The sequence below is a fragment of the Bombina bombina genome, chromosome 2 (assembly GCF_027579735.1).
Source record: "Bombina bombina isolate aBomBom1 chromosome 2, aBomBom1.pri, whole genome shotgun sequence".
NCBI classification, from domain to species: Eukaryota; Metazoa; Chordata; class Amphibia; order Anura; family Bombinatoridae; genus Bombina; species Bombina bombina.
In genome coordinates, this window is record NC_069500.1 from 316,598,820 (window position 1) to 316,670,908 (window position 72,089).

Below are 72,089 nucleotides of genomic sequence, written 5' to 3' on the forward strand. Positions count from 1 at the left end.
TCCCGTGCGAGCCTTCAGGCTCACTGGAAACAGCAGTTATGAAGCAGTGGTCTTAAGACCACTGCTCCATAACTGGTCCACCTGCTCTGAGGCTGTGGACATCAATCCACCCATTCTCATAAGATCGGGCTGATTGACACCCCCTGTTAGCGGCCGATTGGCCTTGAATCTGCAGGAGGTGGCATTGCACAAGCAGTTCACAAGAACTGCTTGTGCAATGATAAATGTCAACAACTGAGCAGATCATGTTGCACAGACCGATGATAAATCAGCCCCATAAAGTCTACCATCAAATGTCAACCACAGAATTAATCCAGGAGCTCTAGGTCAGTCATATACTCACTACTACAGCTTGTGAATCTTTTCTGGCAAGGCACTTTTCCCATGTAATGTGACACTAGAATACTATGGCTTTCCCATTTGGTATTAAAGGCAATGGGAATTTCATTAATGGACAAATAATTTTAATAATATTAAACTTAACCAAACAACCCAATATGAAATTAAAAATACTATTTTCCTGTGAAGAATGGTTTGTCTGAAATATATTTTGTAGCTGTGCACAACTAATACAGATGAATTTAAGAAGTGATGAATGGTAACTGATAATGAAACGTAAACCTGGTAGGTTGCTCTTAATTTTAAATATCCCCCCCCCCAATCCAGGTATACATCATTAAATGTATATGAAACAAACAAAAAATTCTCCATAATTCAGATAGAGCATATAAATTTCCATTTACTTATATTATCTCATTTGTCTAGAATACTTTATTGAAATGCATACCTAGGTAGGCTCAGAAGCTTAGAACTGATGATTGGTGCCTGCAGAAACATACCTCTTGTCATTGGCTTTCAAATATGTTCAGCCAGCTCCCATTAGTGCATAGCTGCTCCTTCAATAAAGGATAACAAGAAAGAGATGCAAAATTGATAACAGAAGTTCTTTAAACATGTATAGTTTATCTGAATTGTATATCTTATGTTGACAAAAAATTTGATACTTAAAAAATAATCTTAGCCTTCTGTTGTTAAATGTATAAATTCTTGGGAACGGTGGTGCAGTAATTGTTCATGTTGCTCTTGCATGTAACATATTAAAGGCACATATCAAGTAAATTAAGAAATTCCATTAAGAGAAAGTTAAAACCAGGAATTAACATGTTTGTTTGTTTTTCCTTTTGCATAATAATATAAGCTCAGGCATTAACAAAGGTTTGTATAATTTTATTTTTATTGTTGTTTACAGACTCTCTCCTTATAAACAGTCAGCAGTAAAGAAGTTTGCATTTTGTTGCAGGTACATGTCTGGAAACGTATTGGATTTGGCAATTTGCATACTAATTTGAAAGTGTTCATCAGTTAAACGCAGCAAAATTATACAAATAACAGAGTAAATCAATTGTTCCTGGTACAGCTAAAAAATTTAAATCAAAGACAATAGCAAAGAGTAATAGTAATGGAATAAAAAAAAATCAGCATTGAGTATTATACCCTCTAAACAAGAAACTATTGTTCTCATGTTTAGTACAAAAGTATTAATAGTTTAGTACAAAAGTACTGAAACTATTATTCTGCAAAAAAAAAAAAAAAAAAAAGATTTACTACTTAACCTTGTGAGGTTTTCAGGTAGTTTTTAGTACAAAAAGGCGTGTTAAAAATATTTAATGAAAGCGGTTGAAGTGGGTCAATTATGGAGCGTGATCCGATATACAGCGCAGGTTTCGGCGCAAGCGTGGACACCTGCGCCGCCCGTAGTTTCACCTCGCACATCGAGCTATCACATATACGGCACCGACAGTTGCTAAAGTGCCGTAAGTCGGACAAACTAACGATGTACTGAAATAAGCGTAAGTACAAATTTCTGGAGTCACCAGTGACTTACGGCACTTTAGAAACTGCCGTCGCCTATAAAAACTAACTAAATTATAAAATATCCCGTAACTGTCTAACACGCCTCCCAAAAATATCCCGACACGTATACCCCTCTATCGGCAATCCCCCTCTCACTCCTAACAATAAATGTATTAACCCCTAAACCGCCGCTCCCGGACCTCGCTGCCACCTATATTATATGTATCTATATCCTGACTCTGTCACAGCTGCCCCACCACCCTGTCCACCCGCAAGCCCAATTGAAGTGATCCAACCTAAAAGCAACAAAAACCGCACTATCAAATCAAGAAAATCTCTTTGTGTGATCCCTATTAGAAGACACGTTGTCTCCAAAGTACAGAGCAAAAACTCAGAATCCCAAGACTGTCCTATCAGAGCAATCCTATGCAATGCCAGATCAATAAAGAACAACACAGCTATTATTTCCGACCTTATTGAAACATGCGAATCAGCATGCATCACAGAATCATGGTTAGATGAAAATGCACCGCCCGAGACAAGATCACAAGGGAGGCGGAGTTATGATCTGTGCAAAATCATCCTTAAATCCCAGACCAATATAAGTCCACAAAACCCAATCTTTTGAATGTGTAGCTGCCAGCCTCTCAATAGAGAGAGGATTCCGAATACTGCTAATATACAGACCCCCAGGAGATGGGAAGAGATTTCTTCAGGAACTCCCAGACCTTTTGGCTGGCTTAATCCTTGAACACCCCAGATGGCTTATATTAGGATAGGAGACTTCAACACTTGGATTGACAACACCCTATCCCTGCTTGGGCAGGATCTCCTCAGCTTGATGAGTACACTCGGCTTTACACAAATCGTCACCACTCCCACCCACAGAAAAGGTCATACACTTGATCTAGTGTTTCAGTCTGGACTAGAAGTGTCACCAGTAACTGTAAACCCAGTTATCTGGTCAGACCACCACTCCATTCACTTCTCCATTGTATCACAATCAACCAGACACCAGCCTCAGAACCTGGTCAAACACCGCTCATTAAAAGGGGTGACACCACTGGATGTAGCATAACATATGGATCTAAGTGAACTTATGGGCACCTGCGAAGACCCCAGCTCCTTAGTCCGACTCTACAACAAAACCATGAGAAACACCTTAGAAAGCATTGCACCATCTCGCATACGCACTGTCCAAGCCCACAACAATGCACCGTGCTTTGATAGCTCCATCAGAGAAATGAAAAGAACAGGACGTAAGCTTGAGAGAAAGTGGCACAGAACACATGATCCAGAGGATAAAGCCGCTCCTACCAAACATCTAAATAAATATCAATCCAAGATAACTCAGAAAAAATCTTCATTTTTATCACGCAAAATTGCACTCTCCCACAATAGACCCAGGCAACTGTTTTGCACAGTAGAAAGGCTCTGCAAACCAGCATGCATGCTTAGCCCCACCAACTTTTCTCAGGATAAATGTGAAGCATTTGCGAACTTCTTCAGAGACAAGATTTCCTCAATCCGAAAAGCTATCACAGTAGGCCAAACAGTTACACACCAGAACCACTAAAATGGAATACCAGACTGCCCCAGTTTATGGTCCATTTTTACAAATGTGGATATAAAAGAAGTTAAAAACACCATACAAAAGTTGCACCCTACTACATGTGACTTAGACCCTGCTCCAACTCAGCTCATATCTGGATGCATTGAAACACTCGCCCCAGTCCTCACAAAAATAGTGCAGTGTTCACTAAAAACAGGAGACTTTCCATATCCTCTAAAAGAAGCTGTGGTAAAACCACTCCTAAAGAAACCTTTATTAGACCCAGACTGCATGACTAATTACAGACCAGTATCCAACCTCCCATTTCTGGGGAAAATAATTGAAAAAGTAGTGGCAACTCAACTGGAAGCCCATCTATCATGCCTAATTATATTCGATCATTTCCAGTCAGGCTTCAGATGCCGCCACAGCACTGAAACAGCGCTAGTCCGAGTGCTAAATGATCTCCTCATGGCAAGAGACAAAGGTGATTACTCCATTCTAATCCTCCTGGATCTCTCAGCTGCATTTGACACCATTGACCATAGGATTCTAATAGAGTGCTTGTAGTACATCTGTGGTCTAGGAGGCACAGTCCTTTTTTTTTTTTTTTTTAATTTTTTTTAATTTCTTTATTTATATACCAATTCAAGCAAACAGTTCATATGACAATTATAGCAATGCAACATAAAAGAGAAACATATACAAAATCGTTTGTCATATATACCATACAAGTAATATCTTATATCCTCGTTTCTTCTGAACCCAGAAAAACGAGACAAAAATGAAACAGGATTAATAATCAACTAACTAATATATTACACTCTTATCACTTGAATTGGGGCTTTTCACAACCTTAAATTAAAATACATGTAGGACTGGCCACTAATTCAATTAACAAAGCACAAGTCAAGATCAGACATTACTGGCCCAAAGGGACAAGACAAAACAACGCATAGAAAAAAAAAAGAGAGAGAAGAAAAGAGAAAAAAAAAAAAAAAAAAAAATTTGTGTTATGCTCTTCTGTGAGTACAGCTTCCTATCAGGGACTTACTATCGATTTACTATCAATCCCTGAACAGGGCCTTTATATATCGCCAAATTTATAAATCATCCCTACTTATGTATCCTGCTTTAAAGAAAGGTTTCATTATTTCCTCTATAAACTCAGCTGTCTGACTCTTAATGACCTTCCTCCATTTTGTGAAGAAGGCTTTAAACTGATTCACGTTGCCGGGTTCTATGTTTATTCTAAACTACAGAGGTTTACAATGGCACTACTGTGGCAATCCCCACAGATATTTGGTCAGTTACCGTCCTACTTGTTGCGTTTTAATTCTGCCTTAAGTGGAGTGAATTCCGTGTACAAACTGTGGGTTGGTGCTCCGCATTAATTGGAACTATAGCAAAAAGGAAGTGGATAAAGATCCACTGACAGAATGCAGCTAGCACTCTATGCCTAGGCTGAAAGGCGTACGATCCGGATATAGTTAAAACATAACTTTTATTAATAAATTGATTAAAATACGCACAAACATACATACATATATTAAAATAACCACTCTGTTGTGAGATTCTATATAAAGGTGATGGCTAGATATTACTAATGTGGGCCTAAGGTATTAGATGCCGTCACCTATAGAAATATAATAATAGAGATTTAGTAAATTGGGGGACTCGTTCTGGTCACCTAAAATCAAGTAAATATGGTATAGGGAGACAAGGTTGACCTACTAATGTTACGTATATCCAATGTATATTACGATACTGCTCAGTCTAAACTCAGCTCCCCAACATATACATGCCTGTTAGTAATATGGTGTGCACAATATCTTGCACAGTGGGTTTTACAGAGAAACCAATGCTTAGTATTGTAATAAATTAAATATTCCTGACTGGTAATTCTGTGAGTTTAGAATACCTTGGTATCAGAAACCTTCAATAAATAAGTGCATGTATTGGCACCTGTATCATTTAGTAAAGAGTAGATATTGTGACCCACTGTGAATTGTCATGTGTATTATGATTCTATTAGATTCCTCAGTTAATGCATTCCATGTGTGACTATTTGGTTCATTTAGAAAATAATGTTATTCCAGTTGTTAGGGGTTGTCAGGGTTAGATTAATTCAATATCTGGTGTTGTGTGTTTGAGACAATCTGGACAAATTATATTTCAGTTGTACCTTCTAAATAAACGGTACTTTGTAATATGATGTCTCATCCCTTGCCAGAATTGCAATATAAGTCTTTGTTGCACACAGTTGATTTTGCTTTATACCCACTTTTTCGATCTTATAATATATTCCTGTTTATATACACAGGTTATAGGTTTTAATCTTTATTGCACAGAGTTGATTCTGTTTGACATTCACTTAGATTCCTCGGTCATATCATATTTTCCTGTTTAGGAACACAGGTTATAGGTTTTACATCAATGAGTCAAATCCACTAACTGGATTGGTACTGACATGGGAAAAGTCCCTGTGATCTGTGTGCGCCGGTTAAGGAATTTACATCAATAGTTCAAATATGTTGACTGTGTAAATATCTATATAGGAGGGTCCCTTTTATTCTAATCGTTCTTAGAGACACAGAACTAATGGTGTGCTTTGTTTTGTGTAATCACGGTATTCTGTCAGTAACAATCTGTCAGTTTCTATCACAGTTTCTATCACAGTATCTGTCAGTATCGGTCTGTCAGTTTCTATCATATAATTCGAACTCTTTAATGATGTGCTATATCAAAGTTCATGTTTGGTTTTAGTAAGCACTTAATCTTTCTGAATAACTATATGTGAATAGGATTAATTAATCAGAAGGTTTCTAGATAGTCATATGTTTGTTATAATTCTGCAATATCTAGATAGAATCCTATAGTAGTGGTAATTAAAGCGCTACAACTTCATGATACGTTTCATAATTAGATTTTCACCTATTGCCATCTATAGTTCAAGCTGTAAGTAGTAAGTGTTTATAATATTGTCATAAACTTTTTAGTAGAAGCATATATATATGTTGCTTATGAATCAACTGTGGTTCGAGATTATTTAAGTTCAACTGTGTGGTTATATAGATTAACTTTAAAGAGCGTCGGTATATCTAAATGGGTATAGCAGATATTAATCGGTATTCTATCTGGTAAGTGTAATATAGAATATCTTTCTATGTAACTGAAAGATTAGTAGTTCTCCCCTTAAATAAAATATTCTATCCTGATACTGACACAATGTTGAGTTCCAGTACTTTAGGAATGCTCCGTTGACTAACAATGTCGTTTCTTTGTCATATTATGTACTAAGTTGTATATCTACTTTAGTATATTAGAGATTGTCACGTCTCTCTGCCTAGCTAGACAATGTGATACCGCTGATTGCGGTTCAGCGTTGTGAGTAACAGGCTGTAGTAACAGCTAATTGCGGTTCAGCGTTATGAATAGCAGGCTGTAGTGTCCGAGTAATTTCACGAGTTACCCCAGCATGATATATTGAACTAATACATTTTAAATTATAGTTTTCATTAAGTTTACTAAATTTTAACGGAGTGGTACTAAAAGAGCGTCTTACTGCTGACGCGTTTCGCCCAAAACTGGGCTTTTTCAAAGGCAGCGAGCCCCCGACAGTGACCTTATTTAAGGCGCCGTAAACCGGAAGTTCCGCCTTCTCGTAGAATCTATTGGCTATCCACTTGTCATTCATAAGGATTCCATCGTTAAGGTGGTATATACCATTGTTAATGACGGTGAGGAATTCTCACCGATAGTGTGCAGTTTTTTATGTTCAATGTATATTCTATTCTTACTTAGCTCTTGTACTGTTGATAAATTCCTAATTATGCTTTATATGCATTGTTGTATATAGGCTTTTCTCTTTTGATCTATCCTTAATACTTGCTGATGTGTTTCTGGGTGATTTTGTTATGTCATCTGTGATATGTTTGGAGCAGTAATACTGGTTATAACCTTGTTATATTTGGTGCTGTTAATAACCTAAGGAGTTCAGATCTACGGTATATGTATGCCACTGGATTTAAAAAATCCACGAGGATGGGATTATGTACAATGATTGTGAGAAGCTTTACATATTATTTTGATGGAAGTGCAGATGGTAGATATTGATCACTGTATTTCTATTTTAATTATCATAGAAACACTAGTGCCTCTTGTCATTTATTTCTAACCTTTACTGCTACCTCTGTTGCTTATTTGGGGTTCACCATTTTATCAGTTGTTACATATCGTAATTCTTTGGTTAGGATCCATTTCTTATTTTATCTTGGGTACCATTAAGTCACTATGATTTCTCGATAAAGGTTAGTTCACTAAGTTCAACCGTAGATAGGATTTATGGCTTGACGAAAGTCATCTCACTGTTTCATAATTAATTGAGATTATGGACAATACATACTTGTAAATACAAACATATTCGCCGGTTGTGATCTAAAATAGCCGCTGAATAACAGATAATGTTCTAAAGGGTGAGTATTACTTACAGCTAATGTGAATGTGATATATTATGTGGATTGTGTGCTAGTACCGTGGATGTATCTCCTTGTGTGATGGGTAGGCATCTAAAGTGTCTTGATTTTGTGAGGGACTAAAATGTTATTGTGTGTCTTACTTTTGTTAATGGTGATTCTGATTGTTGGTAAATGTTGGTTCTACTTATGTGATGGGGTGTCAGTTGACCATTCTGTCTAATGTTAGATTGATTCGTGAGTGGTGAAAATTTAATAGTAAATGTGCCCAAATATTCAACACTAAACAACTAATACGTGAAAGAAAACATGATACTGTGTTGGTGACATTAGTGGTGAATTAATGTGACAATGTGAAGTTATATATGTTAGTTGTTGAACAACAACTGGATCTTTATTCATAGTCCATATTTGTGACTTTTTCATGGATCTATATTTTGTGAGTTGTCCTCAATTAAAACTCAGATCTTACTGATATTTTAGTGAACTGGTTAAGAGACCTGTCATTGTTGATCATTTATTAATATAAAGTTCTCTACTTATGGGGTGTGGTGTGATCCCCTTATCCATTAAGTGCTTTTCTGTGTATGTATTGATATGTGTTGATTTTACTTCCCTTTTACTTTTTTTGTTAGTGTATCTCATGGTTGGCATTTCTGGAGAGATTAGAGGAAGAAATGGTAACTGTTCTGTTCATTCATTCCATTGGGATATACTGTATTTAACAAGTAAATCCACCTACTCTCTGCCCGGAGGAGAGCTGTTTCCAAGTCACCTCCTCTGATACCTAGGGAGACTTTTTCAATCCCCCAGCACTCAAGTTCCTCTTTATTGAAGTTGTGCTTTTTGAGGAAATGTAGAGCTACACTGGTCAGTGTTTTCCCCTTTTCCTGATCTTTGGCTGCATTATGGATATTCCTCAGATGCTCCATCAATCTTGTTCTGAGCTTACGTGTCGTCATACCAACGTATAATAATTTACATCTACACCTTAGAATGTAAATTACCCCTTCTGTGTTACAGCTGATGTATCTTTTGATCGGATGTGTTATTCCAAATCTATCTTTGATATTGGAGGTCTTAACAATGTGATGGCATGTGCTACAATTGCCACACTGGAATGATCCTGGGTTGAATGCAGATTTGGTACTTTTCATATTGAAATGGCTGCTACTGACCATGTCTTTTAAATTTTTGACACGTCTGTATCCTATAGTTGGTCTCTCTCCTAATTTGCGTTTTAGGACGGGATCCGTCATCAGTATATTCCAATGTTTTTTGATAATATTGATCACCTCAGGCGTTTGGCTGTTGTGTGTGAGGATTAGTCGTGGAGTATTTTCATTGATTTTCACTTTTTTTCTTAGTAGTTGGTCTCTGTTGGTTTGTAAAGCTCTATATTTCGCTTTTTTTATTCTTCTTTTGCTGTAGCCACGATCCAATAATCTTTCCTCCAATTCATGAGCTCTGATATTGAATGTTTCTTTGTCCGTGCAGTTTCTCCTTATTCTAAGGAATTCACCTGTTGGTAGACCCCTAATTGTTCCCGGTGCATGGGCACTGGTACTGTATAGTAGGCTGTTTGTGGCTGTCTTCTTCCTGTACAGGTCAGTTTTGATATCTCCTTGCTCATCCTTGTAAATGGTTATATCAAGAAAGTTAATTGCATTTTTACTTGCCTCATGAGTTAGTTTTATGTTCAGATTGTTATTATTCAAGATGTTCAAGAATTCTAGTAGTAACTCATGTGATCCCTCCCAGATGAAGATGATATCGTCTATGTATCTTAGCCAAATGGGGACCATGTCAGTGTATTTTCTGTTGGCATCTGTAAATACGTATTCAGCCTCCCACCAGCCAAGAAAGAGATTGGCATAAGTGGGGGCACATGCCGTCCCCATGGCCGTTCCTCTGGTTTGCAAATAAAATTTATTGTCGAATATGAAGAAGTTGTAGTTTAATATGAATCCTAACAGCTGAATTAAAAAGCTGTCATGTTCCTTATCTTCTTCAGAACATCTTTCTAGGAAATATTCCACTGCCTTGATTCCATCCCTGTGGTCTATTGATGTATAAAGGGATTCCACATCTGTTGTGACAAGCCACGTCTCCTTGTTCAAATTAATGCCTACGAGTCTTTGGAGTATCTGTGTTGTATCTCGTATGTAAGATGGTAACTCCTGGACAAAGTTTCGCAACCTATAGTCTACATACTGGCTAGCTTTTTCCGTCAGGCAGCCCATCCCAGAGACGATGGGTCTTCCTGGCGGATTCTCCTGATCTTTGTGGACCTTGGGTATTATGTAGAAGGTCGCAATTTTCGGATTAGGTACCGTAAGGAATTTCCTTTCTTTATCAGAGATTGTTCCTCTCTGAAAAGCCTGATTAATCATATTATCATATATTTTTTGATATCCGATTGTCGGATTCAATAGTAGTTTCGTGTAGCAGCTCTGATTTCTGAGTTGTTTATGTACTTCTTTAAGGTACATTTCTAGGGGCCAGATTACGATGTTTCCTCCTTTATCAGCATTGCGTATCACGATTTCTTCTCTTTGTCTCAGATCTTGTAACGCCTGTCTCTCCTTGAATGTTAGATTTTTACATGTTGGCGTTATTGGCAAGGCCGTAATGTCATTACAGACCATCTCGTTAAATACATCTAGCTGAGGGGTATTGACATTTCTTGGCATAAAAGTAGACTTGTTTTTGATATTTTTCCTCCAAAAGTTCGATGTCTGGAGATCTGACTCTTCCAGCAAGTTTTCCATGTTATTGATGCATTCCAGTTCATCAGCATTCCATTCCAGATCATTTTCTGTATTAGAGAAAAATTTGTTGAGAGCTAGTTTGCGTATATACAGTTGTACATCCTTGATGGTTTCAAATTTGTCTATGTTAGTTGTGGGGCAGAATGACAGGCCCTTCGATAATACTGATATATGATCTTTGGTTAATGGTATTTGTGACAGATTTATTACATTTAATGATTTAATCGAATCTGGGAGAAGGGGCTCGGAGCCCTCCTTGGTTGTCTCCAGTTGCTCTGCTGTTCCGTTTGATTCCGATTCCGGTTTCTTGCGGGCCTTTTGTTTTTTGCCTCTCCCTCTGCGGGTCCTTCGTCTTTTCCATTTGAGTCTAAAAAATCTTTCCGTTTATTCCGGCTGGAGGCTCTTGATGTGAAGATAGTAGGAGTGATGTTGATTGAATTCCCATCTGCAGAGCTTCCTTCTTCTCCATCTGTGTCCGATATATCGCTTTGCACTATTGTTACTTTCGGATGTCTTGTTGGATTTCTGAAGAAGCCTCTGTTCCTCCATTTATAGACTCTATTGTTAGTGTAGTCTTGTATATCTCTATTCAGCTTTCCCTGTTTGGTGGATTTTAGTTCATCTTCATACTTATCTAGTTCTTTTTGATAAGTTTTATACAGTCTGTCAAAATCAGGGTTCAGTTCGTATTTTTTCAATGCATCATTGTATTCTTTGATTTTGGTTTCTAGTAAATCATATTCAGCCTTATCATGTTTTATCAGAATTTTCATCAGTTTTGCTGAACATTCGGAGAGCGCTTCCTCCCATTCTTGTGCATGTGTTTGATTCCTGAATTCAAAGGCTGGAAAGAGCTGTATACGTAGCCCTCTTGATATAAGTTTCTTTTCCAGATATTTATCGAAAAAATGTTTGTTCCACCAAACTCTATCTTGCTTCAACATGGTTTTGTGAGCATCTTTTAACAATCCATCTAGAGTGTTAGGTATTGGACTACTACCCTGATTCGGACCCTCTTCGAAAATTTCATTTAAATCTGCCTCTCTTTTAGTATGTCGTGCCTGCCTGTCTCTGTCCCAAGTGGATTCCATGTTGATAAACTCGCCTGTGTGCTCAATTGTAGAGAAACTCTGGAATCACCAGAGTATTAGACTTATTCTAAACTACAGAGGTTTACAATGGCACTACTGTGGCAATCCCCACAGATATTTGGTCAGTTACCGTCCTACTTGTTGCGTTTTAATTCTGCCTCAAGTGGAGTGAATTCCGTGTACAAACTGTGGGTTGGTGCTCCGCATTAATTGGAACTATAGCAAAAAGGAAGTGGATAAAGATCCACTGACAGAATGCAGCTAGCACTCTATGCCTAGGCTGAAAGGCGTACGATCCGGATATAGTTAAAACATAACTTTTATTAATAAATTGATTAAAATACGCACAAACATACATACATATATTAAAATAACCACTCTGTTGTGAGATTCTATATAAAGGTGATGGCTAGATATTACTAATGTGGGCCTAAGGTATTAGATGCCGTCACCTATAGAAATATAATAATAGAGATTTAGTAAATTGGGGGACTCGTTCTGGTCACCTAAAATCAAGTAAATATGGTATAGGGAGACAGGGTTGACCTACTAATGTTACGTATATCCAATGTATATTACGATACTGCTCAGTCTAAACTCAGCTCCCCAACATATACATGCCTGTTAGTAATATGGTGTGCACAATATCTTGCACAGTGGGTTTTACAGAGAAACCAATGCTTAGTATTGTAATAAATTAAATATTCCTGACTGGTAATTCTGTGAGTTTAGAATACCTTGGTATCAGACACCTTCAATAAATAAGTGCATGTATTGGCACCTGTATCATTCAGTAAAGAGTAGATATTGTGACCCACTGTGAATTGTCATGTGTATTATGATTCTATTAGATTCCTCAGTTAATGCATTCCATGTGTGACTATTTGGTTCATTTAGAAAATAATGTTATTCCAGTTGTTAGGGGTTGTCAGGGTTAGATTAATTCAATATCTGGTGTTGTGTGTTTGAGATAATCTGGACAAATTATATTTCAGTTGTACCTTCTAAATAAACGGTACTTTGTAATATGATGTCTCATCCCTTGCCAGAATTGCAATATAAGTCTTTGTTGCACAAAGTTGATTTTGCTTTATACCCACTTTTTCGATCTTATAATATATTCCTGTTTATATACACAGGTTATAGGTTTTAATCTTTATTGCACAGAGTTGATTCTGTTTGACATTCACTTAGATTCCTCGGTCATATCATATTTTCCTGTTTAGGAACACAGGTTATAGGTTTTACATCAATGAGTCAAATCCACTAACTGGATTGGTACTGACATGGGAAAAGTCCCTGTGATCTGTGTGCGCCGGTTAAGGAATTTACATCAATAGTTCAAATATGTTGACTGTGTAAATATCTATATAGGAGGGTCCCTTTTATTCTAATCGTTCTTAGAGACACAGAACTAATGGTGTGCTTTGTTTTGTGTAATCACGGTATTCTGTCAGTAACAATCTGTCAGTTTCTATCACAGTTTCTATCACAGTATCTGTCAGTATCGGTCTGTCAGTTTCTATCATATAATTCGAACTCTTTAATGATGTGCTATATCAAAGTTCATGTTTGGTTTTAGTAAGCACTTAATCTTTCTGAATAACTATATGTGAATAGGATTAATTAATCAGAAGGTTTCTAGATAGTCATATGTTTGTTATAATTCTGCAATATCTAGATAGAATCCTATAGTAGCGGTAGTTAAAGCGCTACAACTTCATGATACGTTTCATAATTAGATTTTCACCTATTGCCATCTATAGTTCAAGCTGTAAGTAGTAAGTGTTTATAATATTGTCATAAACTTTTTAGTAGAAGCATATATATATGTTGCTTATGAATCAACTGCGGTTCGAGATTATTTAAGTTCAACTGTGTGGTTATATAGATTAACTTTAAAGAGCGTCGGTATATCTAAATGGGTATAGCAGATATTAATCGGTATTCTATCTGGTAAGTGTAATATAGAATATCTTTCTATGTAACTGAAAGATTAGTAGTTCTCCCCTTAAATAAAATATTCTATCCTGATACTGACACAATGCTGAGTTCCAGTACTTTAGGAATGCTACGTTGACTAACAATGTCGTTTCTTTGTCATATTATGTACTAAGTTGTATATCTTCTTTAGTATATTAGAGATTGTCACGTCTCTCTGCCTAGCTAGACAATGTGATACCGCTGATTGCGGTTCAGCGTTGTGAGTAACAGGCTGTAGTAACAGCTAATTGCGGTTCAGCGTTATGAATAGCAGGCTGTAGTGACCGAGTAATTTCACGAGTTACCCCAGCATGATATATTGAACTAATACATTTTAAATTATAGTTTTCATTAAGTTTACTAAATTTTAACGGAGTGGTACTAAAAGAGCGTCTTACTGCTGACGCGTTTCGCCCAAAACTGGGCTTTTTCAAAGGCAGCGAGCCCCCGACAGTGACCTTATTTAAGGCGCCGTAAACCGGAAGTTCCGCCTTCTTGTAGAATCTATTGGCTATCCACTTGTCATTCATAAGGATTCTATCGTTAAGGTGGTATATACCATTGTTAATGACGGTGAGGAATTCTCACCGATAGTGTGCAGTTTTTTATGTTCAATGTATATTCTATTCTTACTTAGCTCTTGTACTGTTGATAAATTCCTAATTATGCTTTATATGCATTGTTGTATATAGGCTTTTCTCTTTTGATCTATCCTTAATACTTGCTGATGTGTTTCTGGGTGATTTTGTTATGTCATCTGTGATATGTTTGGAGCAGTAATACTGGTTATAACCTTGTTATATTTGGTGCTGTTAATAACCTAAGGAGTTCAGATCTACGGTATATGTATGCCACTGGATTTAAAAAATCCACGAGGATGGGATTATGTACAATGATTGTGAGAAGCTTTACATATTATTTTGATGGAAGTGCAGATGGTAGATATTGATCACTGTATTTCTATTTTAATTATCATAGAAACACTAGTGCCTCTTGTCATTTATTTCTAACCTTTACTGCTACCTCTGTTGCTTATTTGGGGTTCACCATTTTATCAGTTGTTACATATCGTAATTCTTTGGTTAGGATCCATTTCTTATTTTATCTTGGGTACCATTAAGTCACTATGATTTCTCGATAAAGGTTAGTTCACTAAGTTCAACCGTAGATAGGATTTATGGCTTGACGAAAGTCATCTCACTGTTTCATAATTAATTGAGATTATGGACAATACATACTTGTAAATACAAACATATTCGCCGGTTGTGATCTAAAATAGCCGCTGAATAACAGATAATGTTCTAAAGGGTGAGTATTACTTACAGCTAATGTGAATGTGATATATTATGTGGATTGTGTGCTAGTACCGTGGATGTATCTCCTTGTGTGATGGGTAGGCATCTAAAGTGTCTTGATTTTGTGAGGGACTAAAATGTTATTGTGTGTCTTACTTTTGTTAATGGTGATTCTGATTGTTGGTAAATGTTGGTTCTACTTATGTGATGGGGTGTCAGTTGACCATTCTGTCTAATGTTAGATTGATTCGTGAGTGGTGAAAATTTAATAGTAAATGTGCCCAAATATTCAACACTAAACAACTAATAAGTGAAAGAAAACATGATACTGTGTTGGTGACATTAGTGGTGAATTAATGTGACAATGTGAAGTTATATATGTTAGTTGTTGAACAACAACTGGATCTTTATTCATAGTCCATATTTGTGACTTTTTCATGGATCTATATTTTGTGAGTTGTCCTCAATTAAAACTCAGATCTTACTGATATTTTAGTGAACTGGTTAAGAGACCTGTCATTGTTGATCATTTATTAATATAAAGTTCTCTACTTATGGGGTGTGGTGTGATCCCCTTATCCATTAAGTGCTTTTCTGTGTATGTATTGATATGTGTTGATTTTACTTCCCTTTTACTTTTTTTGTTAGTGTATCTCATGGTTGGCATTTCTGGAGAGATTAGAGGAAGATATGGTAACTGTTCTGTTCATTCATTCCATTGGGATATACTGTATTTAACAAGTAAATCCACCTACTCTCTGCCCGGAGGAGAGCTGTTTCCAAGTCACCTCCTCTGATACCTAGGGAGACTTTTTCAATCCCCCAGCACTCAAGTTCCTCTTTATTGGAGTTGTGCTTTTTGAGGAAATGTAGAGCTACACTGGTCAGTGTTTTCCCCTTTTCCTGATCTTTGGCTGCATTATGGATATTCCTCAGATGCTCCATCAATCTTGTTCTGAGCTTACGTGTCGTCATACCAACGTATAATAATTTACATCTACACCTTAGAATGTAAATTACCCCTTCTGTGTTACAGCTGATGTATCTTTTGATCGGATGTGTTATTCCAAATCTATCTTTGATATTGGAGGTCTTAACAATGTGATGGCATGTGCTACAATTGCCACACTGGAATGATCCTGGGTTGAATGCAGATTTGGTCCTTTTCATATTGAAATGGCTGCTACTGACCATGTCTTTTAAATTTTTGACACGTCTGTATCCTATAGTTGGTCTCTCTCCTAATTTGCGTTTTAGGACGGGATCCGTCATCAGTATATTCCAATGTTTTTTGATAATATTGATCACCTCAGGCGTTTGGCTGTTGTGTGTGAGGATTAGTCGTGGAGTATTTTCATTGATTTTCACTTTTTTTCTTAGTAGTTGGTCTCTGTTGGTTTGTAAAGCTCTATATTTCGCTTTTTTTATTCTTCTTTTGCTGTAGCCACGATCCAATAATCTTTCCTCCAATTCATGAGCTCTGATATTGAATGTTTCTTTGTCCGTGCAGTTTCTCCTTATTCTAAGGAATTCACCTGTTGGTAGACCCCTAATTGTTCCCGGTGCATGGGCACTGGTACTGTATAGTAGGCTGTTTGTGGCTGTCTTCTTCCTGTACAGGTCAGTTTTGATATCTCCTTGCTCATCCTTGTAAATGGTTATATCAAGAAAGTTAATTGCATTTTTACTTGCCTCATGAGTTAGTTTTATGTTCAGATTGTTATTATTCAAGATGTTCAAGAATTCTAGTAGTAACTCATGTGATCCCTCCCAGATGAAGATGATATCGTCTATGTATCTTAGCCAAATGGGGACCATGTCAGTGTATTTTCTGTTGGCATCTGTAAATACGTATTCAGCCTCCCACCAGCCAAGAAAGAGATTTGCATAAGTGGGGGCACATGCCGTCCCCATGGCCGTTCCTCTGGTTTGCAAAGAAAATTTATTGTCGAATATGAAGAAGTTGTAGTTTAATATGAATCCTAACAGCTGAATTAAAAAGCTGTCATGTTCCTTATCTTCTTCAGAACATCTTTCTAGGAAATATTCCACTGCCTTGATTCCATCCCTGTGGTCTATTGATGTATAAAGGGATTCCACATCTGTTGTGACAAGCCACGTCTCCTTGTTCAAATTAATGCCTACGAGTCTTTGGAGTATCTGTGTTGTATCTCGTATGTAAGATGGTAACTCCTGGACAAAGTTTCGCAACCTATAGTCTACATACTGGCTAGCTTTTTCCGTCAGGCAGCCCATCCCAGAGACGATGGGTCTTCCTGGCGGATTCTCCTGATCTTTGTGGACCTTGGGTATTATGTAGAAGGTCGCAATTTTCGGATTAGGTACCGTAAGGAATTTCCTTTCTTTATCAGAGATTGTTCCTCTCTGAAAAGCCTGATTAATCATATTGTCATATATTTTTTGATATCCGATTGTCGGATTCAATAGTAGTTTCGTGTAGCAGCTCTGATTTCTGAGTTGTTTATGTACTTCTTTAAGGTACATTTCTAGGGGCCAGATTACGATGTTTCCTCCTTTATCAGCATTGCGTATCACGATTTCTTCTCTTTGTCTCAGATCTTGTAACGCCTGTCTCTCCTTGAATGTTAGATTTTTACATGTTGGCGTTATTGGCAAGGCCGTAATGTCATTACAGACCATCTCGTTAAATACATCTAGCTGAGGGGTATTGACATTTCTTGGCATAAAAGTAGACTTGTTTTTGATATTTTTCCTCCATAAGTTCGATGTCTGGAGATCTGACTCTTCCAGCAAGTTTTCCATGTTATTGATGCATTCCAGTTCATCAGCATTCCATTCCAGATCATTTTCTGTATTAGAGAAAAATTTGTTGAGAGCTAGTTTGCGTATATACAGTTGTACATCCTTGATGGTTTCAAATTTGTCTATGTTAGTTGTGGGGCAGAATGACAGGCCCTTCGATAATACTGATATATGATCTTTGGTTAATGGTATTTGTGACAGATTTATTACATTTAATGATTTAATCGAATCTGGGAGAAGGGGCTCGGAGCCCTCCTTGGTTGTCTCCAGTTGCTCTGCTGTTCCGTTTGATTCCGATTCCGGTTTCTTGCGGGCCTTTTGTTTTTTGCCTCTCCCTCTGCGGGTCCTTCGTCTTTTCCATTTGAGTCTAAAAAATCTTTCCGTTTATTCCGGCTGGAGGCTCTTGATGTGAAGATAGTAGGAGTGATGTTGATTGAATTACCATCTGCAGAGCTTCCTTCTTCTCCATCTGTGTCCGATATATCGCTTTGCACTATTGTTACTTTCGGATGTCTTGTTGGATTTCTGAAGAAGCCTCTGTTCCTCCATTTATAGACTCTATTGTTAGTGTAGTCTTGTATATCTCTATTCAGCTTTCCCTGTTTGGTGGATTTTAGTTCATCTTCATACTTATCTAGTTCTTTTTGATAAGTTTTATACAGTCTGTCAAAATCAGGGTTCAGTTCGTATTTTTTCAATGCATCATTGTATTCTTTGATTTTGGTTTCTAGTAAATCATATTCAGCCTTATCATGTTTTATCAGAATTTTCATCAGTTTTGCTGAACATTCGGAGAGCGCTTCCTCCCATTCTTGTGCATGTGTTTGATTCCTGAATTCAAAGGCTGGAAAGAGCTGTATACGTAGCCCTCTTGGTATAAGTTTCTTTTCCAGATATTTATCGAAAAAATGTTTGTTCCACCAAACTCTATCTTGCTTCAACATGGTTTTGTGAGCATCTTTTAACAATCCATCTAGAGTGTTAGGTATTGGACTACTACCCTGATTCGGACCCTCTTCGAAAATTTCATTTAAATCTGCCTCTCTTTTAGTATGTCGTGCCTGCCTGTCTCTGTCCCAAGTGGATTCCATGTTGATAAACTCGCCTGTGTGCTCAATTGTAGAGAAACTCTGGAATCACCAGAGTATTAGACTTATTCTAAACTACAGAGGTTTACAATGGCACTACTGTGGCAATCCCCACAGATATTTGGTCAGTTACCGTCCTACTTGTTGCGTTTTAATTCTGCCTCAAGTGGAGTGAATTCCGTGTACAAACTGTGGGTTGGTGCTCCGCATTAATTGGAACTATAGCAAAAAGGAAGTGGATAAAGATCCACTGACAGAATGCAGCTAGCACTCTATGCCTAGGCTGAAAGGCGTATGATCCGGATATAGTTAAAACATAACTTTTATTAATAAATTGATTAAAATACGCACAAACATACATACATATATTAAAATAACCACTCTGTTGTGAGATTCTATATAAAGGTGATGGCTAGATATTACTAATGTGGGCCTAAGGTATTAGATGCCGTCACCTATAGAAATATAATAATAGAGATTTAGTAAATTGGGGGACTCGTGCTGGTCACCTAAAATCAAGTAAATATGGTATAGGGAGACAGGGTTGACCTACTAATGTTACGTATATCCAATGTATATTACGATACTGCTCAGTCTGAGCATGTATGTATGTTTGTGCGTATTTTAATCAATTTATTAATAAAAGTTATGTTTTAACTATATCCGGATCGTACGCCTTTCAGCCTAGGCATAGAGTGCTAGCTGCATTCTGTCAGTGGGTTCTATGTTTAGTTGTTCACATATCAGCTGCCCAATCACCTTCTGACTAAACTCTGCTACGCTGGGGTATTTTTGAGCTTTCCAATACTGTAGTATTAAATTCCGAGCTACTTGTATTATAGTCGTTATGAGCGCATGTTCTTCTTTCTTAAATTGATCCGGTAATACAAAAAAAAGTATTGAAGTAAGCGTAGGGGAAAAACATTGTGTTAAAAATCTATTTACCCAATATGCCACCTTTTTCCAGTATTGTAGAATCTTGGGGCAATGCCAGAAACAATGTGTAATATCTGCCTGTGGTGCGTAGCAGTGGAAGCAATCTCCTTTAGAATTTTTATCCCATTTCGCTAGTAATTTAGGAGTAATATATGTATTGTTTATAATGTAGCTATGTGTTTCCTTCCACCGCATATACTTATCTCCAACTATTTCTATACTTTGTTTGATATTTGTTTCTGTAATTTCTGGCAGAATCTTTTGCCATTTATTCTGCAGATTCTCTAAATGTGTCTTACCTAGGTTTTTCATAATCATTTTATACCATGTTGCGATTGAGAAGAAACCTGCCGTATAAATTTGGATACCTACTCCAACTATTCCTAGCTCCCAGCTGCTATCTTGATTATTCGTTAAATGGTTGAAAAATTGTCTGGCCTGAAGATAACCAAAAAAGTGATGTCTCGGTAGACCGAATTCTACTTGAATTTGGGAAAAAGATTTTATCAGCCCTGTTCTTTTATCTAATAATTGTATTACATACTCCAAACCTGCATTTCTCCAACTATGAAATATTCCATAATTCAATCCAGGTCCAAAATCAATATGTCCCAGAAACGTAAGATATTTGGATACCTTATAATTGATGTTGAGAATATTACAAAATTTTTGCCATGCCTTTACTATGTTACTTATCATTCTCAGATTTCGAATTTTTGGAGGTAATTTAGAAAATGGCATGTGTAGTATATTTTTTAAGGACAGGGGTTTTATTAAGCTTTCTTCTATCTCTGGCGAGGAAAATTGACTTGTTTGTGTGATCCAGTCAGCAGCGAGTTTTACCATAGTAACCTGGTTATATAATTTAATATTAGGCAGGCCATATCCCCCAGCCTCTTTGTCAAGATACAACAATCTTTTAGCTAATCTGACCCTTCCCTTTCCCCATAGAAAGGAGTTACATTCTTTTTCATAATTCTTCAAATCAGTATTTTTGAGAAACATAGGTAGATTTTGCAATAAGTACAATAGACGAGGAAATAAAAAAGTCTTCAATATCGTAATTTTGGCTGATAGAGCTATGGGAAGTGGTCTTCATCCATCTAGAAGCCTCTTACTTTCTTGAAAGAACTTTGAAAAATTTAAGCTATACCATAATCCTGGATTACTGCTTACATTGATACCCAGGTATTTAATTTGTTCTACTTCGTGAAAGGGATGCTTACTCTGCTGCCCACAGGGTTTTCTGACCCAAAGTATTTCTGATTTACCCTGATTGACCTTATAGCCAGAAAACACACTAAATTCCTCTATTAGTTCTAATAATACTGGTATAATTTGAGATGTTCTAGGCAAGAAGAGTATTATGTCGTCCGCATATAGTGCCAAAGACACCCTGCCATCTCCTACTTTTACCCCCGGTAAGATTTGTCTCAGTCTTATGGCAAATGGTTCTAGTGACAAATTAAATAGTAAGGGTGACAACGGGCACCCTTGTCTTGTTCCATTTGTTAACCTTATTTTTGGCGACAGTTGACCATTTATTTGGAGGCAGGAGTATGGAGTATTGTAAATCAGTTTCACAAAATTATAAAAATTCCCTGTTAAGCCAAATTGTGATAGAGTAGTAAACAGGTGGTCCCAATTAATTAAATCAAAAGCTTTTTCAGCATCTAATGTTATTAGGGCAACATCATTTTCACAGTTTTTTCCTTTAGCCTTAGTTTCATACCAATAATGATCTAAAGTCATTAAAACTTTTCTTATATTTTTTGAAACATTTCTCCCTGGCATAAACCCTGATTGATCCTGATGGATCAGCTTATTTATGTATTTTTTTAATCTGTCTGCAATTATTGATGTGAGAAGTTTATAATCGTTGTTTAATAGTGATATTGGTCTATATGCATTTGGATTTTCTGGGTCTTTACCTTTTTTTATATATTAATGTGACGGTGGATGCAGAAAACAAATCAGATCCTGAAACATTATCCCTATAGTACTGATTGAAGAGATCACCTAGGGTACCAGGAAGCTCATTTTTCAGGATTCTATAAAATTCCACTGGGATTTGATCTGGGCCTGGAGACTTATTCAGTTTGGCCTTTCCTATTCCTTTCATGATTTCCTCTTCTGTTATTGGCAAATTTAATTCCAATAATTCATCTGGGTCTATTTTTGGTAGAGTAACTTTTCCCCAAAACTGTTCTTTTATCTCTTTATCACATGCTCCTGCCATATTAATTTCCTTGTAATATTCATACATTGCCTGTCTTATTTTACTCGCAGTTGTGTATCTTGTCTCCCCAATTTTAATTGAGGTTAGATATCTTTTCTCAACCTGCCTGTTCTTCATTATTTTAGATAATACTTTAGCTGACCTTCCATGATGGCTGGTGAAAAAAGCATTCATTTTTTTTTCCTGTTTAGCTATTTTTATTTTCAGAAAGTTCTCTCTTTCTATCTTTGCCTTTGAATAGTCAACCCAGTTTTTCTCATTAGGCATACTGATATAAGCTTTATACTTATTTTTTACTTGGTTTGCCAACTGCACATCCATTGCTGTGGTTTTTTTCCTCCATTTGACCATATAGGCCTTTATTTCTCCCTGGAGTACTGCCTTGGCAGCCTCCCAAAATATTTCAATCTTATGGTAGTAATTTTTGTTTTCCTCATAGTATAGTTTCCATTTTTTTATTAAAAACCTATTGAAGTCGCTATCCTGAACTAAGAATCTGGGGAAGTAAAAATTATTAACACTGCTCTTCTGCTTCCTAATCCCGTCTATCTCCAGACCAACAATTGCGTGATCTGAGATTAGTATATCCTGGATCATAGGAGTAAGGTCGAGTGAAAACATAGCTTCACTTATTAGAAACAGATCTATCCGAGACATCGCTTTATGTGTCTTCGACTCACATGTAAATGCGCTTATATCTGGGTTTTTTATTTGCCAAATATCAAAAAGATTCAACTTGCTACGAAAAGAGGCAAATCATTTTTCTTCCGCTTTCCTGCCTATCTGGGAGTAGCCCTGTCTAATTCTATCCATAGTTGGACTGGTTGTCATGTTAAAATCCCCGGCAACGATCAGATTTTTATTGATATATGGAAATAGTTTGACATATATATTTTCCCAGAACACTGGATCTAACTCATTTGGGCCGTATATATTACAAATTACTATGTGTGTATTACCGTGTTCTACTTCAACTATGATGTATCTCCCCTCTGGATCCTGTATTTGGTTAACAATTTTGTACATAAAATTTCTTGCAAATAATATTGCGACCCCTCTCTTGCGTTTCGGTCCAGGTGCAGATACTATCTCACCTACCCACTTACATTTAAGTTTAACAATCTCTGCATCTTGCAGATGCGTCTCTTGTATAAGAGCAATATCTGGTTTATTTTTTTTTAGCAATTTTAAAATTATATTCCTTTTTGCTGGGGAGGTTATTCCCCCAACATTCCATGACAGAATATTAACTATTTTAAACTATAAAACTGAATTAATATCAGAGAGCACAACACAAGAAAAAAAAAAAAAAAGGAAAACAAAAGACAAAAACCTGTACAAACAATAAAAACTCTTTACTCTGCATACCATATCTCTGTACATCTACCTTCATATATTCAATACATTTATAATCTGGAGCAAGTAGAGCCCTTACAATGGCCCTTATACAGTTGTTATTACTATCATACATTGCAAAGTTTAGACGGGGCACCGCCTCTCATCCTATAATATCAGCTATAGTGTACTAATAAAATCTTTAGCTTCTTTTACCGTTTTCAATATCACATTTTCATTATTAACTTTCAAATAGATTTTTGCTGGATATATAAGCTTCGCCTGTACACCTCTCTGAATTAGGGTTGTGCAGTAAGGGGACATTTCCCTGCGTTTCATTTGTGTTTCCACTGAGTAATCTTGAAACAGAAGTATCCTATTCTGACCTACCATTAGCGTATTCTTCTGCTTAAATTGTCTCATTATTGTAACCTTCGCTTGGAAATTCAGATATTTTATCATGATAGGTCTTGGTTTAATTGTACTTTCATTGCCCATTTTGGGAGATCCTAATCTATGTGCCCTTTCTACCATGAATAATGAATCTGTAATTTGCAGGCCTAATAACGTTGGCAGTTCTTACGAGGCAAATTTATTTAGGTCCTGGGGCAAAATGGATTCTGGCAAACCCACTAATTTTATGTTGTTCCTGCGTGACTGGTCTTCTAATTCCTCCACTTTAGCTTGAAGTTTTAGTATTGTTAATTCCTGGGCTTTAACTTTCTTATCTTGTAATCCTGCCTGGTCCTCTAAATCTGAGACTCTTAATTCTACCTCCGCTATCCTCTTTGAAAATTGCCTAACCTCCTCCGCGAGGCCAGAAATATCATTTTTAATAGCATTAAATTGTGGCATTATTAAATCAGTAATTTGTTGCATGAGTATCTGTGTCTCCTGTTTATCAGGTTGTACTAATTGTGGCTCCATACTGGTTTCTAGCTCTAAATTTTTTGTTCCTTTCTTATCGCGTTTAACTGGCATTGCTGGCGATTTTTTTGCTTGTGTTTGTGCAAGTGTACTTTCCCTATTTATACCCTATCTGTGTGGGTATATTAATTTATCAGACTAGTCAAGTGCATCAGAAGGTGTATATGTACATATGTATGCACATACACACATATAGACGTGTCGTATGTGAGCGAGAAAAACAAAACTCAAAAGAAAAACTTATACCTGTGAGTTTAGAAACCACAAAGTGAGGTGTATGTTACCCTGTCCTATCAGTGCAGGTGTAGAAAAGAAATGAAAAAACAAAATTTAAATGCTGAATTCAGCTTCTGTGAGGTGTGATAAACGCCAGCCCTTATTGATTCTGATTTTCCTAAAGCCTCTTTTGATGCAATTTTGTCAGAGCTAGAATGTACAAACAATTTTTTAAAATATCAAAAGATGGAGAACTCCTAAGGTTATATGCAGATAGTTAAACAGTTAAGTATTATATATTCAATACTATCATCAAGCATCACAGATTACCCTCTTTTTCTTGTAAAGCCTCAAACACAGAAAACAACATCCCCAATCTTTCTATCCCAACTTCAGCAGACTATTTTGTTGTCTTGAACCCTGTTACACTATGTAAAACATTTATATTCCAAGATTTTAAACCATGCTCACATATGGCACATATTTGTCCGTATTCAGGTATCACTGTTCCTGTGTTGGCTTAAACTCTGTATGTTAATAATATTTGTGGGGAGCAGTAACACCAAAAAAAAACAAAAAGAAAAAAGGAAAATACTTCTCCCAGACCAGGCAGTTCCTCACAGTGTCTAGAAATGTTACAAAGTTACTTATCTTAGGCTCGTGTTGTAGTCCACTCCTGGGTAGTTTCTGTCCCCAGATATAGGTAGTATTGGATAGCCATGCAAATTTTAGCCTTTTTAGGCCCTTCAGCAGCAGACGCCCCTTTCAAATAGGCAACTGTATAGACAAAAAGAAATGTCAAATAAAAAGTACCTTCTCTTTCTTATTTATGTCCAGTTGTCAGTCCGGACCTTCCGTTCTCTGTGGGGTTACTAGCTTGTTTGCTACTGGGTACTCCTCAATTGCTTGCCCCTGGGGTAGCAGGATATTGCCAGTTACTTTATTATATGGCACGTATATACCCTCCGTGTGCCTTGCTTGCTTAGGCTGTGTCTTGTCTCCTCTTCTTTCTATTTATTTGCTCCCTCCAGGGCTGCCACGTACTGTGTTACCCAGGAGGACCTCTGGTACCGTTCACCTCCGCGGCGTCTCCCTTTTATGCCGGGCCCTTAATGCCGCTCTCGATCACACCTCCTCTCTGGTTCCTCCGAGCCCGTTGCAGGCCATGTATGCCAGGAGCCCTCAGGTGTATTTTGCCTCCACGGCGTCTCCACTCTATGCAGTACCAGTGCTGCCAACCTCGATCACTCTCCTCTCTATTTGTTCCGGGGCCGCCACAGGCTGTGTCAGCCCGAAGCCCTCAGGTGCAGCTCACCTCCGCTGTGTCTCCACTTTCTGCCGCGTCACAGACGCTGTCCTCGACTACTCCTCGGCCCGGCTCTGCAGGCGTCCCACGCCGTGTTGCACACCAGGCCTGTGTTCTCTTTCGGCCCTCCACTTGTCCAGGTTACTCAGTGGCTCAGTGGCTTTGTATCTTTACACTGCCGCCAATACTTCCTCGTTGTGGTACCATCTCATCCAGGTGAGAGGTCAATACTTCAGCTTTAGCCTTCGTTCTCCGTTTGTATAGATAGGTAGGCAAAGCAGCTTCTGCCACGAAGCTTTTCTTAGGCAGATAATGACATCCGCATCTGGGACCGAGTGGTCCGTTATCCAGGCCGGTATTAGCCGGCAAAGGCGTCCTCTGATGTGGGGAGTTGTTAGTAGGCCCCGTGAGCCTGGTGGAGAGACCTTGCAGCGTGCACACTCTCCTTCCCCCAACCGGAAGTCAGCCCGGAGGCACAGTCCTTAACTGGTTTAACTCCTTCCTCGCTGGTAGATCACAGAGAGTAATATCAGGATCAAGCTCATCAGCACCAACAGAACTGGCCTGCAGAGTTCCACAAGGATCTATCCTGTCTCCCATGCTATTCGCAATTTGCTTACTACCACTGAGGGACATCATTAACTGACATGGCCTAAGGTATCATTGTTACGCTGATGACACACAACTCTACTTCTCCTTTGCTCCAGATACTACAGACTCAGCATGCTGCATAAACAGTTGCCCAGGCAAACCCAGACAAAACAGAGTTACTCTTGGTGAGGGGACCCCAGGCATCAAAAATATCCCATGATCACCCAACTGGCCTGGAGCTTGGAGGCTCTGAACTCGTTAGTTCAGCAAAGGTACGAAACCTCGGAGTGCTAATTGACACTGGACTATCTTTTAAACAGCAGATTTCCTCCGTAATAAAATCTGCCTACTTTCATCTGAAAAACATAGCCAGGATACAACACTTAATTCCACCGGATGATATGCCAACATTAATCCATGTATTTGTATCCTATAGGCTAGATTACTGCAATGCACTTTACTTGGGCCTCCCAAAAAAAGAACTCCATCGTCTTCAGACAGTACAAAACGCAGCAGCAAGACTATTGACCAATCAAACTCGCTCCTGCCACATAACACCTGTTCTCCACTCCCTGCATTGGCTTCCAATTAAATGGCGAACATATTTTAAAATTGGCCTGCTGACCTTCAAAGCCTTAAACAACCAAGGCCCACAGTACCTGAAAGAGCTCCTGACACCCTACATCCTATCCCGTTCACTTAGGTCAGCCAACACATCCCTCCTCTCAGTGCCAAGAATAAGGACAAACTCAGGCTCCAGAGCATTCTGCCACACTGGCCCTATCACCCCCTAATCTGAGCCCCCTACACTGCTGCCACCTATATTATATGTATTACCCCCTAATCTGAGCCCCCTATACCGCAGCCACCTATATTAAATATATTAACCCCTAATCTAAGCCCCCTACACCGCCGCCACCTATATTAACTATATTAACCCCTAATCTGAACCCCCTACACTGCCACCACCTATTTTAAATATATTAACCCCTAATATGATCCCCTTATACCGCCACCACCTATTTTAAATATATTAACCCCTAAACCTAAGTCTAACTCTAACACCCCCTAACTTAATTATTATAGAAATAAATCTAAATAATATTAATATTATTAACTAAATTATTCCTATTTAAAACTAAATACTTACCTATAAAATAAACCCTAAGATAGCTACAATATAATTAATAATTACATTGTAGCTAGCCTAGGGTTTATTTTTATTTTACAGGTAACTTTGTATTTATTTTAACTAGGTACAATAGTTTTTAAATAGTTAATAACTATTTAATAGCTACCTAGTTAAAATAATTACAAAATTACCTGTAAAATAAATCCTAACCTAAGTTACCATTACACCTAACACTACACTATCAATAAATAAATTAATTAAATAAACTACAATTATCTCAACTAAAATACAATTAAATACACTAAACTATATTACAAAAAACAAACAAACACTAAATTACAAAAAATAAAAAAGATTACAAGAATTTTAAGCTAATTACACCTAATCTAAGCCCCCTAATAAAATAAAAAAGCCCCCCAAAATAATAAAATTTCCCTACCCTAAACTAAATTACAAAAGTAATCAGCTCTATTACCAGCCCTTAAAAGGGCCTTTTGCTGGGCATTGCCCCAAAGTAATCAGCTCTTTTACCTGTAAAAAAAAGAACAATCCCCCCCCATTACAACCCACCACCCACACACCCCTACTCTAAAACCCACTCGATCCCCCCTTAAAAAAACCTAAGTCTAACCCCTAAGTGGTCTTTACCTGTCCTGAAGACCGGCGGAGAAGGTCCTGTTCCAGGTGGAGAAGTCTTCTTCCAAGCGGCGACCTCTTCTTCTTCCAGGAACCAGCCGGCATGGAGTGGAGGAGTTGAAGACCAATAACCACAGAGCTGAAGACCGTCCACTCTGGAACTGAAGACTGGCAATGCTGGAACTGAAGATCGGCAACGCTGGAACTGAAGACCGCGGAGCCATGGAGCGTGGAGGATCCTCTTCATACGATCTCCGCCGTACACTGAATAGGAATTCAAGGTATGCAATTAAAATGGTGTCCCGGGGGGGCAGAGCTAGCAGCCATAGAGAGAAGATGCATCTTTACATTGCTCCTGCCAGAAATGCTTTTTTAAGTGATCTAGATCACCATTTTGGGCTAAAGAACAGCACAATCGCTTATCCACAGATCTGCTAACTTCAGGTGGAAGACAGCTGGTACCCACAGAGCCTGTTTCAGAGGTTGGCCTTGCACTGCAGCCTCTAAGTGCCATCGTCTGCAGTGGAAGCCTCTAATTGCCTCTGGATCCCGCTTCTCTTACATTACCCATGGAGGGCTGTTGGAGAGGTCGCTAGAGCAAGCAGGCTACTGAGCCGTTCTGGGAGATGGCAAAAATCCGCCCTGCTGAAATCAAGCTGTATAGGTCACTACCCATTTTCGATTACCGGAACGACGCCATACCTGCATAAGCCGCAACTAAAGCCAAGCCTTTCCTGGAAGCCTTCGGCGGTCCGCATTGCTAGAGTTGCCATAGTGGGTAAGAAGAGACAGTACTAGGCCATCATATGAGGCTAACAGGTCGCCTCCTTATAAACAGGCGTTAATGGTCTTTACAGCCCATAACCTCACTACACGTGGGGACTAATAAACGGCCAGAAGGTAAAGGGCTTCCCATGTGCACACGAGCCGTCTTAGTGGCCTACTTAGACCTTAAGCCAGCCCATCTATAAAGTTTGTTGAAATAGGGACACTTGGATTAATGTTTTGGATCCACATACGTTATAGTCAGCTGTGTATCTGTATCTTTTCCTGACCTAGAGCTCCAATTTATTTACATTTGTGGCACATCTACCTGACCGGAAGGACTGAACTGTAGGGTTGAATCAAACAATCACATATAGAAGAACCCTCACATAAAATCTGATTCCCAGGGGCAGTATAGCTGCTTTTGTATAACTAGCTCTGATTATAGAAAAGGATATCCCCACCACTGTTCAGGCCCTATTTGCTGTGTTTGAGCAACAGATACTCCATAGATTTGACTGCTTAATCAATAGGATTGAAGCAAAATGCACAATAAAGAAGCATACTGAGAAGATAGGGGAGAAAGAGGCGGTTTTTGGTGCGCAGTTGACGGTGTGCAGCTGACTGTGGGAAATGGTCTTGATGTGCCTGTTTTCCCAAAGTTGGAACGAACACTGGCTGGTGCCGTGAAGGATAGTTTCAGCAGAGCCAGGAGACCTCTTGACCTGATAGACTGTAACTCTCAGTTACCGGTGAAAAATACACATGTGAACAGAAAGCTCTTAGCCAATAGTTTTGAGATGACGGGAGCTATTAACCATATTTCCATCTGGAGCGACCTTGCCACTACTATGGAGAGGGCTGTGGTCCTTGGGAACATTACTGAGACACTAGATGGGGATAGCATTGATACAAGAGCTGGAGTGGGATAAACACACTGCCCTGTAACATGGTACCAGAGTTATACTCATTGTTTGGTCTACCTAGGTTATGTCTGAGACTTTACCCTTGTTTTCTACCTGGACTATTTGTTATGATGATGCCATGATGGTATCTGATGTTCTTTTTTTTTAGCCCAAATTAATTAATATTCATTCAATCTCTGAAATAATTAGGTATAGGGGTATACATTACCATATATGATTAGTCTAGAGTTCTTGTTTGAAATGTTCATATCCCCTTATGCCGTTATTAAGCCCTTATGTGTTTTTTTTTTCTCTAGGCTTATATTTTCATGTTATAGGAATTCTTAAACTAGTTACATAGTATTTGTCTTAGTGAGATGCTCTTGAGATTCAGGTTGTGTATTAAGGTATTCCCGTTACCCCAAAATGTATAATTGTATTTCACTTTTATACTTACCTTTATGCTAAAACTAGATGGAATGCCTGTCTACCCCTCCTCTATGTGGTGATTTCAGGTTCACCAAGTCAATGCCCACGACATGTAATGGGGTTAGTCACAAAATATCGAAAAACATTATAAATGCAATTATTGTCATATAGACTGCTTCTAAAGACGGTGTCTGCTCACTCTGCTGTTGTAGCCATGTTGTAACACACTATCAGGTTGCTTATAAAAATTCTTGTAGTTTGAGCCACGTTTGGCGACCCTAGGTCACCTAGTAACAGCAATCCCATTTAATACACGCCAACTCACTGGGGTCGCTATGTGGTTTGAACATATGTACATGGTCAGGGTAAGGTAATGTGATTTGCAGCTTGAGGTGACATTTAATATACTCAACCTCACCTAATATCTAAGTAGCCTGATAGCCATTAGCTCCTTATTAATACATACATGGTCAATTATTTTTTTACTATGACACTGATCACCAAATTCATTCCTTGTAGCCAAGGATGATCATTTAGCTTGCTATTGTATGCCATACCTCCCAGTCTGAGAGGTCTGAAGAGTGGCCGACCCTAGTATGTATTAAGGCTGATAGCCATAAGCTCATTGTTAGTACATAAATGGTTAATTATCTCTTAACTATGATACTGATCTCCAAATTCATACTTTATAACTAAGAATGACCATTTAGTTTGGTGTCTTATAACATACCTCCCAGTCGGAGAGGTCTGAAGAATGGGCTGACCCTAGATTTTTATAATGATTCTGGAGTCTGTGGTGCACCCCCCCCCCCCTCTTTTCTGTGCAGTGAGGGATAAGTAACTCTATCCTCCGCACACTTTCTGTTTTTGGCAGAGTTACGCAGTCTCTGCCCTGTCTAAAGAACCTTACTTAAGTTTTCTCCCATTTATATGTAAATAGGTTCTTCTGGCCTTTACACGAGAAATATTATTGTGTTCTCCTGTATATTCTTTATTATCTATAAACAATATGTCCCTATAATATTATTATGATTCCCTAGATTGCCTGAAGATTGTTTAGAATAATACTTTTACTAAAATATATATTACTGCAAATGCTCTATGTTGATATCCAACTATCCTTATACTGGCAGCTAAGGGTTCTTCTGGCACAACATATTTACCACTTTCCTGTATCTGATGGTGGCTGTTGCTGACTCAGATTCATTTTGGTGCCCTCCTTGTACTTTATATTTTTTTATTGTATCCAGAATCCAAAGCTTACCTCTACTTCATACATACTGATACTGGACTTTTTAATATTAGCTCTATTACCATGTCCTCACTGGTTCCTTAGAGTTTCTGGTCCCAGGAACGGACCTGTGTGTTTGGAGGACACTGCAAACCTATTATAAAAAAAAGAGGTGCCTGGCTTAACATGTCACGTTGGGCTCTTATCTGTTGTTGTCTATATAAGATGTTTCGCTTTGTTTTCCTTTTTTTAGGACATAAGTAAATGTTACCTGCTTGATCTGATTTTCTGTATATGCTATTTTCACCTCAACAAAAATAAAAAGTTTAAAAAAAAAAAAAAATGGCGTCCCTTGAATTCCTATTGGCTGATTTGAGCCTTCAAATTCAAATCAGCCAATCGGATGAGAGCTACTTTAATTCTATTGGCTGATTTGAATAGCCAATAGAATAAGAGCTACTGTAATTCTATTGGCTATTCTAAACAGCCAATACAATTACAGTAGCTCTTATTCTATTGGCTATTCAAATCAGCCAATAGAATTACAGTAGCTCTCATCCGATTGGCTGATTTGAATTTGAAGGCTCAAATCAACCAATAGGAATTCAAGGAACACCATTTTTAATCACGTACCTTGAATTCCTATTCAATGTACGGCGGAGATCGCATGAAGAGGATCCTCCACGCTCCATGGCTCCGCGGTCTTCAGTTCCAGCGTCGCCGATCTTCAGTTCCAGCATCGTCGGTCTTCAGTTCCAGAGTGGACGGTCTTCAGCTCCGCGGTCATCGGTCTTCAACTGCTCCGCTCCGCGCTGGCTGGTTCCTGGAAGAAGAAGAGGTCGCCGCTTGGAAGAAGACTTCTCTGCCTGGAACAGGACCTTCTCCGCCGGTCTTCAGGACAGATAAGAACCACTTGGGGACCCGTTGCTCAGTGTGCCTAGAGGGATATGGCTGCACCTCACTGACGAGGCCCACAATAGGCCGAAACGTACGTCTGGGGTTTTGCTGTTTCTCTTGTTCAGAGAGGGATTGCCTGGTATTTCGGGGCTGGACTGTACTGTGAAGTCAGGATCAGACTGATATGCTACAGGAAAGTTTTTCTCTGTGAAAGGCACATATTGAGCAAAAAGAGGCTGCTTCTAGGGTGGTAACTAGCCATAGAACAAGCTATTATGCTATTGTTCGTTCCCAGGTTGAGCGCTTCTCTCTTTTTATTTATGCAAATTATGACACTTAGGGAAGTCTCCCTAAGTGTGATGCGGGAATCCAGACGTGGACCCGTTGCTCAGTGTGCCTAGAGGGATATGGCTGCACCTCACTGACGAGGCCCACAATAGGCCGAAACGTACGTCTGGGGTTTTGCTGTTTCTCTTGTTCAGAGAGGGATTGCCTGGTATTTCGGGGCTGGACTGTACTGTGAAGTCAGGATCAGACTGATATGCTACAGGAAAGTTTTTCTCTGTGAAAGGCACATATTGAGCAAAAAGAGGCTGCTTCTAGGGTGGTAACTAGCCATAGAACAAGCTATTATGCTATTGTTCGTTCCCAGGTTGAGCGCTTCTCTCTTTTTATTTATGCAAATTATGACACTTAGGGAAGTCTCCCTAAGTGTGATGCGGGAATCCAGACGTGGACCCGTTGCTCAGTGTGCCTAGAGGGATATGGCTGCACCTCACTGACGAGGCCCACAATAGGCCGAAACGTACGTCTGGGGTTTTGCTGTTTCTCTTGTTCAGAGAGGGATTGCCTGGTATTTCGGGGCTGGACTGTACTGTGAAGTCAGGATCAGACTGATATGCTACAGGAAAGTTTTTCTCTGTGAAAGGCACATATTGAGCAAAAAGAGGCTGCTTCTAGGGTGGTAACTAGCCATAGAACAAGCTATTATGCTATTGTTCGTTCCCAGGTTGAGCGCTTCTCTCTTTTTATTTAAGAACCACTTGGGGGTTAGACTTTTTTTAAGGGGGGATCGGGTGGGTTTTAGAGTAGGGGTGTGTGGGTGGTGGGTTGTAATGGGGGGGTTGTTCTTTTTTTACAGGTAAAAGAGCTGATTACTTTGGGACAATGCCCCGCAAAAGGACCTTTTAAGGGCTGGTAATAGAGCTGATTACTTTTGTAATTTAGTTTAGGGTAGGGAAATTTTATTATTTTGGGGGGCTTTTTTTATTTTATTAGGGGCCTTAGATTAGGTGTAATTAGCTTAAAATTCTTGTAATCTTTTTTTTATTTTTAGTAATTTAGTGTTTTGTTTTTTTTGTAATATAGTTTAGTGTATTTAATTGTATTTTAGTTGAGATAATTGTAGTTTATTTAATTAATTTATTGATAGTGTAGTGTTAGGTGTAATGGTAACTTAGGTTAGGATTTACTTTACAGGTAATTTTGTAATTATTTTAACTAGGTAGCTATTAAATAGTTATTAACTATTTAATAGCTTTTGTACCAAGTTAAAATAAATACAAAGTTACCTGTAAAATAAAAATAAACCCTAGGCTAGCTACAATGTAATTATTAATTATATTTTAGCTATCTTACGCTAGATTTAGAGTTTTGTCGGTAAAGACCCGCGTAGCTAATGCTGCTTTTATTCCCAGCGCACCCTTTAAACAACGCTGGTATTGAGAGTTGTCTGAGTGGCTGTGTTAGGCTCAGAAAAGGGAGCTTTGAGCATAATTTAGCTCCACTTCAACCCTCAATACCAGCGTTGCTTACGGTAGCGGTAAGCTGGCAAAACGTGCTCGTGCACGATATCCCCATAGGAAACAATGGGGCAGTTTGGGCTGAAAAAAAAAAACACCTGCAAAAAAGCAGCGTTCAGCTCCTAACGCAGCCCCATTGTTTCCTATGTGGAAACACGCTCTAAGTCTACACCTAACACCCTAACATGTCTAAACACCCCTAACCTTACACTTATTAACCCCTAATCTGCCGCCCCCACTATCGCTGACACCTGCATTTTATTATTAACCCCTAATCTGCCGACTGGACACCGCCACCACCTACATTATCCCTATGAACCCCTAATCTGCTGTCCCTAACATCGCCGAACCCTACATTATATTTATTAACCCTTAATCTGCCCCCCCATGTCGCCGCAACCTAACTACAAGTATTAACCCCTAATCTGCCGACCGGACCTCGCTGCCACTATAATAAATGTATTAACCCCTAAACCGCTGCACTCCCGCCTCGCAAACACTATAATAAATGTTATTAACCCCTAATCTGCCCTCCCTAACATCACTGCCACCTACCTATAATTATTAACCCCTAATCTCCCGCCCGCAACGTCGCCGCTACTATAATAAAGTTATTAACCCCTAAACCTAGCTAAAATAATTACAAAATTACATGTAAAATAAATCCTAACCTAAGTTACAATTAACACTACACTATCATTAAATTAATTAAATAAATTACCTACAATTAGCTAAACTAAAATACAATTAAATAAACTAATCTATAATACAAAAAAAAAAACATTAAATTACAAAATATAAAATATTACAAGAATTTTAATCTAATTACACCTAATCTAAGCCCCCTAATAAAATAAAAAAGCCCCCCAAAATAAAAAAAATTCCTACCCTATTCTAAATTACAAAAGTAATCAGCTCTATTACCAGCCCTTAAAATGGCTTTTTGCGGGGCATTGTCCCAAAGTAATCAGCTCTTTTACCTGTAAAAGAAAATACAATACCCCCCCCAACATTACAACCCACCACCCACATACCCCTATTCTAACCCACCCAACCCCCCTTAAAAAAACCTATCACTAACCCCCTGAAGATCTCCCTACCTTGAGTCGTCTTCACTCAGCCGAGCCGAAGTCTTCATCCAATCCGGGCGATGTGGTCCTCCATCCGGTAGAAGTCTTGATCCAAGCGGCACGGAATAGGTCCTCCATCTGGGCGAAGTCTTGATCCAAGCGGCAAAGAAGAGGTCTTCCATCTGGGTGATGTCTTCTTCCAAGTGGCATCTTCTATCTTCTGTTTTCCCGATCCATCTTCATCCCGCCGACGCGGAACATCCTCCTTCCCCGACGGACTAACGACGAATGAAGGTTCCTTTAAGGGACGTCATCCAAGATGTCGTCCCTCGAATTCCAATTGGCTGATAGGATTCTATCAGCGAATCGGAATTAAGGTAGGAAAAATCTTATTGGCTGATTCAATCAGCCAATCAGATTGAGCTTGTATTCTATTGGCTGATCAGAACAGTCAATAGAATGCGAGCTCAATCTGATTGGCTGATTGGATCAGCCAATCGGATTGAACTTCAATCTGATTGGGTGACTGAATCAGCCAATCAGATTTTTCCTACCTTAATTCCAATCGGAATTCGAGGGACGCCATCTTGGATGACGTCCCTTAAAGGAACCTTCATTCGTCGTTAGTCCGTCGGGGAAGGAGGATGTTTCGCATCGGAAGGATGAAGATGGATCCGGAAGACAGAAGATAGAAGATGCCGCTTGTTAGAAGACATTGCCCAAATGGAAGACCTCTTCTTTGCCGCTTGGATCAAGACTTCGCCCGGATGGAGGACCACATCACCCGGATTGGATGAAGACTTCGGCTCGGCTGAGTGAAGACAACTCAAGGTAGGGAGATCTTCAGGGGGTTAGTGATTTTTTTAAGGGGGGTTTGGGTGGGTTAGAATAGGGGTATGTGGGTGGTGGGTTGTAATGTTGGGGGGTTGTATTTTTTTTTACAGGTAAAAGAACGGATTACTTTGGGGCAATGCCCTGCAAAAAGCCCTTTTAAGGGCTGGTAATAGAGCTGATTACTTTTGTAATTTAGTTTAGGGTAGGGAATTTTTTTATTTTGGGTGGCTGTTTTATTTTATTAGGGGGCTTAGATTAGGTGTAATTAGATTAAAATTCTTGTAATATTTTTTTATTTTTTGTAATTTAGTGTTTGTTTGTTTTTGTAATATAGTTTAGTTTATTTAATTGTATTTTAGTTTAGCTAATTGTAGGTAATTTATTTAATTAATTTATTATTTATAGATATATTATTGATAGTGTAGTGTTAGGTGTATTTGTATCTTAGGTTAGGATTTATTTTACATGTAATTTTGTAATTATTTTAACTAGGTAGCTATTAAATAGTTAATAACTATTTAATAGCTATTGTACCTAGTTAAAATAAAAACAAAGTTGCCTGTAAAATAAATATAAATCCTAAAATAGATACATATATATATATACATATAATAATAGGAATATTATTTCGTTTAATTTAAATTATATTTATGTTAGGTGGGTGTTAGGGTTAGACTTAGGTTTAGGGGTTAATAACTTTGTTATAGTAGCAGCGACGTTGCGGTCGGGAGATTAGGGGTTAAACATTTTTATTATAGTGGCGGCGATGTGGGGAGGCCTCGGTTTAGGAGTACATAGGTAGTTTATGGGTGTTAGTGTACTTTATAGCACAGTAGTTAAGAGCTTTATATTCCAGCGTTAGCCCATAAAGCTCTTAACTACTGACTTTTTTTGGCGGTAGGAGTCTTGTCGGTAGAGGGTGCACAGCTCACTTCTTCCAAGACTCCAAATACCGGCGTTAGGCAGATCCCATAGAAAAGATAGGATAAGGGGATCTGCGGTAGCCTGGAGTCGTGGTAAGGAAGTGAGCGTTAGACCCTTTCCTGGCTGATTCTAAATACCAGCGGGCGGCCAAAAGCAGCGTTAGGACCCCTTAACGCTGCTTTTGACGGCTAACGCAGAACTCTAAATCTAGCTGTTTGGGTTTATTTTATAGGTAAGTATTTAGTTTTAAATAGGAATAATTTAGTTAATAATATTAATATTATTTAGATTTATTGCAATAATAATTAAGATAGGGGGTGTTAGGGTTAGACTTAGGTTTAGGGTTTAATATATTTAAAATAGGTGGTGGCTGGTGTAGGGGATCATATTAGGGGTTAATATATTTAAAATAGGTGGCGGCTGTGTTGGGGGGTCAGATTAGGGGGTAATATATTTAATATAGGTGGCGGCGGTGTAGGGGGATCATATTAGGGGTTAATATATTTAAAATAGGTGGTGGCGGTGTAGGGGGATCATATTAGGGGTTAAAATATTTAAAATAGGTGGCGGCTGTGTAGGGGGATCATATTAGGGGTTAATATATTTAAAATAGGTGGTGGCAGTGTAGGGGGGTCAGATTAGGGGGTAATATATTTAATATAGGTGGCGGCGGTGTAGTGCAATTATATTAGCGGTTAATATATTTAAAATAGGTGGCGGCGGTGTAGGGGATCATATTAGGGGTTAATATATTTAATATAGGTGGCAGCGGTGTAGGGGGGTCAGATTAGGGGGTAATACATTTAATGTAGGTGGCGGCGTGGTCCGGGAGCGGCGGTTTAGGGGTTAAGCACTTTATTAGGGATTGCGGTGGTAGATTGCGGTTGACAGGTTGATAGACATTGCGCATGCGTTAGGTGTTAGGTTTTATTTTGCATGCAGTTTAGGGAGTTACGGGGCTCCAATACTCAGCGTAAGGCTTACTACGCCTGCATTTCGTGGCGAGGTGAAAATGGAGTAAGATTTCTCCATTTTCGCCACGTAAGTCCTTACGCTGTATATTGGATACCAAACTACGTGGCTTTTATATGTCAGTCTATGGGCCAAAAAACTATGGCCGAAGGGTGAAATATATGAGCGTAACTTCTATGTTACGCCGTATATAGGATACCAAACCAGTGCAATATTTGGCGTCCCCGGCTTTTGCGGGCGACGCTGCATATCGGATCAGGCCCATGATGTGCAACTAATACCTAACGGCTAGATTACGAGTTTTGCGTTATGAGTGAAAAAGCCTCATAACGCTTCTTTTTCACTATTGCTGGTATTACGAGTCTTGCAGGAACAGCTGTACCACACACTTTTTTGGCCGTAATACAACGTAACTACCGCACCTTTCAAAAAGTCCTTTTTCAATGGGACTTCCATAGCGCCGGTATTACGAGTTTTGCCTGGGAGGCCAAAAAGTGAGCGGTACAGCCAATACCGTCAAAATTCGTACCGCCATCTACAGTCAGTAGTTATGAGTTTTACATTACAAATAATCTGTAGCATAAAACTCATAACTAAAGTGTTACAAAGTACACTAACACCCATAAACTACCTATTAACCCCTAAACCAAGGCCCTCCCACATCACAAACACTAAAATAAAATTATTAACCCTAATCTGCTGCTCCGGACATCGCCACCACTATAATAAACATATTAACCCCTAAATCGCCGCAACCCCGCATCGCAAACACTAGTTAAATATTATTAACTCCTAATCTGCCGTCCCTAACATCACCGCCGCCACTATACTAAAGTTATTAACCCCTAAACCTAACCCTAAGTCTAACCCTAACACCCCTAATTTTAATATAATTAAAATAAATCTGAAAAAAAATTACTATCATTAACTAAATAATTCATATTTAAAACTAAATACTTACCTGTAAAATAAACTCTAAGCTAGCTACAATATAACTAATTACACAAAATAAAAAAAATTATCAAATATTTTAATTAATTACACATAATCTAATAGCCCTATCAAAATAAAAAAGCCCCCACAAAATAAAAAAAACCCTAGTCTACACTAAACTGCCAATGGCCCTTTATAGGGCCTTTTGCGGGGCATTGCCCCAAATTAATCAGCTCTTTTACCTGTAAAAAAAATACAAACAACCCCCAACAGTAAAACCCACCACCCACACAACCAAACCCCCAAATAAAATCCTATCTAAAAAACCTAAGCTCCCCATTGCCCTGAAAAGGGCATTTGGATGGGCATTGGCCTTAAAAGGGCATTTAGCTCTTTTTCTTTGCCCAAACACTAAGCTAAAAATAAAACCCACCCAATAAACCCTTAAAAAACCTAACACTAACCCCCCAAGATACACTTACAGTTTTTGAAGACCGGACATCCATCCTCAACAAAGCCAGGAGAAGTCTTCATCCAAGCGGCAAGAAGTCGTCCTCCAGACGGGCAGAAGTCTTCATCCAGACATCATCTTCTATCTTCATTCTTCCGACGTGGAGCGGCTCCATCTTCAAGACATCCGGCACGGAGCATCTGTCATGATTTCAGCTACAGACTATACCTTTAAATCATGATCTCCGCCCTATCCTTGCCCTATTTAAGTTACAACCTTACTTCACAGCTTTGCTTGATTATTGCAGTCTGTGGGTTGTCTGTTTTCTTTCACTCACTGTTCTCTGCAAGCTAAATTAAGCTATTACCTAAGTTCTATTACAGTGATTTGGGGACCTTGTTTTTGCCTCTCATATTATTCTGCAATTTATCTAATCTGGTTACTAATAATCTACTTGAGGATTTTATCTCAACACCTTTAGTAAACTGGAACTTTTGTTTACTTCAACTTTAACCGGAACGTCTCTTCTATCCACTACACCTTGGTGACGTCATCCATGCAGCCTTCATCCTGTACGCGCAGCGCGCCAGCTTCACCTCAAACGCTGAGTACTCAGCACGGACCAACACAGACAATCTCTTACTAAAACCGGTAAATATTCTCAGTCCAATATTTGGATAAGGTATGTACATATCAATTACAAAAAGCATGCTGTTAATGAGATCTCCAACAAAGGCCATAAAAGTACACTCTCCACCTCGTATTTAATTTTGCGTTCACAACGCATTACTCCTCATTCATTTTTCCTGTTATTACGCTACTACAAATCAACATTTATTACGATCTCAATTTTCACATTACTACTGACCACAACTACAAATTGTTATCTGAAAGATATCCAAGTATTTTGTCTTTATTGTGACTTGCTCATTTACTTCAGTTATTTTTGTCTTCATTACTGTTTAATATTACTTATCATTCTAATTTGGTTTGAGTCTCTCTGACTGTTAGGTTAACAGTTCAGTGAATAAAAACAATCACTTTTTCCTATAGAAACTTTTGCTTTCTTTCAGGATCTCTTTAACAAGACATGTTAACAGAGAGAAAATGAAAGCATACATACATAAATATAGTGATAAATTACTAAAACTTAAACTTGATAACAGTAACTATCACAGAATAATCAAGCCTAAAAAAAAGATTAAATATTCATTTGCACTTAATTCCAGATTGATCATGGATCTCCTAGAAATGTCCAATCAAATCACTTCACTGAATCAAAAGGTGGAATTATTAGCCCAAGGATTAACAGAAATAAAAAATGAGAATAGTACTTTAAAACAAATTCTTAATGAATTTATTTCTCAAAAATCCACTGAAATACCTGAGCCTCATGTTAATCCCCCCATACCATTCAGTGGTGATCGCACTAAATTTCGCGAATTTAAAAATGCTTGTATGTTGCTCTTTACTTTGAAACCTAGAACCTACCGTACTGACAAAATTAAAGTTTACACTGCCATATCATATCTGTCAGGAGAACCTCGAGTATGGGCTGATAGGTTCTTAGAAAGTGAAGATCCCCTACTAAACTCATTAGAAATTTTTTTCCTTACTATGGCAGTACTGTATGATGACATCAATAAACAACAGACTGCAGAACAGAGGTTAAGATCCCTCAAGCAAGGGAAAAGAGCAGTAGAGGATTACATAGCTGATTTTCAGCTATGGGCCACTGATTCACAGTGGAACTCAGTCAGTTTAAAAAATCAATTCCGTTTGGGTCTATCCGAACACCTGAAAGATGAACTTTCAAGGGTGGACTATCCAGAGACACTGGAAGCTCTTATTAAATTGAGTATTGCTATAGATAGGAGATATCGTGAAAGAAAGAGTGAAAGACATCAATTTGAAGGCACTCTTAAGAAACCTTATCATACCTACTCAGAGAAATCTACTACCAATCCTGTTCCAATGGAAATAGGGACAATACGCGGTCCACTTACCCAAGATGAGAAACAAAGAAGACGACTTGCCAACCTATGTTTATATTGTGCCAATAAGGAGCATGATGTTGCAAGTTGTCCAATCCTTCTACGTCAAAAGAAGGGTAAGTTGAATAAAGATTATAAATTTGAAACACTTTTAAAACCAACTCTCCTTGTACTAAATTTGTCTTTACAGTGGGATCTTCAACAACTGCAGAACGAGGCAATCGTTGATTCAGGAGCTGATGGTTTATTCATAGATGAATCTATTGTGAATTTAAATAAAATACCAATTGTGCAGAAAAACTCTCCTCTTTTCATAAGAGTTATAGATGGTACACAAATATTAAAGGGTCCTATCACTCACCACACAATACCACTATTGACAATCACCCCTGACGGTCATAAAGAATTTTTAACTTTTGATGTAATCCCTAGGTCAATACACCCGATAATTCTAGGTTACCCCTGGTTGCAGAAACATAACCCATCTATTGACTGGTCACAAAATCATATAACATTCACTTCACAATACTGTCTTGACACCTGCTATCCCTATCTGACAATAGGACATATATCATCAGTCCTACCTGAGGATTACATAGAGTTTAGTGATGTGTTTAACCTAAAACATGCTGAAACACTACCTCCTCATAGGCATTTCGATTGCCCAATTGATATTAAACCTGGGATAGAAATACCATCAGGAAGGATTTTCCCTCTCTCTCAGAAAGAACTAAAACATCTGAGAGAATATTTAGATGAAAATCTTAAAAAAGCTTTTATCACCCCTTCATCTTCTCCCATAGCTTCCGCTTTTTTCTTTGTGACAAACAAAGACGGAACACTCCGACCAATCATAGATTATCGAGCATTAAATGCTGTCACCATTAAAAATCGATATCCCCTACCACTCATCACAGAAATTATTGAACGTCTTCATGGAGCAACCATTTTTACTAAGCTTGATCTTAAAGGAGCTTACAATCTAATTAGAATGAAATCTGGGGATGAGTGGAAAACAGCATTTAAAACCAGATATGGATTGTTCCAATATAACGTTATGCCATTTGGTTTAACAAATGCTCCGGCAACATTCCAATTCTTTATTAATGAGATCTTTAAAGAATTGATGGATGTCTGTGTTATTGTGTATCTGGATGATATTCTTATATATTCAAAGAATTTAACAGATCACAAAAAGCATGTTAGATGGGTTTTAGCTACCCTGAGAGACCATCATTTATATGCTAAGATGGAGAAATGTCATTTTCACAAAGACACCATCAAATTCCTTGGGTATATCATCTCACCCAAAGGTATACAAATGGATCAAGAAAAACTAACTGCTATAGCTAATTGGCCTACACCTACCTCTGTAAAATCATTGCAGAGGTTCTTGGGTTTTACCAATTTTTATAGAAAGTTCATTAATCACTTCTCTTCTATTGTTCAACCTCTGACCCAACTAACTGGGAAACAGAAATATATATGGGATTCTAAAACAGAACAAGCTTTTCAACAACTTAAAAAAGAATTTACTACAGCACCTGTTCTAAGGTTACCAGATCTTGACTTACCCTATACATTGGAGGTTGACGCCTCAAATGTGGGAATAGGAGCTATACTCTCACAACCTGGACGGGAGGATTCTTTTCAACATCCTGTTGCTTACTTCTCTCGTAGATTATCACCAGCAGAAAGAAACTATTCTGTTGGGGATAAGCAATTGCTGGCTATGAAATCGGCTATGGAACATTGGAGACATCTACTTGAAGGTACCACTCACCCATTCCAAGTGTTCACTGACCACAAGAATCTCCAATATCTTAAAAAGAATAAAACATTATCATCCAGACAAGTTCGATGGGCTTTATTCCTTGATCGATTCAATTTCACACTCTCCCATATTCCTGGAACTAAAAATATTAAAGCTGATGCCCTTTCAAGATCTTTCGAAGCAGCTGAAGATTCTGATAATCTAACTCATGTAATTCCTCTCTCTAAAATAATCGGATCTACAACCTTAGTGTCATCTGATTTATATCAAGCACAACAATCAGATTTAGAAATACCTCCTATCTGTAATCCTGACTCTGAGTCCGGACTTTTTAAGTACAAAGAAAGAATTTATGTACCATTCTCTTTAAGAGAACAGATCATTCAGCAACATCATAATACTCCATTAGCGGGACATCCTGGTATTGAAAAAACAAATGAACTAATCAATAGAAACTACTGGTGGCCACATATGAAGTTGACTATTCAAGATTACATTTCTAATTGTCAAATCTGCGCAACTAAAAAGAAAGAGCATCACAAACCTTATGGATTGTTATGTCCATTACCTATACCACAGAAACCTTGGGATATCATATCCTTAGATTTCATTGTGGATTTGCCACAATCTCATGGCCATAACACAATAATGGTAGTTGTGGATCATCTTACAAGATTGGCACATTTTATTCCCTTAAAGAAGACACCTTCTGCCATCACGACTGCTACCGTTTTTAATAACCACATCGTACGGTTACATGGATTACCATCATCGATCATATCAGATCGCGGAAGCCAATTTACCTCTAAATTCTGGAGATATCTATGTCAAACCTTGCAAATAACACTTAGGTTCACAACCGCATTTCACCCACAATCTAACGGCCTCACTGAACGTCTGAACCAAATTTTGGAGCAATATCTCAGATGTTTTATATCAACACAGCAGAATGATTGGTATACTTTGTTACCTAGCGCTGAATTCGCTTATAACAATTCTACCAATTCGTCAACGAAGATAACCCCATTTTATGCCACATATGGTTATCATCCCAGATCTTACCCCAACACTCTAACTTGTACACAGTCACCTTCTGTTTCTTCATACACTGACGCATTAAAGACGGTCATGACTGCACTACAAAATCACCTGAGCGATGCTAAAAAGTCACAGAAACTGTATTACAATAAAAAGAGAACACCTGCACCGTTGTATAACGTTAATGATTTAGTCTGGTTGTCCACAAAGAACATAAAATTACCAGTTCCTTCCAAGAAATTAGCTGATCAGTTTATTGGTCCATTTCCTATTAAGAAGGTTATTAATGAGAACGCAGTGACTTTGAAACTGCCACCAACCATGCATGTTCATCCCTCCTTCCATGTTTCGCTTTTGAAACCTTACAGGGGACAAGGAATTCCTAACCCTGTTTTTCCTGTTCTGGATCCCTTGGATTACGAAGTGGATGTCATATTGGACTCCAGACGTCACAGAGGAACACTGGAGTACCTTGTTCACTGGAAAGGGTATGATGACAGTGAGAACTCTTGTATTCCGATCCGTGATATGAATGCACCTGCCTTGTTAAAGGATTTTCACTCAGCTTTCCCTCTGAAACCTGGACCTCAATCCTGTGAGTGGGGTCCTTGAGAAGGGGGATCTGTCATGATTTCAGCTACAGACTATACCTTTAAATCATGATCTCCGCCCTATCCTTGCCCTATTTAAGTTACAACCTTACTTCACAGCTTTGCTTGATTATTGCAGTCTGTGGGTTTTCTGTTTTCTTTCACTCACTGTTCTCTGCAAGCTAAATTAAGCTATTACCTAAGTTCTATTACAGTGATTTGGGGACCTTGTTTTTGCCTCTCATATTATTCTGCAATTTATCTAATCTGGTTACTAATAATCTACTTGAGGATTTTATCTCAACACCTTTAGTAAACTGGAACTTTTGTTTACTTCAACTTTAACCGGAACGTCTCTTCTATCCACTACACCTTGGTGACGTCATCCACGCAGCCTTCATCCTGTACGCGCAGCGCGCCAGCTTCACCTCAAACGCTGAGTACTCAGCACGGACCAACACAGACAATCTCTTACTAAAACCGGTAAATATTCTCAGTCCAATATTCAGATAAGGTATGTACATATCAATTACAAAAAGCATGCTGTTAATGAGATCTCCAACAAAGGCCATAAAAGTACACTCTCCACCTCGTATTTAATTTTGCGTTCACAACGCATTACTCCTCATTCATTTTTCCTGTTATTACGCTACTACAAATCAACATTTATTACGATCTCAATTTTCACATTACTACTGACCACAACTACAAATTGTTATCTGAAAGATATCCAAGTATTTTGTCTTTATTGTGACTTGCTCATTTACTTCAGTTATTTTTGTCTTCATTACTGTTTAATATTACTTATCATTCTAATTTGGTTTGAGTCTCTCTGACTGTTAGGTTAACAGTTCAGTGAATAAAAACAATCACTTTTTCCTATAGAAACTTTTGCTTTCTTTCAGGATCTCTTTAACAAGACATGTTAACAGAGAGAAAATGAAAGCATACATACATAAATATAGTGATAAATTACTAAAACTTGATAACAGTAACTATCACAGCATCCTCTTCTGTTGATGGCTACTGAAGAATTAAGTTTCCTTTATGGGACGTCATTCAAGATGGCGTCCCTTGAATTCTGATTGGCTGATAGAATTCTATCAGCCAATCGGTATTAAAGGTGAAAAAAATCCTATTAGCTGATTCAATTCTATTGGCTGATTGGAACAGCCAACAGAATGCAATCTCTATGCTATTGGCTGATTGGATAAGCAAATAGGATTGAAGCTCAATCCTATTGGCTGATTACATCAGTCAATAGGATTTTTTCACCTTTAATTCCATTTGGCTGATAGAATTCTATCAGCCAATCGGAATTCAAGGGACACCATCTTGAATGATGGGGCTGGGGCTGAGAAACGCGTTGCATTTGAAACCATTGCTTTCTTATAGATTTTTAAATTTGTTTTAATATTGTTTTTAATAAAGTAATTTTTATAATACAAGCATTGGTTCACCTTCATCTATAGCAACTGACTTTCCATAGCACCATCCGGAAGAGCAGGTTCCTCCTGATTTGGCCTATCTACATCTGGAGAGGGTTAGCTGGTACACCCCAAGTTACTAGCCTGCATCTACTAGTATATAAGTGTACTAGTGGCCAAATGTGAGTACCCACTTGGCTTCTGAAATATTTTAATTTGGCTCTGCATATTGATACACACATGAGGTGCCCCTCTTGTCTCCTATCTTACAACAGAGGGGCGCCTCATGTGTATATCACCATATTGGGTATAGAGCATAAAGATGTTCAAGCAAAATCAGTACTCACATTTGGTACAAGTACACATATGTACTAGTAGAAGCAGGCTGGTGGCTCAGGTTATACCAGCTATCCCCCTCCCGGCTCCAGGTGTTCAGCAGGTGGTGCAAATGTAGTCCAACCCACTATGCAGGAGGGTGACTCCAGGTGTTCAGGTTCAATGTGGTGATGGTTTGATCACTCAAAAAAGGTGCTTCCACTATGCTTGTAAATCAAACAACTTTATTTATTAATATCTATGCAACGCATTTTTTTTAGCCTTAGCATCGGTCGTTTCCTCAGGCATAAAGCAGCTTAATGCAAACACACTATTTAAAATGAACTGTAACTAATTGGCAAATTGGACATGCCTACAATGGGTGTGTGTACACACTGGAGTCCATAATTAGTCAATTAGTAACCAACAGCAACAATCAGCTGTGTAAGTAACACATAAAACCTATACTTACATTATAATCAGGATAACAGTCTCTATATACAGCTTAAAGGTATTCCTTATAATCATTATTCCCACCATACAATGTTATAAAGCACAAATAAAAGTTCCTAAATAAACATACAAATAAACTTGATGTCTGTGTCCCATCCGGCATATGATACATATTCATTTGCAATAGATTCATCCTAATTCATCAAATTATATCTTGTAACCCCAATTGATTATTGATCCGCTCTGAGACACATGCAAAATAGTAAATAAATATTAAAAGCTCTTATACCAAACCTTATAGAGATAATCTCTTATAGCTTAGGGTCGAATTTCCAATACTATAATTTAGAGATCATTTACAATGATCTCTTGATGTCAATTACGCACTGTTTTTTTAGAAATCACAAAATGTAACACTGTTGTGATCTCATTTGCAATCTGAAGCACTTAGTACATGTTTCAATGCAAAGGTCCAATGCCTCCATGATTAAGGTACGTGGAACCAATGACACGCCTCCATTCTAAATGATGAGCTACCATCGTCATGCCTACAATGGATACATACAGTGATTTATCAGAATTCACAATCACCTAATCATGTGTATGCAGCTATTAATCTATGTGGCGGGTGTGACTGTTGGGATCCTAGTCATCTGCCATATGAAATGTGTTATAGTATTAACAGTGTATGGGAATTAGCTGCGGTGACTAGAATAGTGAATAATAGTGAACAAAATACCTGTAACTAGAATGGAGGGGGCGGAGCCAACTGCCGAAGTGGCTGGACATGTTCAAGTGCAACTCCTGGCTCTAAATACTAATACTAGGGGTTTAAAACTATAAAAGATCTACTGGAGGATCTAGAATGACACATGTGTGAGTGCTTCAATGACCTATGCCAGATAGTACAAGCAGAGGCCAGAGAGACAAAGTCTAGTACTAGGGAGCTCGAGGAAGGAGGGAATCCACAGAGTGTTACTCACGTTTTGTATAATCAAGCACCTACCGACCCATCAATAGGATTCTCTGCTGAATCACTCAGAGATACTGCGACCTTGCTGAGCCCTAGCCGCTACTTCTATTCTACCTTATCCATGAGGAAGGAATGCAAGCCGGCTGGTCGACTACCTCCACAACCTACTAGCACATTGCCTTTTGCACACAGGTTTGGGAGCACGGAGAATATGGTAGCTTTGAGGGAAATGTCAACACAGAACATCATAGCTCTCTCCATAAGTCTCTCACCCTCGGATGTCACCTGGACGATGTTGAAGGCATTAATGATCAATACTAACAGGATCTGGAATGATGAACTCGCTTCACTGATTCCCCCTATGAACCCTTTCGAAGTCCCGAGTTGGCTAACAGGGTACATTTACCTCTGACTTTGAGCTGCCTTATTGGGCACGGACCTGGTCATGTTTATGGTAGCCTCCTTGAAGCAATACTTTAATCTTTGCTACTTTACTTATTTGTTGTTATTCATCCTCTGTTTTCTCCCATTTGTTTTCTTTTTATGACTGTGCATTATGAACCAGAGCATGTCCTAGCTAATATATATCTTTGTTTTTGTTTTTTTTTAAGAAGCATGTTGCTTAAAACTAAAGCAGGATATGCTCATAATTAGTGATGTCACAAACTGTTCGCCGGAGAACATTTCCCGGCGATCTTAGCTTGTTTGCATTCGCCGCGGCAGGCGAACATATGCAATGTTCGTTCCGCCCCCTATTCGTCATCATTGAGGAAACTTTGACCCTGTATCTCACAGTCTGCAGACACATTTCAGCCAATCAGTAGCAGACACTCCCTCACAGACCCTCCCAGCTCCTGGGCAGCAGCCATTTTAGATTCATTATGATCCTGCATTCTTAGTGAGAGGAGGTTTAGTGCTGCTGCTGCTGATTTTATAGGGAAATAGATAGCTAGGCTAGTGTATTTAGTGTCCACTACAGTCCTGAAGGACTCATCTAATCTCTGCTGTAAGGACAGCACCCCAAAAAGCCCTTTTTAGGGCTAGAACTTCAGCCCAAAAAGCCCTTTATAGTGCTAGAACTTCAGTCGTTTTTTTGGGGGGGGGTTTTTGTAATTTTATTTGCATTTGCCTGCCTGTCAGCCTGTGTGTGAGGCTCACAGCATATACTGTGATTAGTGCCACCACTGATATCTGCTTAACATTAGTGTAAATTATAAAAAAAAACAACTTTTATATCATTTTGCTAGTGTAATCTAATTTCATTTTCTATCAGGCCTGTGTGTCAGGCCCACATCATATACTGTGATTAATTCTTCAGTGCCACCACTGATATCTGGTTAACATTAGTGTAAATTAAAAAAAAAAAAAACTTTTACATCATTTTGCTAGTGTAATCTAATTTCATTTTCCATCAGGCCTGTGGTCAGGCCCACATCATATACTGTGATTAATAGCTCTGTTTTCCACCACTTATACCTGGTGTAACATTAGTGTAAATTTAAAAAAAAAAAACTTTTACATCAGTCTTCTAGTGTTATTTAATTTTAGTTGCCAGGCCAGCCTGCCACTAGTGCCAGCCTGTGTGTCAGGCTGCCAGCATATACTGTGCCTACTTCCATCCTCAGTGCCACCACTCCTATCTGGTGTAACATTAGTTTAAATTTTGTAAAAAAAAAAACTTTTACGTCAGTCTTCTAGTGTTATTTAATATTAGTTGCTAGGCCAGCCTGCCACTAGTGCCAGCCTGTGTGTCAGGCTGCCAGCATATACTGTGCCTACTTCCATCCTCAGTGCCACCACTCCTATCTGTTGTAACATTAGTGTAACAATCAGTCTGCTAGTGTTATTTAATTGCAGTTGCCTGTCTGCCAGCGTGTGTGCCAGGCCCACTTTCCATCTAGTGCCACGAATCATATTTGTTATAACAGTAGTGTAAATATTTAAAATAAACACTTTTTTGACTGTGAATCATCAGTCTGCTAGTGCCATTGAATTGCAGTTGCCTGCCTGCCAGCGTGTGTGCCAGGCCCACTTGCCAACTAGTGCCACCAATCATATTTGTTATAACAGTATTGTAAATATTTAAAATAAAAACTGTTTTACTGTGAATCATCAGTCTGCTAGTGCAATTGAATTGCAGTTGCCTGCCTGCCAGCGTGTGTGCCATGCCCACTTGCCAACTAGTGCCACCAATCATATTAGTTATAACAGTATTGTAAATATTAAAAAAAAAACTTTTTTGACTGTGAAACATCAGTCAGCTAGTGTAATCTAATTTCAGTTGCTTGCCTCCCAGCGTGTGTGCCAGGCCCACTTGCCAACTAGTGCCACCAATCATATTTGTTATAACAGTAGTGTAAATGTTTTAAAAAAAAAACATTTTTGACTGTGAAACATCAGTCTTCTAGTGTAATCTAATTGAAGTTGCCTGTCTGCCAGCGTGTGTGCCAGGCCCACTTGCCAACTAGTGCCACCAATCATATTTGTTATAACAGTATTGTAAATATTTAAAATAAAAACTTTTTTGACTGTGAATCATCAGTCTGCTAGTGCAATTGAATTGCAGTTGCCAGCCTGCCAGCGTGTGTGCCAGGCCCACTTGCCAACTAGTGCCACCAATCATGTTTGTTATAACAGTATTGTAAATATTTTAAAAAAAAACTTTTTTGACTGTGAAACATCAGTCAGCTAGTGTAATCTAATTGCAGTTGCCTGCCTCCCAGCGTGTGTGCCAGGCCCACTTGCCAATTAGTGCCACTAATCATATTTGTTATAACAGTATTGTAAATATTTAAAAAAAAAACTTTTTTGACTGTGAAACATCAGTCTGCTAGTGTAATCTAATTGAAGTTGCCTGCCTGCCAGCGTGTGTGCCAGGCCCACTTGCCAATTAGTGCCACCAATCATATTTGTTATAACAGTATTGTAAATATTTTTTTAAAAAAACTTTTTTGACTGTGAAACATCAGTCAGCTAGTGTAATCTAATTGCAGCTGCCTGCCTCCCAGCGTGTGTGCCAGGCCCACTTGCCAACTAGTGCCACCAATCATATTTGTTATAACAGTAGTGTATATATTTAAAAAAAAACTTTTTTGACTGTGAAACATCAGTCTGCTAGTGTAATCTAATTGAAGTTGCCTTCCTGCCAGCATGTGTGCCAGGCCCACTTGCCAACTAGTGCCACCAATCATATTTGTTATAACAGTAGTGTAAATATTTAATAAAAAAACGTTTTTGACTGTGAAACATCAGTCTGCTATTGTAATCTAATTGAAGTTGCCTGCCTGCCAGCGTGTGTGCCAAGCTCCATTTGCCAAGTTAGTGGCACCACTCATATTTGTTGTAACATTAGTGTAAATATTTCAAACAAAAACTTTTTTGACTGTGAAACATCAGTCTGCTAGTGTAATCTAATTGAAGTTGCCTGCCTGCCTGCCAGCGTGTGTGCCAGGCCCACTTGCCAATTAGTGCCACCAATCATATTTGTTATAACAGTATTGTAAATATTTTTTAAAAAAACTTTTTTGACTGTGAAACATCAGTCAGCTAGTGTAATCTAATTGCAGCTGCCTGCCTCCCAGCGTGTGTGCCAGGCCCACTTGCCAACTAGTGCCACCAATCATATTTGTTAAAACAGTAGTGTATATATTTAAAAAAAAACTTTTTTGACTGTGAAACATCAGTCAGCTAGTGCAATCTAATTGCAGTTGCCTGCCTGCCAGCGTGTGTGCCAGTCCCACTTGCCAACTAGTGCCACCACTCATATTTGTTATAACAGTAGTGTCAATATTTAATAAAAAAACTTTTTTGACTGTGAAACATCAGTCTACTATTGTAATCTAATTGAAGTTGCCTGCCTGCCAGCGTGTGTGCCAGGCCCACTTGCCAAGTTAGTGGCACCACTCATATTTGTTGTAACAGTACTTTTAATATTTAAAAAATAAACATTTTTGACTTTGAAACATCAGTCTGCTTTTTTGTGTCAGGCTCACAGCGTATACTGTGCCCACTTGCCCAGTGCCACCACTCATATCTTGTTTAATAGTAGTGTAAGTGTATATTTAAAAAAAAAAAAAACTTTTTGGATTGTGAAACATCAGTCTGCTTTTTTGGGTCCGGCTCACAGCGTATACTGTGCCCATTTGCCCAGTGCCACCACTTATATCTTGTTTAATATTAGTTTAAATGTACATTAAAAAAAAAAAAAACTTTTTGGATTGTGAAACATCAGTCTGCTTTTTTGTGTCAGGCTCACAGCGTATACTGTGCCCACTTGCCCAGTGCCACCACTCATAATTTGTTTAATAGTAGTGTAAGTGTACATTTTAAAAAAAATGACAGGCAGAGGCAGGCCACCCCGCAGGTGCCGTCGTGGTCATGGGGCTGTGATTCCCTTAGACCCTACAACTATGCACAGTGTTCAGAGGCCACGTGACATGGATGCGATAGTTCTGAGGAGGACCGAGTTGAATGGCTAACACAGGACACCCAATCTTCTACAGCTTCCGCTCCTAACCTTGATGCACCATCCACCTCCAGCTTAGCTTCGGGCACCTCTCAAGTGACCAGTGCCACTTGCCCGCCTGCCGCCACCACTAACACTAGCACCACAGCCGCTTCACTTGATCTGTCAGAGGAGTTATTGACACATCAGTTGGAAGAAATGAGTGATGTGCAACCATCATTGACAGAGGATGTAGATAACAGTGATATGTCTCAGTCAGGCAGCATTACAGACATGGACTCACGGTGTGATGATGATGATGATGTTGTACCCGCTGCTGCTTCCTTTGTTGATTTGTCAGATACAAGTGAAGCGGTTGATGATGATGTGTCATGTGGGTGCCCGCTAGAAGAGAAGAAGAAGAAGAAGAAGAAGAGGGGGAAAGTTCAGATGGGGAGACAGAGAGGAGGAGGAGGAGGAGGAGGAGGAGATGAGTTGGAAGCAGGGGGAGGTCGTCGCAAGGAGCTAGTGGCACAGTCAGACAGCATGCATCGGCACGTGGGGTCAGCCAGACAGCACGCCAATCAACGCATGCTGTTGCCACCAGGGGCGGAACTATCAGTGGTGCAGAGATCGCAGTTGCGACCGGGCCCGGCAGGTCTAACCCTGGGGGGGGGGGGCCCTCAGCACAACAAAACTTTTTTTCAAACTTTTGACTTTTTTTTTCCCAACAAACATTTTTTTTTCAGTATTTTTTTTCAGTGACTGCGTGCCTGCATAATTGTAATTGTAACAGTTTTAAATCAGAGCGTTGCCGCAGGTTACCATGGCAACGCTCTGAAACATTTGCTGGCTGCTGACTGAGCGGGAAAGAAGGAGGCTGCGACTCTGCGAGGCAGGAGAATCGGGAGATGTCAGATTGTCAGAATGCAGCCAGTAACCCAGAGTACAGGTCAGCTGCTTGTTCTGTTGTGGCAGGGGCGTATCATGGCCTAGGGCCCACACATACTTTTTAAAAGATTAGATGCATTTTTTTATTTTTTAATTTGGAAATTCTTTTGTATATGTTTCAATAGTGGCAGTCTGGGGGAGAGAGCTGTAACAGTTATTTTGACGGGCGGCAGGAGTTAGTGTCAGGAGCGGGAGCATCTCAGTCTGTGGCTTGTGACTGAGAGGATTGCAGAGAGACAGAGTCGGAGCGCACAACAGTAAGGTAAATAGGCTCTGGCTTTTGCTTTAGAAAGCAAACATCAGTACACTATTCCTTATCTAGTTAGCAAGTTTTGAACTTGGTGCCCTCCCTGCCGTTCCAGCAGACAGCACCTCAGTGACCGGCAGGCTCAGCAGTGGATCTCTCCCCCACTTTGCCTTTCCCTGATGTGAGTATGTGAGTTATTTACATCCTGTCAGCTAACGCGCAACACACAGAAGAGAGAGGTAACAAGGGAGGTCATTGCAGTAGAATTAATAAAGTTGTTGTGAAAGTTACGCTGCCTGCCTTTCCTGCTCTCTGTCTGAGTCTGACCAGATAAGACCCCCTCCTCCTCCTGCTGCTGATTTAGGTTCACTGACTGAGCCTTACAGAGTTACAGAACATAACTTCTGCTGTTAGGTGAGACTTCTCAGCATTCTATTAACTTATTTTAACCCTTTGCTACCAGTGGGATATATTTGTAAAAATACAGCACAATTGCCAGTTATTTGTTAATATTATAATCATTTTCCTGTATGTTTTATAGTTCAACCCATGCTCAATATATATATATATTTATTATGTGTGTGTATACACAGTCTCCAAATGGTGCCGTGCCCCTCTTTTTAAAATGTTTCTGACCCAAGAGCGGCTTACAGTGCAGAAGTTTAATATGTCACTATACAAGAAATAGAATACTTGCAAGCCTTGTTGCAAGAGCCACTTGAGGGGATGCTTTCTGAATGTCATTTGCTATTTTACCTGAAAAAGCCTTACAGCCCAGAATGATTGTGCTTAATGTTTAAAAAAATAAAGTAAAAATCCTCATAAAAATGCTTCTATTTCTGGGCTGTGTGTGAGAGTGTGTATGTGTGAATGTGTATGAGAGTGTTTAAAAATGTTTGAGAGTGTGTAAGTGTGTGTGAATGTGTATGAGAGTGTGTAAGTGTGTGTGAATGTGTATAAGAGTGTTTAAGTGTGAGTGTGTATGTGTGTGTGAATGAGTATGTGAGAGTGTGTGAGAGTGTCTAAGTGTGTAAGTGTGTGTGAGAGTGTGTGTGTGAATGTGTATAAGAGTGTTTAAGTATGTGTGAGAGTGTGTATGTATGTGTGAGAGTGTGTGTGTGAATGTGTATGAGAGTGTTTAAGTATGTGTGAGAGTGTGTGAGAGTGTGCGTGAGAGGGTGTAAGTGTGTGTGAGAGGGTGTAAGTGTGTGTGAGAGGGTGTAAGTGTGTGTGAATGTGTATGAGAGTGTGTATGTGTGTGGGGAAATGGTAGTGCCTTTGAGAGAGTGTATAAGGGATAGGGTGGAATAGTGTTTGTGTGTCTGTGAGAGTGTAAGAGTTTGTGAGTGAAAGTGTGTGTCAAACAGAGTCTGTGTGTCCCACTTCTCATCTCCCCAAATTTAAAATTGCTGGTGTGTGTTTGTAACTGTATGTGTGAAAGTGTGTGTATGTGGCACTATCTGTATGTGAGGCAGTCTGTGTATGTCTGACTAAATGTCTGTGTGACAGTGTGTGTAACTGTGTATGTGGCACTATCTGTATGTGAGGCAGTCTGTGTATGTCTGACTAAATGTCTGTGTGACAGTGTGTGTAACTGTGTATGTGGCACTATCTGTATGTGAGGCAGTCTGTGTATGTCTGACTAAATGTCTGTGTGACAGTGTGTGTAACTGTGTATATGGCACTATCTGTATGTGAGGCAGTCTGTGTATGTCTGACTAAATGTCTGTGTGACAGTGTGTGTAACTGTGTATGTGGCACTATCTGTATGTGAGGCAGTCTGTGTAACATGTGCTTGTGTGTATGTACGAGTTACTGTCAGCATGTCTGTGTAGTGTGTGAGAGACTATCAGCAGACATCAGTGTGACCAAATTGAGAGATTGTGTATTACTGTGTGTGTACATCTGACAGCTTGATTAGCTACATGTGCATAACAGGGGTTAGTCTTTCTGTTTTACCCATTGGTGTTTATGTGTGTGTATGTATGTATGTGACTGTGTGTGTATTTATGCATGCATGTATGTGTGTGTATATTTTGTGGAACCACCAAATTACAGACCTTGTTACTACAGCATGAGGGGGGGGGGGGCAGGGGTAAACAATGTCACTATACAGTATCACTATATACAGTACGGGGGGGCTGGACCATGTCACAGACTACTGTGGTCACTTTATAAAGTACTGGGGCGGGTAGGGTCAGGCCAGCCACCTCACCGGCAGATTACAGACTGTGTCACTAACTCACTTTTATACAGTACTGGTGGGTAAAACAGTGTCAATATATACAGTAATAGGGGGTCAGACCATCTCACAGACTGGGCACAGGGTACCTCATTTTGCAGACATGTAATCTGAATCACATTTTTTTTTCTGGGTTAAAAAAAAAAAAAGAATGTATCAAATTCTCATTTTTTTTGGGTGGGGTAGGGGGGTGGGGGGGCCCTTCTTAGATTCTTGCACCTGGGCCCTGTGGTTTCTAGTTACGCCTCTGGTTGCCACCAACAGAATGCCGTCATCGCAGAGCTCAGCAGTGTGGCATTTTTTTGTGTGTCTGCCTCTGACAACAGTGATGCCATTTGCAACCTGTGCCAAAAGAAACTGAGTCGTGGGAAGTCCAACACCCAACTATGTACAACTGCTTTGCGAAGGCACATGGTCTCACATCACAAACGCCGATGGGAAGAACACATGAGTAGAAGCAGCACACAAACTCAAAGCCGCCATCCTCCTCCTGGTCCAGCATCTTAAGCCACGTCAACCATTGCTGTCCTCCTTGCCCCCTCTCAAACATCCTCCACTCAGTCACTCTTACGTAGCAGTTCCTGGTCATCTGCCCACAGTCAGGTGTCTGTCAAGGACATGTTTGAGTGTAAGAAGCCAATTTCCCAAAGTCACCCCCTTGCCCGGTGTCTGACATCTGGCTTGTCTGAACTCTTAGCCCACCAGCTTTTACCATACAAGCTGGTGGAGTCTGAGGCGTTCAAAAAATGTGTTGCTATTGGGACACCGCAGTGGAAGGTACCAAGCCGAAATTTCTTTTCACAAAAGGCAATCCCCAACCTGTACTCGATTGTGCGAAAGGAAGTAATGGCATGTCTGGCACACAGCGTTGGGGCAAGGGTCCATCTGACCACTGATAGCTGGTCTGCAAAGCATGGTCAGGGCAAGTATATCACCTACACTGCGCATTGGGTAAACCTGCTGATGGCTGACAAGCATGGAATGCGTGGCTCTGCAGAGGAGTTGGTGACACTGCCACGACTTGCAGGCAGGCCTGCTGCTACCTCCTCTTCTCCTCCTATTCCATCCTCTTCCATAACCTCTTCCTCGGCTGAGTCCTCTTCTGCTGCTGCGTCTTGCTCCACATCAACGTCAGACCCAAGCTCCCCAGGTACTATTCAACATCCCGGATACGGCAGTGTCATGCCGTCTTGGGGTTGACTTGCCTGAAAGCGGAGAGTCACACCGCACCAGCACTCCTGTCTGCCCTGAATGCACAGGTGGATCAATGGCTGACTCCGCACCAACTGGAGATTGGCAAAGTTGTTTCTGACAACGGAAGTAATTTGGTGGTGGCATTGAAATTGGGCAAGTTGACACATATGCCGTGCACATACCTGTACTGGATTGTGCAAAAGGATGGCATATGTGGTGTGTCATGCTGTTGTTTCTGTTGAGGGTCGGGGACCCTTGTATAAAAAGGCTGAAGGAGAACGACCTGTACTGGGTGTCCAAGCATCTTTTTCCATCTCCTGGTTCCTAATAATTATCTCCGGGTTCCTAAAATCGATGCCATACCTGTACTCTATTGTGCAAAAGGATGGCATATGTGGTGTTTCATGCTGTTTTTTTCTGTTGAGGGTCGGGGACCCAAGTATAAAAAGGCTGAAATGAACGACCTGTACTGCGTGTCCAAGCATCTTTTTCCATCTCCCGGTTTCTAAAAATTATCTCTGGGTTCCTAAAATCGATGCCATACCTGTACTCTATTGTGCAAAAGGATGGCATATGTGGTGTTTCATGCTGTCGTGCCTGTTGAGGGTCGGGGACCCTCGTATAAAAAGGCTGAAGGAGAACAACCTGTACTGGGTGTCCAAGCATCTTTTTCCATCTCCCGGTTCCTAAAAATTATCTCCAGGTTCCTAAAATCGATGCCATACCTGTACTCTATTGTGCAAAAGGATGGCATATGTGTATGTGGTGTTTCATGCTGTTGTTTCTGTTGAGGGTCGGGGACCCAAGTATAAAAAGGCTGAAGGAGAACGACCTGTACTGGGTGTCCAAGCATCTTTTTCCATCTCCCGGTTCCTAAAAATTATCTCAGGGTTCCTAAAATCGATGCCATACCTGTACTCTATTGTGCAAAAGGATGGCATATGTTGTGTTTCATGCAGTTGTTTCTGTTGAGGGTTGGGGACCCAAGTATAAAAAGGCTGAAGGAGAACTACCTTTACTGGGTGTCCAAGCATCTTTTTCCATCTCCCGGTTCCTAAAAATTATCTCTGGGTTCCTAAAATCGATGCCATACCTGTATTCTATTGTGCAAAAGGATGGCATATGTGGTGTTTCATGCTGTTGTGCCTGTTGAGGGTCGGGGACCCTCATATAAAAAGGCTGAAGGAGAACGACCTGTACTGGGTGTCCAAGCATCTTTTTCCATCTCCCGGTTCCTAAAAATTATCTCCGGGTTCCTAAAATTTATGCCATACCTGTACTCTATTGTGCAAAAGGATGGCATATGTGGTGATTCATGCTGTTGTGCCTGTTGAGGGTCGGGGACCCTCATATAAAAAGGCTGAAGGAGAACGACCTGTACTGGGTGTCCAAGCATCTTTTTCCATCTCCCGGTTCCTAAAAATTATCTCCGGGTTCCTAAAATCGATGCCATACCTGTACTCTATTGTGCAAAAGGAATTTACCTTACCATGGGTCTCAGATGCATGTTTTATTGTTATACTTTGTCAGGGTAATCATGCAGGCCATATAGACCTCCCCCGATAGGGGGAGTATCAGGGATTAAACTGCTAAGAATAGTACTAATTAACACAAACTAGTTACCATGGGTCCCAGACCGCATGCTTTATTGTTATACTTTGTCAGGGTAAACAGGCAGGCCATATATACCTCTCCCGATAGCGGGAGTATCAGGGATTAAACTGCTAAGAATAGTACTAATTAACACAAACTAGTTACCATGGGTCCCAGACCGCATGCTTTATTGTTATACTTTGTCAGGGTAATCAGGCAGGCCATATAGACCTCCCCCGATAGCAGGAGTAACAGGGATTAAACTGCTAAGAATAGTACTACTTAACACAACCTAGTTACCATGGGTCCCAGACCGCATGTTTTATTGTTATACTTTGTCAGGGTAATCAGGCAGGCCATATAGACCTCCCCCGATAGGGGGAGTAACAGGGATTAAACTGCTAAGAATAGTACTATTTAACACAACCTAGTTACCATGGGTCCCAGACCACATGTTTTATTGTTATACTTTGTCAGGGTAATCAGGCAGGCTATATAGACCTCCCTTGATAGGGGGAGAAACAGGGATTAAACTGCTAAGAATAGTACTACTTAACACAACCTAGTTACCATGGGTCCCAGACCGCATGTTTTATTGTTATACTTTGTCAGGGTAATCAGGCAGGCCATATAGACCTCCCCCGATAGGGGGAGTAACAGGGATTAAACTGCTAAGAATAGTACTACTTAACACAACCTAGTTACCATGGGTCCCAGACCGCATGTTTTATTGTTATACTTTGTCAGGGTAATCAGGCAGGCTATATAGACCTCCCTTGATAGGGGGAGAAACAGGGATTAAACTGCTAAGAATAGTACTACTTAACACAACCTAGTTACCACGGGTCCCAGACCGCATGTTTTATTGTTATACTTTGTCAGGGTAATCATGCAGGCCATATAGACCTCCCCCGATAGGGGGAGTAACAGGGATTAAACTGCTAAGAATAGTACTACTTAACACAACCTAGTTACTATGGGTCCCAGACCACATGTTTTATTGTTATACTTTGTCAGGGTAATCAGGCAGGCAATATAGACCTCCCCCGATAGGGGGAGTAACAGGGATTAAACTGCTAAGAATAGTACTACTTAACACAACCTAGTTACCATGGGTCCCAGACCGCATGTTTTATTATTATACTTTGTCAGGGTAATCAGGCAGGCCATTCAGACCTCCCCCGATAGGGGGAGTAACAGGGATTAAACTGCTAAGAATAGTACTACTTAACACAACCTATTTACCATGGGTCCCAGACCGCATGTTTTATTGTTATACTTTGTCAGGGTAATCAGGCAGGCCATATAGACCTCCCCCGATAGGGGGAGTAACAGGGATTAAACTTCTAAGAATAGTACTACTTAACACAACCTAGTTACCATGGGTCCCAGCCCGCATGTTTTATTGTTATACTTTGTCAGGGTAATCAGGCAGGCCATATAGACCTCCCCCGATAGCGGGAGTAACAGGGATTAAACTGCTAAGAATAGTACTACTTAACACAACCTAGTTACCATGGGTCCCAGACCGCATGTTTTTTTGTTATACTTTGTCAGGGTAATCAGGCAGGCCATATAGACCTTCCCCGATAGGGGGAGTAACAGGGATCAAACTGCTAAGAATAGTACTACTTAACACAACCTAGTTACCATGGGTCCCAGACCGCATGTTTTATTATTTTACTTTGTCAGGGTAATCAGGCAGGCCATATAGACCTTCCCCGATAGGGGGAGTAACAGGGATCAAACTGCTAAGAATAGTACTACTTAACACAACCTAGTTACCATGGGTCCCAGACCGCATGTTTTATTGTTATACTTTGTCAGGGTAATCAGGCAGGCCATATAGACCTCCCCCGATAGGGGGAGTAATAGGGATTAAACTGCTAAGAATAGTACTACTTAACACAACCTAGTTACCATGGGTCCCAGACCGCATGTTTTATTGTTATACTTTGTCAGGGTAATCAGGCAGGCCATATAGACCTCCCTTGATAGGGGGAGTAACAGGGATTAAACTGCTAAGAATAGTACTACTTAACACAACCTAGTTACCATGGGTCCCAGACCGCATGTTTTATTATTATACTATGTCAGGGTAATTATATATCTATCAAATCTATCTATCTTCTATCGATTCTATCTAACTATCAATCTACGTATATCTATCTATCAAATCTATCTATCTCGTGGCCGGACTGTTTTGTGACAGCCACTTGTGTTTCGGCCAAATTTGAAGTAGGAGGACAGACCAAGCATCTTCTTCCATCTCCCTGTTCCGAAAATGCAGGCCAGATAGTCCTCCCCCAATAGGGGGAGTAACAGGTAGTAAACTGCTAAGAATAGTACTACTTAACACAACCTAGTTACCATGGGTCCCAGCCCGCATGTTTTATTGTTATACTTTGTCAGGGTAATCAGGCAGGCCATATAGACCTCCCCCGATAGCGGGAGTAACAGGGATTAAACTGCTAAGAATAGTACTACTTAACACAACCTAGTTACCATGGGTCCCAGACCGCATGTTTTTTTGTTATACTTTGTCAGGGTAATCAGGCAGGCCATATAGACCTTCCCCGATAGGGGGAGTAACAGGGATTAAACTGCTAAGAATAGTACTACTTAACACAACCTAGTTACCATGGGTCCCAGACCGCATGTTTTATTGTTATACTTTGTCAGGGTAATCAGGCAGGCCATATAGACCTTCCCCGATAGGGGGAGTAACAGGGATTAAACTGCTAAGAATAGTACTACTTAACACAACCTAGTTACCATGGGTCCCAGACCGCATGTTTTATTGTTATACTTTGTCAGGGTAATCAGGCAGGCCATATAGACCTCCCCCGATAGGGGGAGTAATAGGGATTAAACTGCTAAGAATAGTACTACTTAACACAACCTAGTTACCATGGGTCCCAGACCGCATGTTTTATTGTTATACTTTGTCAGGGTAATCAGGCAGGCCATATAGACCTCCCTTGATAGGGGGAGTAACAGGGATTAAACTGCTAAGAATAGTACTACTTAACACAACCTAGTTACCATGGGTCCCAGACCGCATGTTTTATTATTATACTATGTCAGGGTAATTATATATCTATCAAATCTATCTATTTATCTTCTATCGATTCTATCTAACTATCAATCTACGTATATCTATCTATCAAATCTATCTATCTCGTGGCCGGACTGTTTTGTGACAGCCACTTGTGTTTCGGCCAAATTTGAAGTAGGAGGACAGACCAAGCATCTTCTTCCATCTCCCTGTTCCGAAAATGCAGGCCAGATAGTCCTCCCCCAATAGGGGGAGTAACAGGTAGTAAACTGCTAAGAATAGTACTACTTAACACAACCTAGTTACTATGGGTCCCAGACCACATGTTTTATTGTTATACTTTGTCAGGGTAATCAGGCAGGCAATATAGACCTCCCCCGATAGGGGGAGTAACAGGGATTAAACTGCTAAGAATAGTACTACTTAACACAACCTAGTTACCATGGGTCCCAGACCGCATGTTTTATTATTATACTTTGTCAGGGTAATCAGGCAGGCCATTCAGACCTCCCCCGATAGGGGGAGTAACAGGGATTAAACTGCTAAGAATAGTACTACTTAACACAACCTATTTACCATGGGTCCCAGACCGCATGTTTTATTGTTATACTTTGTCAGGGTAATCAGGCAGGCCATATAGACCTCCCCCGATAGGGGGAGTAACAGGGATTAAACTTCTAAGAATAGTACTACTTAACACAACCTAGTTACCATGGGTCCCAGCCCGCATGTTTTATTGTTATACTTTGTCAGGGTAATCAGGCAGGCCATATAGACCTCCCCCGATAGCGGGAGTAACAGGGATTAAACTGCTAAGAATAGTACTACTTAACACAACCTAGTTACCATGGGTCCCAGACCGCATGTTTTTTTGTTATACTTTGTCAGGGTAATCAGGCAGGCCATATAGACCTCCACCGATAGGGGGAGTAACAGGGATCAAACTGCTAAGAATAGTACTACTTAACACAACCTAGTTACCATGGGTCCCAGACCGCATGTTTTATTATTTTACTTTGTCAGGGTAATCAGGCAGGCCATATAGACCTTCCCCGATAGGGGGAGTAACAGGGATTAAACTGCTAAGAATAGTACTACTTAACACAACCTAGTTACCATGGGTCCCAGACCGCATGTTTTATTGTTATACTATGTCAGGGTAATCAGGCAGGCCATATAGACCTCCCCCGATAGGGGGAGTAATAGGGATTAAACTGCTAAGAATAGTACTACTTAACACAACCTAGTTACCATGGGTCCCAGACCGCATGTTTTATTGTTATACTTTGTCAGGGTAATCAGGCAGGCCATATAGACCTCCCTTGATAGGGGGAGTAACAGGGATTAAACTGCTAAGAATAGTACTACTTAACACAACCTAGTTACCATGGGTCCCAGACCGCATGTTTTATTATTATACTATGTCAGGGTAATTATATATCTATCAAATCTATCTATTTATCTTCTATCGATTCTATCTAACTATCAATCTACGTATATCTATCTATCAAATCTATCTATCTCGTGGCCGGACTGTTTTGTGACAGCCACTTGTGTTTCGGCCAAATTTGAAGTAGGAGGACAGACCAAGCATCTTCTTCCATCTCCCTGTTCCGAAAATGCAGGCCAGATAGTCCTCCCCCAATAGGGGGAGTAACAGGTAGTAAACTGCTAAGAATAGTACTACTTAACACACCATGGGTCCCAGACCGCATGTCTTATTGTTATACTCTGTCAGGGAACTTATATATCTATCAAATCTATCTATTTATCTATCAAATCTATCTAACTATTAATCGTATCTATCAAATATATAATGCATCTATTGATCTATGTAATTCGTATCTATCAAATGTATATTGCATCTTTTGATCTATGTAATTCGTATCTATCAAATGTGTATTGCATCGATTGATCTATGTAATTTGTATCTATCATATGTATATTGCATCTATTGATCTATTTAATCTATGTATCTATCTATCTATCAAATCTATCTATCTCGTGGTTGTGCAAATGGACTGTTTGCGGTTGTTTGCGGTGTGTTACATGGGGAGTTTGGTCTGTCACTATGAAGCGGGCGTAACCCTTACACTGCCTGATCGATACAACATCATACCTGATGTTTTAAAGCACGTTATTCCAAACAATTTATGAATGTTAGGTGATTTAGGCCCTTTATGGGTTAAAACCAGACTCTGCATCAACTATGTAATTTTCCGTGGGAGTTTTGCCATGGATCCCCCTCCGGCATGCCACAGTCCAGGTGTTAGTCCCCTTGAAACAACTTTTTCATCACTATTGTGGCCAGAAAGAGTTCTTGTGGGTTTTAAAGTTCGCCTGCCTATTGAAGTCAATGGCGGTTCGCCCGGTTCGCCGGTTCGCAAACATTTGCGGAAGTTCGAGTCCGCCGTTCGCAAACCGAAATTTTTAGGTTCGCGACATCACTACTCATAATGTCACCCTACATTTATATATGCTCTCATTCTACTCTAACAGCATTGAAAGTGTATGAAACAGCACTGCAGCCGCCCTCACGATTTCACAGTCACATAGAGTCTCTAAACTCATCGATTACACTGTACTATGCATATCTACAGAAGACAGGGATTGAGTAGTCAGTTTTATATCTCCACCTGAAAGCTAGGAGTGATCCTCACTATAGTAACTCTGTCATACAGTTCTCAGTTCTGTTTATATTGGATATTATTTTTACTATTGCTTTATAAGATATTGGAGGCTCCCCTCATCCTACTTCCTATGTTATTGATATCCTCTTGTTATGTATATATCTATTTGTGTACACTATTCATCTATAAAGTAGTCAGACACTTAGTATTTGTGCCTACTTAATAGATCGACCAGTCTCCCCTGCATGTTACCTGTTACATGTACGCTTGGCATGGGCGAATTAATAACTCATTCCCCAAATTCTTGTGACCACTTAGAACTAAATATTCCAAGTGAAATAACATAATTTATGTAAGAACTTACCTGATAAATTAATTTATTTCATATTGGAAAGAGCCCATGAGCTAGTGACGTATGGGATATACAGTCCTACCAGGAGGGGCAAAGTTTCCCATACCTAAAAATGCCTATAAATACACCCCTCACCACACCCACAATTAAGTTTAATGAATAGCCAAGTAGTGGGGTGATAAAGAAAGGAGTAAAAAGCATCAACAAAGGAATTTGGAAATAATTGTGCTTTATACAAAAAAATCATAACCACCATAGAAAGGGTGGGCCTCATGTACTCTTGCCAATAGGAAAGAAATGAATTTATCAGGTAAGTTCTTACATAAATTATGTTTTCTTTCATGTAATTGGTAAGAGTCGATGAGCTAGTGACGTATGGGATAGCAATACCCAAGATGTGAAACTCCACGCAAGAGTCACTAGAGAGGGAGGGATGAAATAAAAGCAGCCATTTTTCACTGAAGAAAATTAATCCACAACCCAAAATATAAGTTTATTCTCAGAAATGAAAGGAAAAAACTTAAAACATAAGCAGAAGAATCAAACTAAAACAGCTGCCTGAAGAACTTTTCTACCAAAAACAGCTACCGAAGAAGCAAAAACTTCAAAAACGGTAGCATTTAGTAAATGTATGCAAAGAAGACCAAGTTGCTGCTTTGCAAATCTGATCAACTGAAGCTTCATTCCTAAAAGCCCACGAAGTGGAAACTGATCTAGTAGAATGAGCTGTAATTCTCTGAGGCGGGACTTGACCTGACTCCAAATAAGCTTGATGAATCAAAAGCTTTAACCATGATGCCAAGGAAATGTCAGACGCCTTCTGACCTTTCCTAGGACCAGAAAAGATAACAAATAGACAAGAAGTCTTCCTGAAATCTTTAGTAGCTTCAACATAATATTTGAGAGCTCTCACCACATCCAAAGAATGTAAAGATCTCTCCAAAGAATTCTTAGGATTAGGACACAAGGAAGGGACAACAATTTCTCTATTAATGTTGTTAGAATTCACAACCTTAGGTAAGAATTTAAATGAAGCCTGCAAAACTGCCTTAACCTGATGAAAAATCAGAAAAGGAGATTCACAAGAGAGAGCAGATAATTCAGAAACTCTTCTAGCAGAAGAGATGGCCAAAAGAAACAACACTTTCCAAGAAAGTAGTTTAATGTCCAAAGAATGCATAGGCTCAAATGGAGTAGCCTGTAAAGCCTTCAAAACCAAATTAAGACTCCAAGGAGGAGAGATTGATTTAATGACAGGCTTGATATGAACCAAAGCCTGAACAAAATAGTGAATATCAGGAAGCTTAGCACTCTTTCTGTGAAATAAAACAGAAAGAGCAGAGATTTGTCCCTTCAAGGAACTTGCAGACAAACCATTATCCAAACCAATGTGAAGAAACTGTAAAATTCTAGGAATTCTAAAAGAACACTAAGAGAATTTATGAGAGGAACACCATGAAATGTAAGTCTTCCAAACTCAATAATAAATATTTCTAGAAACAGATTTGCGAGCCTGTAGCATAGTATTAATCACAGAATAAGAGAAACCTTTATGACTAAGCACTAAGCGTTCAATTTCCATACCTTCAAATTTAATGATTTGAGATCCTGATGGAAAAACGGACCTTGAGACAGAAGGTACGGCCTTAATGGAAGTGGCCAAGGTTGGCAACTGGACATTCGAACAAGATCCATATACCAAAACCTGTTAGGCCATGCTGAAGCCACCAGCAACACAAACGATTGCTCCATGATGATTTTGGAGATCACTCTTGGAAGAACTAAAAGCGGGAAAATATAAGCAGGTTGATAATACCAAGGAAGTGTCAACGCATCCACTGCTTCCGCCTGAGGATCAATGGACCTGGACAGGTACCTGGGAAGTTTCTTGTTTATATGAGAAGCCATCTGATCTATTTCTGGAAGACCCCACATCTGAACTGAGAAAACACATCTGGATGGAGAGACCACTCCCCCGGATGTAAAGTCTGACCGCTTAGATAATCCGCTTCCCAATTGTCTATACCTGGGATATGAACCGCAGAAATTAGACAGGAGCTGGATTCCGCCCAAGCAAGTATCTGGGATACTTCTTTCATAGTTTGGGGACTGTGAGTCCTACCCTGATGATTGACATATGCCACAGTTGTGATATTGTCTGTCTGAAAAACAAATGAACGGTTCTCTCTTCAACAGAGGCCAAATCTGAAGAGTTCCAAAATATTGATTGGTAATCTCGCCTCTTGAGATTTCCAAAAACCTTGTGCTGTCAGAGATCCCCAAACAGCTCCCCAACCTGAGAGACTTGCATCTCTTGTGATCACAGTCTAGGTTGGACGAACAAAAGAGGCCCCTAGAACTATACGACGGTGATCTAATCACCAAGTCAGAGATAGTCGAACATTGGGATTTAAGGATATTAATTGTGATATCCTTGTATAATCCGTGCACCATTGGTTCAGTATACAAAGCTGGAGAGGTCTCATATAAAAAAGAGCAAAGGGGATCGCTTCCAATGCTGCAGTCATGAGACCCAAAACTTCCATGCACATAGCTACTGAATGGAATGACTGAGACTGAAGTTTCTGACAGGCTGCAACCAATTTTAAATGTCTCTTGTCTGTTAGAGACATAGTTATGGACACTGAATCTATCTGGAAACCTAAAAAGGTGACCCTTGTCTGAGGAATCAAAGAACTTTTTGATAAATTGATCCTCCAACCATGTTTTTGAAGAAACAACACTAGTTGATTCATGTGAGATTCTGCAGAACGTAAAGACTGAGCTAGTACCAAGATATCGTCCAAATAAGGAAACACTGCATTACACCACTCTCTGATTAGAGAGAGTAGGGCACTGAGAACCTTTGAAAAGATTCTTGGAGCTGTCGCTAGGCCAAAAGGAAAAGCGACAAAATGGTAATGCTTGTCTAGAAAAGAGAATCTCAGAAACTGATAATGATCTGGATAAATCAGAATTTGAAGATATGCATCCTGTAAGTCTATTGTGGACATATAATGCCCTTGCTGAACAAAAGGCAGAATAGTCCTTATAGTCACCATTTTGAAAGTTCGCACTCTTACATAACGATTCGAAATTTTCAGATCCAGAACTGGTCTGAATGATTTTCTTTCTTTAGATTTACCCTTCCCCCCAGTGACAATCAAAATAATCAAATCCAACTGAGAACCAAATAACTTATTACCTTGGCAAGAAAGAGATAGCAATCTAGACTTAGAAGTCATGTCAGCATTCCAAGATTTAAGCCACAAAGCTCTTCTAGATAAAATAGCTAAAGAGATAGATTTAACATCAATTTTGATGATATCAAAAATGGCATCACAAATAAAATTATTAGCATGTTGAAGCAAGTGAACAATGCTATACAAATCAGAATCCAATTCTTGTTGCGCTAAATTTTCCAACCAAAAAGTTGATGCAGCTGCAACATCAGCCAAAGAAATTCCAGGCCTGAGAAGATGACCTTGATATAAAAAGGCTTTCCTTAGATAAGATTCAAGTAAATTTTAGTAAATTGATACTCATTACTTTCCGGGATGCCTATGATGCTAATATTATTGCGCCATGCGCGATCTTCTATCTCATTTAACTTATGTTGTATATTTTTAATATGTGCAGATTGTTTTTTAATTGTTAACTCTTGTTGCCCATTAGCATCCTCTAGGTCTGAAATTTGCTGTTCTGTCTCATTTAGTCTATGAGTGAATTGTTTGACTTTAGTAACTAAAGTTACTAGATTTTTTTTTTATTTGTTCAAATTGGGATATCATAAACTCTGATAATTGCTTAACTACTGTATATCTTTGGGCTCTGAATTAGGTGTGGAAATAATATGTGCATACATTGATATATTAGTAAGGTTATCAGTGCTGTTTCTAGTTTTTTTTTCGCTCTGATTTTAGATGGCATGGCTGGTGATTCATTTTTATAGGTAGTGGCAAATCTATCCATAAATTAAACCACACAGAACAGATATACGTCTATATCTAATTGTGACAACAGTGAGGAAAATCTAAGCACTCTACAGTATGTTTAGACCTAATTCATATATAATTGATATATATTGTCACCAAGATATTCTCTGTAACCCCTACAGATTACATATGCTATTAGATCAGATACATAATTGTCATAATATCCATAATATACTAGGATTTTTTTTATGTCAAGCACAGTTTATCAAACTATTGAAATATTGTGTTAGACTCTTAAAAATATACACCTTCCTGTAAAAAGGGAAAAAAAAAAAAAAAAAGAAAGTCCTGTAACACTCAGCTTCTTATTAAATACCAGTGACTATTTAAGCTTACTATAGATCTTAAAAGGCAGGTATCCGTACACTTTAAGACTTGACAGTTCAGATCAATGGAGCTACAGCCTGACTTCTGATCTTCTTAGTTAACAGAGCCTTCTTTTAACTACACAAGTAGCAACTTTGAAAGTACCTTAGGCCAATTGGTCTTGTGCTTTTTGTGGTCCTCTCTCACTTTTTGTTTATTGCACTGCGGCACTGTCTAGGGCCCTGTTGGCATGAAAACAGGCTATAATATGTAATTGAGAGCCATTCAATGGCAGGGGGATGGAAGGTAGAACTCTTCCCTTCCAGCAAGCTGGCCTTCTTGAAGCCTCTGTGTCAACACATTTCTAATCACCGTGGGTAACTGGTCGTGCCTCGCTCACCCAGACCAGGGGATCCGCTGCTGCTGTAGAATCTCAGACCTCCAAGACCTCTTTCAATAGCCTGTCCTCCCGACTTTCAACTCTGCGGCCTTTACCGCCATATGCGCCTGCCAATTGGCCCCATGGCAATCGATTTGTAGGGCCTCCCTTGTGGATGGCGCTAATCTCTCTGTGGTTGGATCAGTTCAGCTTTGCTCAGTCTCACGTACGTGCCTATTGTTGCTCCTCCAAACTTTACAGGTGACTTGGCTTTCTCTCAGTGTAGAAACGCAGTTGAGGGACGCTGCCCACACTCACATAACCCCTGGTGCAGTGCACTCATTGGATAAAACAGACGTCATTCACTCATGGCCCAAGCATAGGGCCCTGGAATGCCAGAATTCAGCCGTTCCTGTAGATGGAGTTTGGTAGCGTTGTTAGCAAGCTGCTCTAACCGTGAGCCGGGTATTTCCGAAGGCCACCAATGTTACACAGCCCTAATGAAATGCTTTCAGGGTAGAATATGATGGAGCTTTGTTCTTTCCCTCTTAGAGCAAACACGAACCACCCACTCATGTCTCTGCCCCTTCTGTTCTTCCCAAATGACAATATTTCAGAACGTTGAATCAGAGACCAACCTGCAGACTTCACTGCTGCTTCTTAATCTCTTTTCTACCTCAGAAGTGGATCAAAATCACCCTGGACTGATCCATCTTGATGATTGACAGCCCCTGCTCTAATGCAATTGTGCTTCAGCACAACACAAAACTCACCATTTGTATTAAGAGCCATATTAGTGCTGCCACTCTATACATTAAAGCAGTGTTTTTCAACCAGTGTGCCATGGCACACTAGTGTGCCGTGAGAGATCCTTAGGTGTGCTACGGCAGACTGACAACAGTGTGACATATTTTTAAACTTTGCTTGTTTTTTACTCCCAGTGCAGGGGTAGTTTGTAGGAGGCATGGCATAACTGCACAATACATACAGTATGTGTGTGTTTGTGTGTATGTATATATATATATATATGCTGTATTAGGCTACAATGTGTGATTTTTTTAAAATTTTGGGATGGTTGTGTGCCACAGGATTTTTTAATGTAAAAAAGTGTGCCACGGCAAAAAAAGGTTAAAAATCACTGCATTAAAGTATAGGGCTTGCTAAAATAAATAGTTTTAAACGCTCTTTCAATTGGTGGGTAAATTGGGGGTAATTTTAATTTTTAATTAAAATATATATATTTAAAAAATCACATGCTCATCAAAAAGGCATAGCGAATCCTAAGACCCCTAGATTCAAAGCTCAGAAACTTCTCTTTAAAACATGCGCCATATATAGCTTTTAATATGCAGATGATCACTGTGGTTGAGCATTTATTCATGCATGAAGAGGTTCATGGGAACTTCTATGTGCAGATCAAACTTTTAGATATAGTGCATGTGTATATATTTATATATATATATATATATAAATATATATATATATATATATATATATATATTAATTAGAAATAGATAAATAGTAAGCCTTATCCAGCACTACACATAAAGGGGGGTAGTTATCAAGCCGTCAACCTCAAATATGCTGGAATTCCGCAGCGTATTTGTGGCGAGGCTGATACGCCTTAGTTATCAAAGGCTCGAGACCGGCAAAAGTAGAATTTTGTGACGTAAGCTTCGATCCGCCGGACTCAGTCCGACACCGATCGATTCTTATGTCACAAGTGCGGCACATTCTCACTACTTTTGCTAGTTATCAAATGACTAGCAGGTACGCTCGGCACTTTTATGGCCCAGCGTACCTGGTTTTCAATCCGCCGCCCCTGGAGGCGGCGTATCCCATAGGAATCAATGGGAGTCTGACCATAGCGAAAGTACAAGTTCGCTGCTGCCAGACATCCCATTGATTTCTATGGGAGCTGTCTGCACCTAACACCCTAACATGTACCCCGAGTCTAAACACCACTAATCTGTCCCCCCTACACCGCCGCAACTAAATAAAGTTATTACCCCCTAAACCGCCGCTCCCGGAGCCCACCGCAAGCTACTCTATACATATTAACCCCTAAACCGCTGCTCCCGGAGCCCACCGCAACTATAATAAATGTATTAACCCCTAAACCGCCGCTCCTTGAACCCGCCGCAACCTATATTAAATGTATTAACCCCTATCCTACCCCCCCTACACCGTCGCCACCTATAATAAATGTATTAACCCCTAATCTGCCCCCCCTACACCGTCGCCACCTATAATAAATTTATTAACCCCTATCCTGCCCCCCACTACGCCGCCGCCACTGTAATAAAATTATTAACCCATTATTATTAAAACATGTGCAAAATGAAACAAAAGATTTGATACAATTCATCAAGCTGATATTAAGCATGCTAATGCATTTGTTACCCCTCAAACAAACCAATAAAGCTCTATTTATTGAGCTTGCAACAGTGCGTCCACTTTGAAAAGCACAAAAGCCAGGTATTAGCAGATAGATTCGCTGTAGCTATGTTTAAAGCAGTAAAGTTAGTTGCGCTATAGCTGTGTTAGTAGAAAATGCACTGAAGCAAAAACAATTCTCCTCTTGTTATGTGTGATTGACTCGATCACAAAGTAAAGTTCAAGTGGCATAGAGCATATTCAGATGGTGTTTAATAACACTGTATGGGCCAGTTAGTATTGCAAAGTCCCTGTATTTAAAGTCCCCACCACT